The sequence below is a fragment of the Mytilus edulis genome, chromosome 1 (genome assembly GCF_963676685.1).
Source record: "Mytilus edulis chromosome 1, xbMytEdul2.2, whole genome shotgun sequence".
In the NCBI taxonomy this organism is placed as follows: Eukaryota; Metazoa; Mollusca; class Bivalvia; order Mytilida; family Mytilidae; genus Mytilus; species Mytilus edulis.
In genome coordinates this window covers 100,946,119-101,018,207 of record NC_092344.1, presented here as the reverse complement: position 1 = coordinate 101,018,207, position 72,089 = coordinate 100,946,119, and the positions used below count along the sequence as shown (strand labels likewise).

At 32.7% G+C, this 72,089-nt stretch overlaps 2 protein-coding genes and 1 long non-coding RNA gene across 5 annotated transcripts; 1 reads left to right on the top strand and 2 right to left on the bottom strand.

Moving 5' to 3' along the window:
* Nucleotides 1-21,722: 21,722 nt before the first annotated feature.
* Nucleotides 21,723-34,109, bottom strand: LOC139498223 (uncharacterized). The gene is made up of 4 exons (XR_011657858.1): nucleotides 34,062-34,109; nucleotides 24,970-25,215; nucleotides 22,584-22,760; nucleotides 21,723-21,904 (listed from the first exon to the last, which is right to left on the bottom strand). It is a non-coding gene; the product is annotated as an uncharacterized lncRNA (long non-coding RNA).
* Nucleotides 34,110-43,767: 9,658 nt separating this feature from the next.
* On the top strand, nucleotides 43,768-54,185 carry LOC139498217 (probable thiopurine S-methyltransferase). 2 transcript variants are annotated; one of them, XM_071286586.1, is made up of 9 exons: nucleotides 43,768-43,919; nucleotides 46,873-46,998; nucleotides 48,022-48,114; nucleotides 48,511-48,640; nucleotides 49,705-49,757; nucleotides 50,581-50,655; nucleotides 51,093-51,178; nucleotides 52,217-52,261; nucleotides 53,716-54,185. In XM_071286586.1, coding segments are annotated over exons 1-9 (726 nt in total). In that variant the 5' UTR covers nucleotides 43,768-43,917; the 3' UTR covers nucleotides 53,832-54,185. The 2 variants fall into 2 exon arrangements, with proteins under 2 accessions (XP_071142687.1, XP_071142679.1); XM_071286578.1 differs by having other exon boundaries at nucleotides 43,891-44,078.
* A 6,351-nt stretch (nucleotides 54,186-60,536) lies between these two features.
* LOC139498202 (probable histone deacetylase 1-B) lies at nucleotides 60,537-71,540 on the bottom strand. 2 transcript variants are annotated; one of them, XM_071286559.1, is made up of 16 exons: nucleotides 71,397-71,540; nucleotides 70,208-70,320; nucleotides 69,768-69,885; nucleotides 68,832-68,906; nucleotides 68,044-68,182; nucleotides 67,495-67,636; nucleotides 66,930-67,022; nucleotides 66,486-66,594; nucleotides 65,923-66,063; nucleotides 65,429-65,537; nucleotides 64,906-64,964; nucleotides 64,260-64,334; nucleotides 63,651-63,800; nucleotides 62,132-62,213; nucleotides 61,779-61,810; nucleotides 60,537-61,000 (listed from the first exon to the last, which is right to left on the bottom strand). In XM_071286559.1, the coding sequence occupies exons 1-16, from the start codon at nucleotides 71,440-71,442 to the stop codon at nucleotides 60,924-60,926; spliced, it is 1,560 nt and encodes a 519-aa protein (XP_071142660.1). In that variant the 5' UTR covers nucleotides 71,443-71,540; the 3' UTR covers nucleotides 60,537-60,923. The 2 variants fall into 2 exon arrangements, with proteins under 2 accessions (XP_071142660.1, XP_071142666.1); XM_071286565.1 differs by having other exon boundaries at nucleotides 62,132-62,210.
* Nucleotides 71,541-72,089: the final 549 nt, after the last annotated feature.

Sequence of the window (72,089 nt, the reverse complement as noted above, 5' to 3'; positions counted from 1 at the left end):
ATTATACACAAGAAACTAAAATTAAAAATCATACAAGACTAACAAAGGCCAGAGGCTCCTGACTTGGGACAGGCGCAAAATTGCGGCGGGGTTAAACATGTTTATGAGATCTCAACCCTCCCCCTATACCTCTAGCCAATGTGGAAAAGTAAACGCATAACAATACGCACATTAAAATTCAGTTCAAGAGCAGTCCGAGTCCGATGTCAAAAGATGTAACAAAAGAAAATAAATAAAATGACAATAATACATAAATAACAACAGACTACTAACAGTTAACTGACATGCCAGCTCCAGACCTCAATTAAACTGATTGAAAGATTATGTCTTCATCATATGAATATCAGGCACAATCCCTCTCGTTAGGGGTTTAGTATCATACTATCATAAAATATATGAGAAGAACATAACCCGTCTCATGCCAATAACTGTTTTTTTTTTTAAATAAATGTGTTTAGTAAGACTACTACTACTTTTTTTAATATTATTTTCCTTTTATCATTTAAATTTTGATACTGAATTTTCTTTTATTTATCCATTGATCATCATCATTATCTATGAGATTCACTTATTCAGAAAATATATCATCACTAGTTCTATCAACCCTTGCAAAATTCTCACTGTACTTCAACGTATGTGCCATCGCTGTTAACAGTTTGTCTTTGAACTGAAAAAATAATAATAAGCAAAAATTATCTAATTTCAATAAGCTTTGAACACGCACAAAATGCCTGTTTAGAAACTGTTGATATTGAAATAAAGTGGTGATTGCCAACGAAACAACTTTCATCAAGAGACCAAATGAAACAGAAATTGGTAAAAATGATGTTTTTGTCCCATGCGGATAATCCTGACCGTATTGGTCACAACTTGTTGGAACTTTTGATCCTCGACGATCTTCAACTTTGTACATGTTTTGGCTTTCAAACTTTTTTCATCTGAGCATAATTTTGTGCAGACGTAACGCACGTCTGGCGTATATTTTTTTTCTTTCTAAATATGGTACCTTTTGATGACTATTATTCGTTTGTTTCTCTGTCCTATATTTTCTCCCATTTATTTATTGTAGTCCTGTCGAGTAATGTTGTCATTTTAATGTTATAATTAACATTGCTTTTAAAGCGGGAGGTTTGGCATGCCACAAAACCAGGTTCAAAACACCATTTTTTCATAAAATGCCCTGTACCAAGTCAGGAAAATGGCCATTGTTACATTATAGTTCGTTTATGTGTGTGTTACATTTTGGTGTTGTGTTTCTGTTTTGTCGTAGTTCTCTTTATATAATATATATGAATTAAAACATCGTGTTATTTCTGTTTAATTTTTCGAATTACTTTATTTATGTGATGAGAACCTTTGGTGACCCCATAGTTTAAGTGTCTTTAAAAAGTACAAAGTGAGCAGTGGTCGTTACATACAAACGTTCACTTAAATTTTCCCAGTCAATGAATGAATTTAATGTGCCAATCAATGGCCACAGCTACACTGTTTTGAATTTCATTCTATTTGATACGTTTCCCTCAGTTTTAGTTTGTAACCCGAAATTGTTTTTTCTCTATCGATTTATGAATTTCGAACAGCAGTTTACTACTGTTGCCTTTATTTAATTAACAATTATAATAGGCCACCTACCGCATAGTCTGTTTGACGTACTGTCATGCACCCTTAAAGTCTAGCGCTTTTATTCTTATCGACATCCTATTTTTCGGGGGGAAAAGTTAACTAGAGGTGTGTGTAAAATTGAGATTTGAACAATTCCAAACAGCAATTATTTCGAACGTATACATGTATCGGTCAATTAAATTTAAAAGAAGACTATTTGACATATTATACCTAAAAAAAAACAATTGTATTTTGTATATTTCGTAAGCCAAAACATTGTTATATTTCGTAGATTGTGTTCATGTGTACAAAAATGTTGTTCATTAAAGATAATGAACACCAGTTAGTTTATTGATAGGATACCAAAAAAAAACAGCGAATCAAATAGTAGTTGAATAGTAAAAAGTAAAATCACAAAAATACTGATCTCCGAGGAAAATTCAAAACGGAAAGTCCCTAATCAAATGGCAAAATCAAACGATAATACACACCAAACGAATGGACAACAATTGTGATATTCCTGACTTGGTACAGGTATTTTCAAATGTAGAAAATTGTGAATTGAACTTGGTTTTACAGCGCTAAACCTCTCACTTGTACGACAGTCGCGTCAAATTTAATAATATTACTTATGATGCGTGGACAAAACAAACAGACACAATCGGTAAAAATGTCCCAAATTGGGGTAAAAAGTATAATAAAACTTTCTTTGACTTCTCAACATAACGACAGATTTTTTTTCATTCCCTACTTTACGTATATTTTTTTTATTTATTTCTCCGATATGCTCTCCGTTGATTTTATTTTATTTTAATAAACGTTATCTCTGTGTAACTTGTAAATTAATAAATCATGGATTATATTACATAAATGGCTTGAAAATCTGAATACCTGTTTTGAAATCGAAACGAATTTGAATTTAAAGTTTGGATGAATCTAGAAACCTCATGATAAACGGGATACCACACTGTAATTAGAACGGTCAAAATTAATATCTGGTGACCGTAAATTAAACAAAAACGGATCCATGTTGAATGAATTTGTTTGCGAAACGCATTTACATGCTATGGCAATGAAAACATATATTACATATATGCTACACATCAGTGAGAATTTGACATTTCATTTTCCAAACTGCCTTAATATAATTACATAATTTTATAGTTAAAAATTTTTTGGCAGCTTTTAACAATTGGTCCAGTATATAAATAAAGGAACAATTTGAAAGATATTTTGGTAAATAATATGACCCAACAAACTAAAATAAAATGATATTCGTCTTTAACAACGTTCATATTACAACAAAGACATAATAGTTATAATCTTGGAATATTATATCTACCAACTTCGATTTTTAATTGAAGTGTCCCACTACGTAGTTTTGTAAATAATCGAACATCATAAAAGAAATTTAAGTAATTTTCAAGACATAAATATGTGTCGATTCTTCTATACATGCAAAGCATTTTACAATAACATACAGATGTAGACCACTGTTGTAAATATTGATCAGTGATACGTTTTTTTAGCAAAATCAAAAACTATATTAGTTACATCTTGTGAAATCAACAAAATATCCAGGCCAAGATAAGACAATAAATCTCTTACAAAGGAAACCAATTTGTTTTACCATTAATAATATCTTTATACAGAATCATGTAAACATCGTAAACAACACTGGCTTTTTTCAATTAAAAAAGAAACCTATCTTTTAAAATTCTAACACGCCTTGAAACATACATTGTAGCGTTGTTGTCATAGAAAACAATATTCGTAACCCGCTGCAAGCTATTGTTTAGTACAATAACTTTGGTTTTCTCAGTGTTTACTTCAATATTCCATTTTATACAATATATTGACAATTTATCGAGTAACTGTTGTAAAATATCAGGTGATTTTTCAAACAAAAAGATATCGTCTGCGAATAAGATGCATCAAGTTGCATCAATAGAAAAATCATTAACTATATCATTCATGAAAAATAAAAATAACAGAGAAGATAACGGTTCTCCTTGTTTCACACCAAACAGATTTTCAAATGAATCCGACAGCAAACCTCCAGATTTAACACGAAGTTGCACAGACTAATAAATTTTACCATAGCTACAAATTTAGTATATAATGATTCTTCGACTGAGTTTATCTGACTAAGGTCCACAAATGCGCAATATATATATTTGTTGGCTAAAGAACATATGGTATAGTAATGTGGAGAACAAATATTGAATCAATGGTAGATTTGCCTGACCAAAACCCAAGTGTTTATTAGTGTCTCCTCTGCCTCACACCAAGATAGTTACCGGTCAGTAAGTAATATATATACTGTGAAAAGTTTTGATAAGAAACTCACACTCGCGATAGGTCTATAATTGTTGGGATCAGATAAATCGACGCTTCGCGGTCACGGATTGGCGAAACTGTTTAATTAACTATTTACATAAGCTATTTCTTAAGGTTATAAATATACACACACACAAAAAAAATCATCAAAGATACCGGGTTTATGATCTGCCTATTTGTTATCAATAAATTGAAACTACAAACAACTGTCACACAAATTGGAAGTTTAGCTTGTTTTCTCTAGAAAAACTCAGTCAGTAATAAGACCGTTGTTTCCCACTCTTTCAATTTGTAGATTACGTTCGAATTTGTCAGATGTTTATGAACTTTCCCTTGGTTTTACTTTTCTTATCAGACAATTTTAGTTTCTTGTTCGAATATTTGGTATTCTAACTGGTTTGATTTCACGTGTACCTGACGAGTGTTGTGAAGACAAATTAAGGTAGATGGTCCGGGGGTCATAATTGAAACTCACAGACTGTTTTGAAAATTTGTCAATACGTAGTTTATATCATGCTTTAAATAAGAATGTTATAAACAAGAACTATCTTTAAAAAAGATATCCGACGTATTTAAATTTGAGTATATGTTTAAAACTATCATTTCGATAACCTTCAGAAGCACAAAGATACCATTTAAATAACGTTTTCTCTGTTTGTGTTCAGTATTCTCGGTCCTTAAGTTCAAAGGGCACAAACCGAAACTATACCGACTACGTCGGAAAAACATGACTCACCGGATTTTTTCGAGCTACTAGTTGTGCAATATTATCAGTTATTTTTTAAATAGGTTTTTGTTTAGGGACTTTCCGTTTTGAATTTTCCTCAGAGTTCAGTAATTTAGTGATTTTCCTTTTTTTTTTTTTACTAAATGAGGCAACTGCATAAACTAGAGGCTCTAAAGAGCCTGTGTCGCTCACCTTGGTCTATGTGAATATTAAACAAAGGACACATGACAAAATTGTGTTTTGGTGATGGTGATGTGTTTGTAGATTTTACTTTACTAAACATTCTTGCTGCTTACAATTATCTCAATCTTTAATGAACTTGGCCCAGTAGTTTCAGTGAAAATGCTAGTGAAAATTTACAAATTTTATGAAAATTGTTAAAAATTGACTATGAAGGGCAATAACTCCTTAGGGGGTCAATTGACCATTTTGGTCACGTTAACTTATTTTTAGGTCTTACTTTGCTGTACATTATTACTGTTTACAGTTTATCTCTAACTATAATAATATTCAAAATAATAACAAAAAAACGGCAAAATTTCCTTAAAATTACCAATTCAGGGGCAGCAACCTAACAATCAATTATCCGAATCATCTTAAAATTTTAGGGCAGACAGATCTTCACCTATAAACAATTTCATTTCCTGTCAAATTTGTTCTAAATGCTTTGGTTTTTGAGTTATAAGCCATAAACTGCATTTTACCCCTATGTTCTATTTTTAGCCATGGCAGCCATCTTGGTTGGTTGGCCGAGTCACGCAAAACATTTTTAAACTTCATCTTAGTTGGTTGGCCGGGTCACGCCACACATTTTTTAAACTAGATACCCCAATGATGATTGTGGCCAAGTTTGGTTTAATTTGACCCAGTAGTTTCAGAGGAGAAGATTTTTTCTAAAAGATTACTAAGATTTACGAAAAATGGTTAAAAATTGACTATAAAGGGCAATAACTCCTAAAGGGGTCAACTGACCATTTTGATTATGTTGACTTATTTGTAAATCTTACTTTGCTGAACATTATTGCTATTACAATTTATCTCTATCTATAATAGTATTCAAGATAATAACTAAAAACAGCAAAATTTCCTTAAAATTACCAATTCAGGGGCAGCAACCTAACAAGGGGTTGTCTGATTCATCTGAAAATTTCAGGGCAGATAGATCTTGACCTGATAAACAATTCTACTCCTGTCAGATTTGCTCTAAATGCTTTGATTTTTGAGTTATAAGCCAAAAACTGCATTTTACCCTTATGTTCTATTTTTAGCCATGGCGGCCATCTTGGATGGTTGGCGGGGTCACGCCACACATTTTTTAAACTAGATACCCCAATGATGATTGTGGCCAAGTTTGGTTAAATTTGGCCCAGTAGTTTCAGAGGAGAAGATTTTTGTAAAAGTTAACGACGACGGACGACGACGGGCGACGGACGACGACGGGCGACGGACGACGACGTCGACGACGGACGCCGGACGCCAAGTGATGGGAAAAGCTCACTTGGCCTTTTGGGCCAGGTGAGCTAAAAAGGTGACATGGTATTTTGGACATTGAGGCGACTATCCAATAGAGATAAAATGGCGTTAGGACCTCGGTGGTTAAATTTCTGAATTACATGCGTGTCAACATTGAGATTGTTAGTTCTTATCTCATGTACGTGACAGGACTCCTATCTGAGTTAGCTGAAAATGTCAACTACCTGAACTCTGAAAGAAATAGGACCTGATGCGTGGACAGAGCAAGATTTTCTTAACAAAACGATGCCATAAATTATTATAAACTTACAGAATGAAAAGTTAAACACACAACTATTGTTATAACTGTCTCCCTCTGTGATACTCGAGTTATTTTGTATATATGTACCTTAGTCCTCCTTACACGCAGATTTGCTACATTGCATGTATCATTTTAAAACGTACCAGATTTGAACTGTAGATCTTCATATATTGTTCTGTGTTTTCTGACTTGTCTCCTTAAAAGGTGAACGAAAATAAAGATGATGCTTAAATCTATATTACTGGCTCTTTCGTATAATTCTACATCAAATTCAATAAAAGTAAAACAAGATCACTAAAAGTTAAAATATAATTATCTTATATCGTACAAATACTTTTGACATTTTGTTTTGAAAATGCACATACATCTTGAAAATTGTATGTTTTTATTTTAAAAATGCTGAAAATAACGCTAAGGCTCAATGTAAAATATAATGCCTATCCATGTTAAAATGAGCATAGTTCGTTCTCATGTTGTACTGTCACACCACTGTCCCAGGTTAGGGGAGAGTTTAGATCTCGCTTACATGTTTAACCCAGCCACATTCCGTGTGTATGTGCCTGTCCAAAGTCGGGAATCTGTAATTCAGTGGTTGTCATTTGTTGATATGTTACATATTAGTTTTTCGTTCATTTATTGTACATAAATTATGCCGTTATTTTTCTCGTTTGAATTCTTTTACACTTGTCATTTAGGGGCCTTTTATAGAGGACTATGCGTTATGGGCTTTGATCATTGTTGAAGGTCCTACAGTGACCTAAAGTTGTTAATTTCCGTGTCATTTGGTCTCTTGTGGAGAGTTGTCTGATCTGCAAGCATACCACATCTTCTGTTTACATATATATAGAACATGACATAAAGATATTGTTTCTTTTTTTTTGATTTCGTAGGCATAGTGAATTTAATGCGAGTTCAATCTGATGTAAGACTAATTTTCTAGATATTTGTGAAAAAATGTTGTTTGTAGTTCAGTAACGTTTTGATAAAAAAAAAAAAAAAAAAACTATACCATTACACTGTATTATAAAGGCTTTTTAAAAAGAATCTACATTATTCTTTCCCAATCTTCTCTACTTTAAAAGTATTTTTTTTACATCAGTCTACCATTTTATACGTTATAAACTTAAAGTTAAAGTACATCAAACCAAAATGACCAATTTAAGTTTAACTGACCAAAATTAATATGTACCAGCGAGCACTTGTCTATATTGTATTTCAAACAAAATCTAATCAAATGCTACCTTGATTGTATGTTGATGAATTTAGTAATTGCACATGTTTTTGTAATCTATATTCACATAAATTTACATTTCACTCTATTTATACCTATGATAAAAGCACGCTCCGATATACACACCAGCTGATATTATAACTATTGTCACTAAAAGCCCTCCAAATACACCATATGACATACATATACCGTCTGTTTCTTCAAGGATTGTGCGAGATTCTTATTTTAGAAGCACAAAAAAGAATAAAAGACAAAGGAATGAATTATACACAATAGCTAATAAATATTTTAAAGTGACTCATTGTATTAAAAAAGATACGAACACGTTATATACTTGTGTATTGAATTTGCGTTAACGTTGAGCGTCTCTACGGACTACAAAATAGGCGTTTATTTTCCTAGTTTATCGCTAAATGTTGTTGCCGTGATGTATAGTTTGATTGGTAGCAGCTAATAAGGACATAATGAGGTTGTCTAACGAATTGTCAATGCACAGGAAGTCAAACGGGGTTTACTACTACTCCCTTCCCTATTGACATTTTATCATGTTACAATGTTCACAAAAAAAAGAAGAAATAGTACTTTTCTAAATCGAATCATGGAAAATATTTGCAAAACCATTATTAGGTTGTTTGATTCTATAATGATAGTAGACCGCTTTGACATATACCTTAACGGGTTTCCCAAAATACCATAATTTCTTTCTAGAAAAAAACATAAACTTTTAAAGTTCCCTCATAATACTTTTACTTTTAATAAGACTAGAACACACCCGCGAAATCGCAAACCATTTAGACCGTATATAAACAGTTGTAAGATATTTTTTTTTTTAAGTTATAACTGACAAATTTCAGAAAAGGTATCAAAAGTCATAGGTACTATCCACGGCGGTCACTGATATATTATATACAGATAAAGAGACTCTATATAATATATCATTGACCGCAGTGGATAGCCAACTATTGGAATTGATAGTGAATAGCAAATACACTTTATTTATAGAATAATGATGACCACAGTTAACAGAAAAACGCGAAAGTAATTGCCCTTTCTTCAAGTACTTATGAAAAATTATGTGTAATTTAAAAGTAACATTAAACGGCAGTCTTTTTATTATATGACTCAAAAGTCAGTCTGATAACGGAAACAATATCCGGAATCCTTTATTTTCGTTTGCCTTTCAAAGAAAACCCGAAACTGAATAATCACAAGCAAGGATTATAAATACGACTATGCGTTGTACCTAGTATAGGACACAGAGGCGTGATGATAAATTTATTGTGGAAGGAAGAAAAGCGACACACAAAATGAGGTCTTCTCATTTAATATGATAGAATACCAGTGTTTCAAACATCCGATGGTAAAACATTGTACTATTATTTTAAATTGCAATAATCTATCATAGTATATATTCTATTTTTGAAAGAATAGTCTTTGCCAAATGATCATTGTTTACCTTGCCTTGGGTACATGATCATCAAGATTTAAGAAATTTGTTGTTTTTAAATTCTTATAATCCAGATGAGGAAGTGAAAAGACAAGATGGGTACTTTAGATTTGTTTTTATAAATCAACTAAGGGGCGGAGCCAACATTTTTGAAAAGGGGATTCAAACCATATTTCCCCATTCAAAAGAATTGATCGTCAAATAAGGTGTAGGTTTCGGCCCCTGTAACCCCCCTTTTATCCCAATACTACTAAGAAAATAGATGGAAAGATGATGTAACTGGCAAAATTTCATATGTTCAGTTGTCTATTTGTTACCCGCTCAAACCGGCTCGACCGATATAAAAGATATTTTTGTTTTGAACACGTTGACTAATATATTAATTTTTGGAAAATAATTTTGAAATATTAGTCATCAAGGATATTACACCGAATACATATGTATTTGGAAAAGAAAACAAAATCAAATTTACTTCTTGCTTGAAATGATGTTTGGCAATAGGTTGAATAAGCATCACCATATTTCAGAAAATAAGCTTAATTAGATACAAGAATATGCCGCATGAGTGCCAGTGAGAAAACTCTACATCCAAGTCACAATTTGTAAAAGCTAAATCTGGAAATATTAGAATAGCTTAATACCTAGGCGTTAGTTAGAGTCTAGGATTTAAGATATATGCATTATTTTACTTATTGCCGCTAACATATTGAAGTTTAACCAAAAAAAAAACTCCCAAACTCCAATAATTTTAAATATCTTCTGTCTTTGATTTTAAACATATTTTATTCATTAAGATATGAAAAGGATTGAGCAACAGGCACAGCCTATAAAAGCTCTCTCCATAATACATGTACAAGGTATAATTCAATTACAACAACTGTATTTAAAATAATGTAATATAGTGGAACATGCAAGCTACTTGTGCACGAGCAAATATATGTTAACAGTGTTACTTACTAAATGCAAAGTATATTTAAATATATAGGCAATTAATCATCAGTTATTTAAAGTACCTTGAAACATGTAAATATACTTTTTAAGTCATTAGAAATATATATATATGGCTTGAAAGAGACACTAAGCTTGCTTAGTGAAATAAACGAATTAATGTTGGAGTGTAGAAAAAAATCAAAAATAAAACTAGATGAAACAAAAATTAAGTAAATTTCAAACAAAACGTTGAGTGTCACTGATATATTTCTGAACAGATTTAAAAATAGCAATATTCATATCATATGGAAATAATCTGTTTCCAAAAAGTAGTAATTCAATATTTATGTCAACATTATCAACAATGGAGTTCAAATGGAATCAAGAAGGATCTGTCTTACATCATTATACTTAGGGCAAATAAAAAAGAAATGTTGGTTATCCTCAACAGGATGGTTACAGTTTGTGCAAAACGTGTTCTCGGATAAGAACTGATTAAACAAATGAGATTTAAGGTTGCTAGCATTATTTCTGAGTTGACAATGACTAATATTAAGTTTCCTTATCCCATAGTTGAAAGGTTTAAATATATCATCAGTCCTATCAAACTTATCCAGTCCACTTCTAAATATACCAAACTTGGTGATTTTTATACGACCGCAAAAATTGAAAATTTTTTGGTCGTATCTTGGTATCACGTTGGCGTTGTCGTTGTCATCCGTCGTCGTCGTCGGCATCCGAAGAATTGTTTTTCGCACCATAACTTTAGTATAAGTAAATAGAAATCAATGAAATTTAAACGCAAGGTTTATGAACACAAATGGAAGGTTGGGATTGATTTTGGGAGTTAAGGTCCCAACAGTTTAGGAATAAGGGGCCAAAAGGGGCCCAAATAAGCATTTTTTTTGGTTTTCGCACCACAACTTAAGTATAAGTAAATAGAAATCTATGAAATTTAAACACAAGGTTTATGATCATAAAAGGAAGGTTGGGATTGATTTTGGGAGTTTTGGTCCCAACAGTTTAGGAATAAGGGGCCAAAAAAGGGCCCAAAATTAAACACTTTGTTTGAATTCATCAAAAATTGAATAATTGGGGTTCTTTGATATGCCGAATCTAACTGTGTATGTAGATTCTTAACTTTTGGTCCCATTTTCAAATTGGTCTACATTAAGGTCCAAAGGGTCCAAAATTAAACTAAGTTTGATTTTAACAAAAAATGAATTCTTGGGGTTCTTTGATATGCTGAATCTAAACATGTACTTAGATTTTTGATTATTGGCCCAGTTTTCAAGTTGGTCCGAATTGGGGTCCAAAATTAAACTTTGTTTGATTTCAACAAAAATTGAATTCTTGTTTGTTTTTTTTTTATATGCTGAATCTAAACATGTACTTAGATTTTTTATTATGGGCCCAGTTTTCAAGTTGGTCCAAATCGTGGTCCAAAATTAAACTTTGTTTGATTTCAACAAAATTGAATCCTTGGGGTCTTTGATATGCTGAACCTAAACATGTACGTATAATTTTTATTATGGGCCCAGTTTTCAAGTTGGTCCAAATCGTGGGTCCAAAATAAAATTTTGTTTGATATCAACAAAAATTGAATCCTTGGGGTTCTTTGATATGCTGAATCTAAACCTGTACTAATATTTTCGATTAAAGGCCCCAATTTTCAAGTTGGTCCAAATTGCGGTCCAAAATTAAAATTTGTTTGATTTCAACAAAAATTGTATATATGGGGTTCTTTAATCTAACCATGTATTTAGATTTTTGATGTTTGGGCCCGGTTATCAGATTGGTCCACATTGATGTCTAAAGGGTCCAACATTGAACTTTTTTTGATTTCATCAAAATTGAATTCTTGGGGTTCTTTGATATGCTGAATCTAACCATGTATTTAGATTTTGGATATTGGACCATAATAGGTAATGGCCAATTTAAAATTTAAAGTTTTTAAAGTTTAAGTTCTTACACCACATTCATTATGTGTCAGAAACCTGTGTTGTGTCAACTATTTAATCACAATCCAAATTCAGAGCTGTATCAAGCTTGAATGTTGTGTCCATACTTGCCCCAATGTTCAGGGTTCGAACTCTGCGGTCGTATAAAGTTGCGCCCTGCGGAGCATCTGGTTGTAAACTCAAAGGAAGACTATTCCAAAGTCTTATAGTGGACGGAATGAAACTATTAAAATAAGAGCTAGTTCTAGCAAGAGGCGGGTAAAAAGTGTTATTTTCATTCCCCAAAGTATAAGGGGTTTGTCTGGGAAGATATGGCTGGACTAACTCATATAAGTATGCAGGTGTCATCCCATTTAATATTTTTTAGAATAGTATAAGCTTATGTTTATTACGTCTATTCTCAAGAGTTTCTAAACCTAATTCAATATAAAGTTTTTGTCTGGAGGAATTACGTCGTAATCCTGTAATAATTCTAGCAGCTTCTATCTGAATATTTTCAAGAAGCTCAGTCTCATGCTGGGAGCAATTGTCCCAAATAACATCACCATATTCTAATATAGGTCTAATAAAAGCATAATAAATACGTATAAGTGAACTCCTATCTAATAAGTGTTTAACTTGACGAAGCACAGATAGACGAGAGCATGCTTTTTTATAAATAATATCAATATGCGTGTTCCATGAAGCTGATGACTGAAATGTTATCCCAAGATGACAGTGAATATTTATTTTCTCAACCTCTTCGCCATTTATCCCAAAAAATACAGGTGGATGCTCCCTTTCCCTTCTAGTAAATACAATATTTTTAGTTTTCTTAGAGTTAAATTGAACAGCCCATGATTTTGCCCAATTTGAGATAACATCCAAGTCATCAGTCAAAGAAGCAGCCGTTACAGCATGATCATCATCTACTATGACAAATAAAGAGGTGTCATCTGCAAAAAGTCTAATATCATTAGCAATGTCATTTACTATATCATTTATATAAATAAGAAACAGAAAGGGTCCCAAAACTGATCCCTGGGGGACACCTGCATGTATACTTCTTAGAGTTAACGAAAAGCCTTCTGAAACTACCTTTTGTTGACGATCCGAAAGATAACTTTCTATCCAAGATAAGAGCTGGTCATTTAAGCCAGATTGTTTAAGTTTAAATAAAAGTCCTTTATGTCAAACTTTATCGAAAGCTCTAGATACATCACAAAATACAAACCTTTCATCCCTACCACTATCCATATTACTAAGGCAGCAACCATTAGATTTTCGAGGGGGGGGGGGGGGGGGGCTATGGTTTTTTTTTCTGGACCATTTTTTTTCGCGACAAGTCGAAAACAATTTTTTTCTTTCAATTTTAGCATTACATATAGTGGCAGCTGAGGGTGAAACAAACTTTTTTTTTCTTAGAATCAAAAACAAATTATTTTTTTCTCCAAAAACTGGAAACAAACTTTTTTTTCCAAAAAAGACCATAGCCCCCCCTCCCCGAAAATCAAATGGTTGCTGCCTAACAATTTTATTTATATTTCGATTAACTGATTAACAGTAGAATCACCTTGTTGGAATCCAGATTGAAACTATGACAAAAGGTTATTACTCCTCATATAATTATACAAATGTTTAAATAAAACTTTTTCCATAATCTTACAAACAATACTAGTAACAGATATTGGACGATAGTTTAAAGCTGAATGTGGACTACCTTTCCCTTTAAAAATAGAATTAACATGTGCGATTTTCGATAACAGTGGAACCTGTTTAACTATTATTAAATAACTTAGTTAATGGTTTAGAAATAAAGCTAGCAACCTCTTTTAAAATTCTAGGACTGATACCGTCAGGTCCAGCTGGTAAACAAAATTTGTAGCATACTACAAATTTTGAAATTTTGTCATACAAAATTATCTTTCAGTAGACAAAAGTTACTTTTGCCATAACTTTTGTCATGACAAAATTCATTTTTGTAACACAGACTTTACTATTGTTACATAATTTGAAAATCGGGCGACAAAAGTCAATTTGTATGCAAATTAGTTTAGTTTGGATTCTGTGAACTAATTTGCATACAAAACTAATATTTTGTCACAAAATTCAATTTTGTGTATATTTTTGTGTAGATAAAATTGAGTTTTGTTAAACAGAAGTGAAAATTTTACACAAAAGTCAATGTTGTGCCGTAAAAGTCAATGCTGTGACACAAAAGTAATTTTTGTCACAAAATTGAATTTTGTCTACACAAAAATAAACACAAAATTGAATTTTGTAATGACAAAATTCATTTTTGTCATGACAAAATTCAATTTTGTGTTTATTTTTGTGTTGACAAAATTGACTTTTGTGACACAGAATTCATTTTTGTTATGACAATGTTCAATTTTGTGTTTATTATTGTGTAGACAAAATTGAGTTTTGTTAAACAGAAGTGAAAATTTAACACAAAAGTCAATTTAGTGTTACAAAAGTTAAATTTGTGTGTCACAAAAGTGAATTGTGTGTCACAAAAGTTAAATTTGTGTCACAAAAGTCAATTTTGTGTCACAAAAGTCAATTTTGTGTCACAAAAGTCACTAAAGTCAATTTTGTGTCACAAAAGTCAATTTTGTGTCACAAAAGTCAATTTTGTGTCACAAAAGTTAAATTTGTGTGTCACAAAAGTTAAATTTGTGTGTCACAAAAGTGAATTGTGTGTCACAAAAGTTAAATTTGTGTCACAAAAGTCAATTTTGTGTCACAAAAGTCAATTTTGTGTCACAAAAGTTAAATTTGTGTGTCACAAAAGTTAAATTTGTGTGTCACAAAAGTGAATTGTGTGTCACAAAAGTTAAATTTGTGTCACAAAAGTCAATTTTGTATGCAAATAAGTTTATATTTGCATAATGCAAATAAGTTTATATTTGCATACCTACAAAAATGAATTTTCTCATCACAAAATTGAAGTTCTCATAAAACAAGTCTGAATCACATAGTTTTGTAAGACAAAAATGATTTTGTTATGACAGAATTGAATTTTGTACAAAACCACAAGAGTCCCATTCGGCGCCCCGTAGTATACAGTCAGAAACAGAAAACTGTAAAATTGAAAGGAGTAGGTTCAGTAAGACCCCTTTTTGGTCCCAAAATAGAGCAGTTTTACAAAATTGTGAAAATGTAATCTTTTAGCTATTTATTGAAAAGAAGAATGCTTCTGCTACATAAATATGGGCTGTTTTGACAATATAATGCACATATATCGGGTACTAGCATCATAAAGTTATGCTTAATTACTGAAATCTTCACAATTTCAGCATATGATAATACATAACATGTATAAAGGTTGAGGATGAACACGGATGCGGCCACTTTCATTTTTGACAAAAACAAACTGAAAAGTTACGTTTTTTTTGGCATATTTGATAAATTTTTCATATTTTAGCTTGAATCGGGGCGTTTGTAATGACTGAATCAGTTAAAATATTTCACATAAACTAATTGAATTAATTGAAATAGACAGTTAAGTGATAAAAAAAGTGTCCAAAATCTTTCGTTAGATGAACCTGAAATTTGAGGCCAAAATCGGTCCTTACCGGACCTTCTCCTTTGTACTTTAGGAATTTGTTGGCATTATTTAAACAAAACTCATGTCCTGCAGAAGAACAAGCCAATTTTGAAGAAGTTCACTAAATTGCTAAATCTAAAATTGGTCAGTGGAAATATATTCCTTACATATTCATAAAATTACGATTTTTTTCGCAAGATTCTAAAAAAAGACTTTCAAGATTGCCGAAGAAACGTGAATGCCACTGGAATATTAGGATATGCTTAAAATCAACAAAATTTCAATTGCAACAGGGCACTTGCGGACCCGGGGTTGTTGAACGGGTTCATTAACGCGCAGAGCATGACACTTCCCGCAAATTTGAGTAATATATCACGAACCGATAATACAAAAGAATGCATTCCCCGACACACACATATAGTACCTTAAATTTCAATATTGACTATTTTTAATCTTGAATCAAAGTTATTTGGATAATTAAAGAAATAGACTGTTCTGCAATTAAAATGAATTCCTCATTTCGGTAACTTGAATTCAAGTGTCTTAGATAGTGGACAAAATTGAGGTGGATTTGACAAAATCCACCTTTTTCTGTTTTGTTTGTAAACATGGCTCGCCCAAGGTTAAGCACCGTCCGTTCACATACTACAATTAATCATAATTTACAAGATCTAACGACAATCATACATTATTGTCGCCATTTTGACAACGGATGTAGTAAAATTGTCATTAAGTTATTTCGTTATCTCTGTTTATACCTGTCCCTTCAGGACCATTCTGGACACACGCAAGCTTTACAGTAAAATAGATGCATTTGATATTATTTTTATCCGTTTACAGGAGAACGACACTTGCAACAGATTAATTAGTTGTACTTTGATAAAAGTTTTTTTTTTTTTTAAAGTACGAAATAATAGGTATAATACAGTATATTTAATATGTCTATCAGTATAAATAGATATTTGGCGAACAAACGTTGCGATTTGAAATAACATAATACCTTAAAAGTTTGCATACATTCAGAGAAAACTCATTACACCTTTTAATTTCATTATCATATCTTTGTATGCCAGAATTACAGCGAAGTCTGCCTTTTGAAGAGGTTTGTATATATTAATTTTAATGCTGTATTTGCTATATTCACAAGGTAAATATCAGTAAGGTTTTGAAACCTAGTGGAAATGAAATATGTTTGACCATACTCGATTTATTTAATATATATATATTCATAAAATCAAAATGTATTCAGTATAAAAAAAAAAATAAGACAATGCTGCAGTAAAGCAGTTTCACGATAGCTAATTTGCATGTTTATTTTTGTTTTGTACTTGTTTGTTTGGTTTTGGGTGGTGTTTTTTTTTTTGCACCGAATTGCATGCATATATTACGGAAGCCGATAAGGGCCATTCAAAAAAAAATTATTATGTCGTAATTACGACATAGCATGTCGTGATTTCGACATAACATGTCGTTATAACGACATCGCTGACATCGCTATGTCGTAATTTCGACATAACATGTCGTTATAACGACATCGCTATGTCGTAATTTCGACATAATATGTTGTTACAACGACATCGCTATGTCGTAATTTCGACATAACATGTCGTAATAACGACATAGCTATGTCGTAATAACGACATCACTATATATATTAAAGAATATGTATTATGATTGCCAAGACACTAAATGACACAGAAATTAACAACTATAGGTCATATCATAATGCCCCCAATAACTAGAAAAGCCCCCGCATAATCAGCTATTAAAGAGTGACGAAAGATACCAGAGGGAGAGCCCCAGAAATGCTGTGTGGCAGACAGTGTTATTAATTAATTATTAGCTCCCTTGGTAAAACTCCAAATTTCATATTTAATGTATTTCATTGTTAAATAATTTACATGCAGCTGAATAAGTATATATCTGTTAATTGCATAGCTTTTGCTATTTGAATTCATTGATTAAAGATATTCATTTGTATTGTAAAGTTTAATATTTGTATCGTCGCAAAATCTTTGGTCACCTTCTTTGGTTACCTTCTGTGAGAAACTTATATATTTTATAGATCCAGTTTGAACATACTAAGTAAGCAACCGGGGACTATAAGGACTGACCTGTAGTCCTATCAAGGCAAACAAAGCTTTAGTGCACATCTCATGGATTGTTGTCATCGGTGCATTACGTTTGCGCGCATTACCATTACATTTGCGCGCAAAAATCATTACGTTTGCGCGCAGCTTCTCATTACAATTGCGCGCATTTATTTGGCAGGTAAACTCAGGTAAGCTTAGGCAATAACTCTCATTTATCTATAAATTTATTCAACTATTTTTAAGGAAAAGTATCCTTTCCGCTAGTCCAAGTCACCTACTCACTCACGAGGAGGTAGACGTTGGATACAAGCAGGATAAGTCGGTTGCATTATATTCTATCAATCCGATTTGCTATATAAAAAAAAAACTTCAAATGTTCGTTACTTGACAAAACTTTACAAACTAACTTAGATTGTTTACAAATTTTAAAGAGATCACTATTCGGGGTACTTAGATATAGGAATATATAATAAAGTACTTGTTCACCCTGAAAAATTCGCAATGAAGTTACATGTATGCCTTAAGTTATAACAGAATTTAGCATGCACACTTTATATCAAGTTGTCTTAGAATACGATATGAACAATATATGATTGAAGTATATTTTCAAATTTAATGAATTTTTATATCATTAATATTTTATTATATACCCTTTTTTACCTGAGTTTACCTGTAAGATAAATGCGCGCAAATGTAATCAAAAGCTGCGCGCAAACGTAAAACATTTTAATCCCCAAATGCGCGCAAATGTAGTGCGCCCGTTGTCATAGGGGTGAATGGACGTATCGATGGCTTTGTAATTACTGTCAAACGATGGGCACGATGTTCCTAAAACACGACATTACACATAAAAAGCGGCGTCGAAGAGGGTTTTTGATTAATTTTTGCAAGTTTTATTTGTTTTTTTAAATGTTGGTTGATTTATTTATTATATTACAAAATTTTTTAAATTTCTGATTCTGGTTCTGTTCGTTTTGTGATGTCATTTTATCATAAATTACCTCAAGTTGTGGAAATCTATTTAATAATGTTTACCCTTTAAGTTATTTCAACTAAAAATGCATTACTGTTGCAAGTAATGTGGGAAAGAAAGATGGGACGGAAGTAGATATAGGAAGATGTGGTACAGTTTTCCATAAGAAAGATATTTTTTTAGATGTACGAAACTTTTATCATATGATGTTTAACTTTCAAGGTGCATATCATCTGTCATTGTAAAATTTCTATATCTTAACTCAACCCCAATACAAATATATCTGACATTCTGCAAGTAAATCGAACATTTTTACCCTTGGTTAAATTTGAATAGAATTGTATTTTCCCTGGTACACAAGTTGTCGAAATACACCCCTTCAATTACTTGAACCTTCAATTTGGCTTGAGAATTATTTCCGCACAAGTCATCTATAGTGTTTAATTTCTGATATACATTTTAAAATATAGTAATCTACTCCTGGATCGTCAGCGAAAACGGCTTAAATAATCCCGGGTTTTTAAAATTCGATGAAACGGTTTTCGTCGCTGTTTGGGATTTGTCTTTCAATTACTAGTACCTCCATTTCATGCACAAGTTTATATTGACGAAAAGTTCCCGCTTCGCTAGTACAGGAATTAATTTCATCACGACAGTTATAACATGAATAGCAGGACAAATCGCGAGGTAAAACACTCCGTGAACTGGTATAAGTCTTTTAATATTGGTGATTGCACCTTACTGAATGACGACTTTAAATGATCTATGGAGTACTTCCACAATATAAATTTCAATTCGAATTTTACATTTAGAGGACTGTCTTGGTGTCTAAAATTTGTCTTTGCAAAAGTTGGACGAAGTGTTTTTCCCCATTTCCCCATTCTTTTAAATAAATCGTTAAAAGCTATAAACGATTAATAAAAATAGCAAAATTTAACCTGTGTCGAACCTATGTCCCCGGGTGGAGTCTATAGCAACATGCGCTATTCTTTTTTTTCGGCAGCAATCATCAACCTGTTTAACCAAATTTCATAACACGATTTGTTTTAATTATCATGAACATTTAATTGAAACTATAGCACATGTAACGACGGAAATTAGCGTCTTTCGAACTTTCGACGTTTGGACAAATTGGCTACTGTTTTGTAATGTGTGGAAGCATTTTATTCCTTTAAGACCCAAACATGTAGTTAATAAGAAAAGAATCTTGGCATTTTTTACTCTTCGTGTATCTAACTTTTGTTTTGATTAATTATAAAAAATACGCGTTAACTGCTTTGAAAAATGAAATATCAACTTCGACGAATTGGCTACCGTTTGAAAAACGACTGTGTAGAGAAGATTTTATTGAATCAGCAATATTTGAACTCACGAACAATGAGGCAAATATTTGTACTTTTGTTAGATATTATTATTGTCTTACTCTTTTTATTCATTTTCTACTACTTACAAAATTCACTTTCAGTCGTTGAGATAACGAAAAACGTCGTTGGACATTTTTCTTATTCCCGCTTAATATGAAGCCACCGAGTCAAATACAATTTGGCCAAAATAACGGCTTTAACGCCACAAAGAACCGACACCTGTCGTTGTTCCTGCCAAGTATCAAGAAGATCAGAGAATAAGAAATAGGATCACTATACATAAGATTTAAAACAGTTTTTCATAAATGTAACGTTGGACATCCGTTTTTTTTTTCACATAGCTTTGCTAATCTAATCATCATATACTAGATATTACTTAGTATATGATCAAGAGCTGTAAAAACATAATTTGAAACATATATTGAATTTGTTTTAATATTGGTTCGTGTTTTCTAACATTTTTATTTTGTTTTGCGGATGAAATTTCGAAGATTCTGTTTTAAATCCTAGAGGTTGTAGGAACATCGTGTCCAACGTTTGAAAGCACAAAAGAGAGCAATCAATATTTCAATTCACCCTTATTACACGAAGGCATGTAGTTAGAGCTTGTTTATAGGTAGGACTGTATGTCAGTCCTCATATAATTCCAAACATATTTGTTCGAACAAGTAGAAGGTTAATAGGACCTTGACTTACTTACTCTGCATCCCTTGCACGGTCGGTATCTTGAAGGACTTAAATAGGATCTATAAAGTTTCTCACAGAAGGTAACCAAAGAAGGTGACCAACGATACAAATATTAAACTTTACAATATGAATAAATATCTTTAACCAATGAATTCAAATAGCAAAAGATATGCAATTAACAAATATATACTTATTAAGCATCATGTAAATTAATCAACAATGAAATACTTTAAATATGAAATTTGGAGTTTTACCAAGGGAGCTAATAATTAATTAATGTTAACACTGTCTGCCACACAGCATTTCGGGGCCTCTCCCTCTGGTATCTTTCGTCCCTCTTTTATAGCTGACTATGCGGGGGCTTTTCTAACTATTGGGGGCATTATGATAACATATAGTTGTTAATTTCTGTGTCATTTAGTGTCTTGGTAATCATAATACACATTCTTTTATATACATAGCGATGTCGTTATTACGACATAGCTGTCGTTAAAACGACATAGTGATGTCGTTATTACGACATAGTGATGTCGTTATTACGACATGTTATGTCGAAATAACGACATAGCGATGTCGTTATAATGACATGTTATGTCGAAATTACGACATAGGTATGTCGTTAAAACGACATGGTGATGTCGTTATAACAACATGTTATGTCGAAATTACGACATAGCGATGTCGTAATAACGACATAATTTTTTTTTTTTGAATGGCCCTTATCGGCTTCCGTAATATAGATGAATATGCAAGAATCAGAAAAATAATATACATACTCGTACATTCATTGTAGCGGTTTTTTTTATAAAGGATTCTTGTTATGTTTATGAACGTTCTTTTTTGTCCAAATCGACCAAAGTTGCAGTTTTGATACATCTTTAAAATTGATATAGTGTGGTTATTTTTTGCAAAAATACGTTCTAATGTTGTTAATTCAAAGTTAACTACGAGTTTGTCACTATACCTTTTACTAAATGAACACATTATGTGGAGAGGACAAATGGAATTATAATTTGATTATTAAACAATGTGAATTTAAAACATGAATTAAATGTGCATAATGTTTTCTGGTTAAAAAATACGTTTCTTAATAAAACTATTCAAAATGTCATACGATTTCTTTCTTTCTAGTATGTTACTCATGTAAAATATCCAAGGTACATCAGTAACAAAGGAACACACATTATTGTCCACACGTAGTTTGTTTTAGTACCTGTTCCACTGAAGCAGCTATCTTTACTTTCTGTAAATAGACAAAAATGGCTGCGCTTCAACTCCATTTGTAATTGTATGATATAACTGATAAAGCCTATGTTTCTTTTTTCTATTTTTTTAAATACTTTTTCTTTAATGTACATAACCAAGTTATGAAATACATAAAGAAAGTACCAAATGTTGAATAGTAAATTGAAATATTTTGTCACTGACTTAATTTGTTTACTTAAGAACAATTTCATTTTCATTTCAAAAATGTTTTGGTTCTTTGTTTTTTATTTTTGTTTTTGATTCTGTTTTGCTCTTTATTTCTTTTAGGCCAGTTGTGATGCGGTGATAATTTGATTATGTTGGGTTTTTTTTAAATGAAAATACATGTATGGACAAAGAACAATCAATACTCATTTCTCTTAAAATTTACCAGAACTTGTCAAGAAGCGACACACAATAATCAACTTTCAAAATATATTTTGAGGTAAAATAGAGATAAAATTGATCGATCTTGTTCCATTAAAGAAAACATGAAAGTTCTCTATTTTTGAAAAAAGATCACGAGGCAAGGTAATGAATTAATGCTTATGACAGACAACTATATTATGGCCTTAAACCTTACAAACAAATTTGTTATGACTTCAAATTGTTATTTTCAATTTTTTTTTTTGTCTCGTTTAGTTAATTTAGAAAACAACCTTATATATAATGTTTACCTTCGCATATGCTTGAATTTTCACAGATATCTTTAACCTCTGTGAGTCTACTAAAAGGAAGCTCGGCACTGTATGTTCTATATAAGGGTGCACTCGGTACAAGCTCTCTTAAGAATAGTATGTACTTCGTATAATACTCGAAGTTGTTTTCAAAACAAAGTCCATCACTATGAGTACCTGCAGAAAAAAGGAAAATGTGTATACATCATTTTTAACATCAATTGATTCTTATACTCAACGTCTTCTTAGCGGTTGCAAAGTTTTGATTCAGTATTACATAGTCACTTTTCTCTGATTCTCATCGTCTGGTTTGATTTGGTATCATACCACATCTCCCTTGTATGAAGGATGATCGTGTCAAGGTCAATCATACCACATCTCCCTTGTATGCAGGATGATCGTGTCAAGGTCAATCATACCACATCTCCCTTGTATGAAGGATGATCGAGTCAAGGTCAATCATACCACATCTCCCTTGTATGCAGGATGATCGTGTCAAGGTCAATCATACCACATCTCCCTTGTATGAAGGATGATCGTGTCAAGGTCAATCATACCACATCTCCCTTGTATGTAGGATGATCGTGTCAAGGTCAATCATACCACATCTCCCTTGTATGCAGGATGATCGTATCAAGGTCAATCATACCACATCTCCCTTGTATGCAGGATGATCGTGTCAAGGTCAATCATACCACATCTCCCTTGTATGCAGGATGATCGTGTCAAGAACAATCATACCGCATCTCCTCATTTGTATATGTATCTACGCAGGATTTCAACAATAAACTGCGTGCAGTTCATGCTTCCAATTTTATTTTCTGTATATTACCACTAGTAACGACTTGATCGCATCAGCAGCTAGCCGATGAACCATCCAATTCTTGGCCAGTAATAAAATTTTAATGGTTCATTTTCAATTCATAACATTAAGTTTGAAAGTACGTTTTCGATTGCAGCTTCTTCTGGTAAATTTGAAATAAGCCTGTGTTTGACTTCTGCCAAAACTGTTCTTGTCTATATTGCATATAGAGAAAAAAAGGTGTCATATATTTGACTTAGTATATAATAAGAGTGAAGTGTATTCAAGATGTATCTGCTATTACTCCAAATAGAACAACAATTGTTTCTCTAATTTTGTACAAAGGAGCATATCTCAATGTTGGGAGAGTGCTTGGCCGTGCTCTAATTTTTCTATCGACAGAAGTTTCCTTATATGTAAAGAACCATAACTCAATTTTTATATATGCTTTCTTTTTGGCTAGTTATCAAATGTTTAATTGATCCAACTTATTGTGTACTATACATATATGGATATCTATTGTTCTTTTATCTTTTTGGGCTGCTTGTTTGTTATCTATATCAACCACACTTGCATTAAGAAAATGCATTAGTATTTAAGAAAAAGATATTATAGATTCTTTATCTACATATTCTTTAAGAACTTAAATAGTTCTCATTAATCTTTTTTTATGTGTTTATGCCCTTTGGTGCCCATAATTATAAATAAAATATCTTCCTCTTCTATATGTAGATGTGCAATATTGCCAGTATACATCCACAGTACATCAATAGCCCACGCAATATGGTAGTTCCTATGGTAATTGAAAATAGGAAGATGTGGTATTACCAATTGGATAACTAAGAACGTAGGACGAAGATATAAAACATGACAGGTAACTATGCGGTCTTTAACAATGAGCAAAACACATCCCTTAAAGAAAGCTATAGATGGCTATTTTATTTCAAAATGTGAAACTATGTAAGAGAAAAATAACGGATCTCAGATCATGACAGACCTTATACAGACTAAGGACATATAAAACCAACTATACCTCCAGATAAGAGCCAAAAGACCCAGTTTGTTTATGTTGTTTAAAGGTATTGCAATCTAAGTTCAATTTAAGTTACATTTAAACCAATTTGCAGAATACCCATCAAAATTCAACTCAAAATGCTTTCGAGAGACGTTAGATACCAACGATACATTAAAAAAAAATCATGGCATAACAGACATCGAAAGACGACGAAAAGATAAACTAGTCTACAAGACACTACGTAAAAAACTAAAGACTGAGCAATATGACCCCCATCTAAACTGGGGGTGCTGTTAGGTGTTCAGGAATGGTAAGCAGACCAAACCTTATTGTTTTTCTGGTTAACTTACTTTTAAGCAAAACGTACCATATGACCATTCTACTCGATATCTCCAAACGTTTAATGTAATCGATTTCCTTAACTTTTGCAATCGAACGTACCTGACGATACAAATGGTTAGAAGCTAGAACAAGAGGTTGTCTCGTCCGCTTAATATTTCAACAGCTCGAGCACTTTGTAACAGTAAATGTAATTTAGATCTTACAAAGAAGGTATAAGTTATACATACCTTCTTTTGGGATTAATACATATCGTTCTTTTAAGTTCTTGCTGTTCTTAATCACACATAACATATTTGCTTTATAAAATGTAACATTTTCACCAATGATCGTTGCACCTATGACAAGATGAGAAGTTTTAAGATTGTCTTCAATAGATACTGTGTTCCTTTGGCTACAACCATGACACAATGAAATGGTAAAGATCACTGTGAATAATACTATAAAGAACATGGTTTACTTGGTTTATTTGTGACCTGAAAGTGAGAAAATAATGTACGTATTCATGTATTGAGAATTAATACCATGCAGTGCTAGAATTGGTAGATATACGTACATTTGTTAATTACTCAGCCATTACATATTGGGAATAGTCAAATTTAAAACCTGGAAATTTGGTCATTGATTTTAACATCCGTAGGCGAATTTTCTATGCATGTTTAGGACAACAATCTTTAGTTCAACAAGGCCTACAAAAATTTAACTAGCTAACTTAAGAATAATCTGCAAATCAAATAAATAGTTTTTGACTGAGGGTTACACGGAGCGTGGTTAAATTCATCCGTTCCAAACTTTTACGGTCGTCATCACGAGTTCAGCTGGATGACCGTTATGAACAAGCTATGACGACTGATATGCTGGTTACAACAATCTCGTTCCTTTTTCTCGAATGTGATCAATAACAAATTAAACTTATCTCATATATTTACTTTCATGAGTTATACGATGGGGATCATAATTATGTGGGACCGGATCTGCTTTCTGATATAAGCCCCGGTTTTGGTGAAGTTCACGTGGCTAAGTCTTTAGATTTTTTAATATATTGTATTTTGTATACTGTGGTTTGTCGTTTGGTGGTTTATCTTCTGTTACCATTGCGTTGACGACTTTTGAGTTGAAATATCCATTTGGTATGTTCCACTTTCTTTAGTAAAGAAAGGGTAGCATTGCTTCAACTTCGAACACCGACTTGAACGTCACTATGCATTCTCGCAAAACACCGATAGGCATAAAAACAAGCACTAAAAGTTCGCCATTGAGCATATTGAGCAAGAGAGAAACCCAGGTGTGTCATATTCTATATCCAAAAAGAGTAACTGTGACAAATATAAACGAGAAAACAACGGCCTGTTTTGTGAAACGAAAATATGATTACAGCATGAAACGAAAACAATTGAATAACATGCTCCTGCTTTGAACAAGCATATGTATAAAATAAAGGGATTAAACGTGTTTGTAGGCACGCTGACATTCGGTGGGACAGTCGGGGCAACAGCATAACATAAAAACAAACTTTTAAAATCAGTTGACAGTGGCTACAAACCAAAGGCTAGATGGAATACATAAGCTTTGGCTAGCAGCTTATCTAAAGGAAGGAAACCTTGACTAACAAACCCTTGGCCCTCCTGGTAAGGGGGTTTTGGCGTCAGGCTAATCACCTTGGCCTGTAAAAAAAACTGATTACAAAAACTAATACAGTCGTTAAACATGCTTGCGCATATAGGGTTGGAGCAGAAGTTGTTTTTAATGCAACTGAGATGAGATGAGAAACTATGATATAAACATACTTGGCATATGTGAAGCAAGATGGAACCAAAGTGGAGTTTTGACACTGGTAACAGGTGAGGAGATTCTATACTGTGGAAACCCAAATGAAAATGATTACCACACCAAAGGAGTAGCAATAATGCTTTCAAACACATCAAAGAAGAGCCTGATGGAATGGGACACAGTAAGTGAGAGAATAATGTGGGTGAGACTTAAAACTAAATGCCAAAACATAACTATCATACAGTGTTATGCACCAACCAATGATGCCGAAGAGGACGTAAATGAACAACTACAACATGTTTGGGACAACATCCCAAAAAGAAACATCAAAATAGTGATGAGTGATATGAATGCTAAGATTGGAAAAGAGAACAAAGACAGAGAGAAAACATTAGGAAAACATGGTCTAGGAGAAATAAATGAGAATGGAGAAAAGCTAGTTGAATTCTGTGAGATGAATGAGCTTGGGATAGGAGGCAGTTTGTTTCCACATAAGAACATACACAAAGAAACATGGGAATCACCTGATGGACAAACAAAAAATCAGATTGACCACATCATGATAAGTCAGAGATGGAGAAGCTCACTACACGATGTTAGAGTTACGAAAGGAGCAGATGGCAGCTCAGACCACCATCTTATCATAGCCAAAGTAAAAATAAAACTTGCATAAGGGACCAAAATCGAACAAAAACGTATAGAGTATAATGTGGAGAAGCTCAAAGACCCATGCAAGAACAAGAGCTCAGAAACAAGAAACACAAAACAAACACCAGTTCCCCAACAAAGAAGTGAAAAAATGCTGTAGGAAAGACAAGAGATAATATGTAAATGACCTTGCAACTGAAGCAGAATTTGCTGCAAATGAGGGCGACATCAAAACCTTGTACAATATCACCAAAAACTCTGAGTAGACGTAAAACAGCTAAGTCTTAACCAGTAAAGGATAAAGGTGGAAAAGTCCTAACCAATCTTAATGAACAGATGGAAAGATGGAATGACTACTTTGTCAATGTCCTAAATAGACCAGAACCAGGCCAACCGGTATGAGTAGTGCCAGCGGTGGTTGATTTGAACATAAAATAGATAATATCAAGAAATATGAAGTGAAAAAGGCCATCAAATCACTCAAATATGGAAAATCTGCAGGCATAGATGAAATATCACCTAAAGTTTTCAAATCTAGAGGCAATGAAATAATAGAATACATGTACAAACTCCTGAAAAAATCTGGCAGGAAGAAAAGATATCAACAGAATGGTTAAAGGGTTTGTTAGTGAAGCTGCCAAAAAGGAAACTTAGGGCTTTGTGAGAATTTAAGAGGCATAACTCTTCTATCAGTAGCTAGTAAAATACTGTGCAAAATTATATTCAGCCGAATTAAAGATGCAATTGATCAGGTACTAAGAGACGAACAAGCAGGTTTCAGATCAATCAGAAGCAGCACTGACCAAGTACCATTATTGAACAATCAGTAGAATGGCAATCATCCCTCTATATCAACTTTGTCGATTTTGAAAGGGCATTCGATAGTGTCAACAGAGAAGGGCTGTGGCAACTGCTAAGTCATTATGGTGTACCAACATTTGTGAACATGATCAAGACGTATTTCACAGTACAGGTGATACATGCCTACTCTCCCCTACACTATTCTTGATAGCTATAGACTGGGTAACTAAGACAGCACTAGACACTATACCAATACAATGGAACTTCGCACAAAGGCAAGAAGACCTAAATTTTGCAGATGATCTGACTCTGTTATCTCACCGTTTGAAAGACATGTGAGTCAAAACCATCAAACTCCATGCAACAGGGAAAAAACTAGGGCTAAAATCAAAATTAAGAAGACAAAAATTATGAAAGTAAAAACCAGAAAAGGAGAAACAGTGTCAATTGAAGGTATTGAAGAAGTAGAACAATTTACTTATTTAGGAAGCATCATGGATAGAACTGGTTGAATAGATGCAGACATCAGGACAAGAATAAGTAAAGCTCGACAAGCTTTTGCTATGCTGAAGTCAGTTTGGAAATCAACAGCATTTACAGAAAACACCAAAATTCGAATTTTCAACACGAATGTAAAATATGCAGAGACCTATATCCCACAAGGAACGAAGAGGATTAAGTTAAGTTAATGTGAAAGAGGATAAAATCTTTTATAAAAAAAAATACTTAATTCTTTCAAAGATACAAAGATTTTATTAGTAAAGTTTGCTGTACCTATAAACTTATAAACATATAAAAACGGTATTTCACATCCTAATTTGTACAGTAATAGTGTACTAATAGAGAGGTAATCACTATGTGAAAATACGCGTACACCCATCGAACCTTTAAATAAACTTATTCGTTCAATTTATCTTATTAACATTGTAATAAAATCATTGAATATTGTTTACACTGGCACAAATATCGATTTTGTCATCAAGAAATTAAAACGTATCTATTCTTTTTAAATGTTTCTTTTTTGGGATGTATAAATACACATTCACGTTTATTTTCTACATAGAGATTTCTTTGTCTATATATAACATTATACACATATTTATTATAAGGTTAAATTCTAAATATCATACTGCCTGTCAATACTTTTCTTCTTCCTTTATAGTACAGGCCTCCCATGAGAGGGTTATCGTACTGTTTTATGTGCATGTTCAATGTGAGAACAACAAATGTGCGGTAAGTGCGGATTATCTACAGTGAAAAAAAATATTTTGGCATTGCATTGCACGGCGTTCATTGAAGTCCAAAACGTCACTTCAGACACGCACATAGCGAATGAGTATGTAAACATCACTATGATAAGATGGTCCGCCCAAAAAAAGGAAAACGAAGAATCGTCCATTTTATCGGAAATGTTTGCGTAAAGTTTTCCTTGTAAAAACTAACAAAAACTATAGCTAGAAAAAGACAGATGCTGCTGTTAATTTTTTATCTATTTCAAGTAAGTTTTTTTTGTGTAAAGTTTGGCAGTGTATTTATAGAATTCTTGATTATCTAAGTTGAATTTATCAATAAAATAGAATTTATACAGGTTTTATTATTGAGTTTGGTCATAATATATGATTCACAACAGTACATGATAGAGTCTGATATAACAGGGATACTATTGAAGCCCATGTGAATACCTAAAAACCTGTCGATAAAAATGATTGCCTAAACGTATGAAATAGTTACAAGAAAAACATTTACAGCATTAATTTTCTCATCGCACTTCTAGTAGGTATATCTACCGTACTTATTTCCTAACAAAAGAAGGCTTTATAAGAGCAGATAAATCTTCAATCAGATTTTTTTTAAACGACCAAATTTAGTTAAATAGAAAAACTTAATTTGATAAGACTGTGTGCAAGTGTAGATTAGTCAATTCCTTTATGCTAAGCACGTATCAACAGAAATAACAGCGCCACAGTCGAGCTCTGTTCTTATAACTGATATGATGACAAATGTGTGTTTTTATTTCAAAATGACGAGTTTTACGATATGGTTACCAATAGTTGCTTTAGTTTATTAATTGGACCAGTAGATTGTTTGAATCATATTGTGTATTATATACTGTATCTTTGTATATAACACGAGGTTAGGCTCTGATACAATTTTGAATCTTGAATCAAACCGATTGACGAATCGTTCAATTATTTCACCGCTGCTATTGGGCCTTTTGATGACAGTGAAATGATCAAACGCAACAAGTCCTTGCTTATGGTAATTTTGCATCGACATACGACATGAAGACACGAAAATTTATATAAACAGTTGTGAGGTCTTTTATGCCCGCGTCACACTGTCCCGATTTTTATATACGATGGACACCCGAATGCGAAAATTGTAAGTTCGTACGAAGTTGGTCCCGATCTCGTTAAAATACCAAAAAGTGACCGAAGAAAGTGCGATGAATAACGAAGTCTATACGATGGTGCCGAAATTATATACGATAGCAAAAGATGGACATACGAAGGTTAACCGAAGACGGGTATTTAAGCTTCATATCTCAGCCGAAGCCTACACGATGGATCACGAAGGCTACACGATGGATTACGAAGGCTACACGATGGATTACGAAGGCTACACGATGGATTACGATGATGGCGCGATGGCCATACGATGTCTAAAAGATACGAACAGAATTTCGACAACATATCGTTTCTGTACAAGTCTGCCATGCATGGCAGGAAATCGATCTTTTTGTCTAATTCTTATAAAACTTAGTTTATTATCCCCTCGCCTACTACATGTAAGTTGCGTGTATATAACATTGTTATTGACACTCTAGACCCAAAATGCTCAAAACTTGGTATGGTGTTACTCGTTAAGAATATCTTAAGCGCTATTGACTTTAAAGTTCAAAGGTCGAGGTCACAGTGGCAGTTGTAATACAAGGCAATATCACCCTTGTGGACACTCTAAAACCAATATGCTTCAAAAGATTTTAACCACATTTGGTATATTGTTCCTCCTTGTAATGATCTGACATTTTTTACAAGGCCAAAGGTCAAGGTCATGCAGATGGACTTGTTTTTTCTCCTTGAAATAGCATAATACATGTACACAGGAATGGGTTGCTAATTTTTTTTACCTGCTGGTTCTAAAGACAATATTAAAGGTATTTCCAGTTACTGAATGTTTTGGTTGATTTCTAGAAAAAAAGTTTATGTATCAAATATGCATATTCAATTTACCATTTTCTGCATGTGTGTATACAAATATAGTGTCCATATTTGTCCCCAATATGTTACATACGAGGGGATGCCACGCTCGACATTGCCTTGTTTGAACTGTAAAATGTGTGCACTAGTCTGAATAATCACCCATAATTATGCCCATGTTTACTGATCTATCTTAAAGGTAAGTTAATGGGTTCGTTGATCCCTTTTATTCAAAAAGAGCTCTTTCCAGGAGAATATCATAATAATATAGACAAAAGGAAGGATGTGGGGAAAGCAACAAATGCGGCAAAATATGACATATAGAAAACAAAATGGTTATGGAGTAAACATTCGTGTGACAACAACTCAGACGATACATAAAAAAATCAGAATAATGAAGAAAAAGTTGGTTTCCCTATATACGTGTACCTGCAGTGTTGGTGTACGAGGCGCGTTTATGATTTTCATTATGTTACTTGATATGGAAAATTGACAAAAAATAATATTTTATTTGTAATGCCCGCGTCACACTGTCCCGATTTTTACGCCGGTGGCAACACGATTATGGAAATTTTCAAAATCGGGACTGATCGTATCCAGATCGGGCTATTCGTAGTGTCATCTTTAACCATCGTAGAACCATCGGCCACTTTTTCTAGCCTTCGGGGACAACTTCGGGAAGGGTTCTAAATTTTTTAACATGTTAAAAAATCCCCGAAGGTGCGTCCGATGTTTATGGTTCGTATTTAGTTCGTATCACCATCCTCACCATCGTAATGTCACCGGGAATGCATCTTTGAACATCGTATAGCATTCGTGTTTCCATCGTTTCCATCGGGCAGTTTTTACATTACGATGTCTACACGAATGAATCACGAAGCTAACCGAAGGTCTTACGATGGCAACACGACTTCGTGAAGACCTCGTATTCCCGTCGTGATGCCATCGAATAAAAGTACGAAGGTGACAAGATGGAACTACGACGGCAATAAATCCAGCTAAATGTAAGTTATTTTTCGCGCTTTAATTCATTTAAAGTGCCATGCGCGATATGCACTGGTCAGTCTAATACGACAGTTAAGAAAGACGTTCACAAAACATGGACCTCATATCATATGATTCTATGAGAACAAGAAAGGCGACAGTGTTGTTTCTATTAATTCAAATGGAACAAGAAGAGCAGCTATTACAGGCTCAGGATTTACTTTGCCCGATGGAAACGATGGAAACACGAATGCAATACGATGTGCAAAGATGCATTCCCGGTGACATTACGATAGTGAGGATGGTGATACGAACTCAATACGAACCCTCAACATCGGACGCACCTTCGGGGATTTTTTAACATGTTAAAAAATTTAGAACCCTTCCCGAAGTTGTCCCCGAAGGCTAGAAAAAGTGTCCGATGGTTCTACGATGGTTAAAGATGGCACTACGAATAGCCCGATCTGGATACGATCAGTCCCGATTTTGAAAATTTCCATTATCGTGTTGCCATCGGCGTAAAAATCGGGACAGTGTGACGCGGGCATTAATCCCCTAGAAACTAAGAAGTTTTTTTACGCATACTATTTTCTACAAAAACTGACAGGGACGTTTTATTTTAGATATTAATTCATATATGCATATAGCAAATTAAAATCAGTATCATAAAACAGAGTGTCGACGGACGGACACACAGACTCCAATTATAAGTCGACGTGGCCTCATAACTAGAGATATGGCATGTAACTAACTACCAAAGCCCTGTTAAAAAAGCGCTCAACATACAAGTACATTTTGCTTTATAAAAGACAGCGATAAAGTTTTCGAGGAACTTGAAATCAAAAATAAACAAGCATCATCTGATCTGTCATGATTATAAACGTGTGATTACAAGTAAGCTATAAGAAAATACTGTAAATAGTCATTTGAAACAGTGATATTGAACTACATTGTTAAAAAACAGTAAGATAACTGTACAAAATGCCGATGAACAGTCTTCATTTTATTATGGTGGCCAGTTATGGCCATTAGGTTATAAGTTACGAATTCCATAATGAACATAAAAACATGCATGGAGGACTAAGTTTATATATTTTCCAGACCATATGAGTATTTGAAACATATAAGTATTATACTCGCTTAGTTATTCACAGGCCGGGCCATATGAGTATTTAGACTATATAGGTATTGAATACTAGTACATTTTGATTTCCTTCGCATGAACACAAGTGCTCTTTCTTTTAGCCAAAAACCGCGGAAGTTATTTTCGGAATTACTTTATTTTTTACATATTGTCTGAATCTTGGAGTATCTGCCTTATTTGCCTTTACTAGAACAAAAACAAAAAACAACACAAACAATGTTTTATTTGCCAAACACGGCGCCAAAATGAGCAAAATTATTACAATCCAAATACACATAAGATCCAGAACATTTATATGTATTGTTAGGTATATAAATATATACATGATAATACAACGGAATTGTCCTCAAATTTGCACATACAAAAACTTCTTTTTGATTCTTCCTGTCGAGTTTCGGTGGTTCTTTCCTAGCATTCCAACTTTCTCTATCATAACAAAATAGCCACGAAATAGCAATAGCGAAGAAATTATTACTTATAAATACTGCTGTGATTTGGTTCTGAAATGCTTAAAATCAAAATTCTAGTTTATTTGAAGAAATAAATCGACTTGTCTCTGTAAGATTTAAACAAATAATTCTGTTTTAAGACTTTTGAACAAAAAAAGTTTGATTTCTATTCGATTTCAGGAAATCTATGACATCACACATCATTATTAGTCATAAATAGACCATATTTGCGGTAATTGATAAATTTTGATATATGTTTTTTTTTGTATTTCATTTATTCATTATTGGGTGTTATTTATTGCAAAATTAAATATACATATACTTACAGTATGAATACTGTAGATTTAATTTATCCCCTGGTATTTCTTCTGATTAGTTCTAAACCTTAAATTACAAATATTTATTTGTTGAATTTTATATATATACTATTTTAGGGTTGTTAAGAACCATCGTAAATAACTCAAAATAGACAGTTCTATAGAAAATCTTGTTGTGCAATTGTCGATAATAATCTGTACAAGAAAATTAATTGCGATAAGATTTTTATTAACTTGCCAAAATACATTCGACGGTGATGTAATATGTGGAATTAAGTTAACCAGAGTTTTAGACCTTTGGCGTTTTAGTAATTACTTTCAGTTTAATTGATGGATGTGGAAAGTCCGGGTACGTGAATATTCATCTTTAGGAAAAGCGATAGCAGTTATCTTTCCAAGTTATAAATTATTTGTAATTTAAACAGTAAGGTCAAATGTTAGAAACTACCATGCATAGTTATATGCTTTTTATTGTTCAGACTGACAACACAAATTGAAACGACACAAAAATGTCATTGACAAAATATTCCTATGAGGCAGGTTGCAACTGCAAATTTTGATTAAGAAAATGAACGAGCAAGTAATAACTTCAGCAAACACAGAAACAATAAGACGCCTCGATCTTTATAAATAATAACCATATAATGCTAGCATACCAACAGATAACCCAGAAACACAAATACGAATAATAAAAGCTGCTCACATACCAATAGTAATATAACACAGAAACAAAAAGATGCCTCGATCTTTACAGAAAATAACCATACACTGCTAGCATACCAAAAGATACCACAGAAACACAAATACAAATAATAGCAACTGCTAACATACCAACAGCTAACACAGAAAGAAGAAGATGCCTCGATCTTAACAAATAATAACAACTGCTAATATATCAGCAGCTAACATTGAAACAGAAAGACACTTCGGCCTTTACAAATACTAACCACTGCTTACATATCAACTGCTAACACAGAACGAAAAAAGAAGTTTCAAACTTTAACGTGACCAATTATAATCTGTGCTAACATAATTATCAACAGCTAAAACAGAAACAAGAAGACTCCTCGATCTTTACTAATAATAATCAATGATTGCATCGCAACAGATATAACACAGAAACAGAAAGACGCTTCAGCCTTTACAAATAATTATAGTATTTGTACTATACATTTTGGTTTAAACTATATACTAAAGTAGACTTCATTTATATGTTTAGATGTACATTGAGAACACATATTGGAATCTGTTCTCGGAAACTGTCAAGAGTAGTGCAATGGACTGCAGCTACTGGAAGAAGGGTTCCATTGCAATATTGTTCTTGGGTAAACTGAGTATTTGTATGAATCTTTAGTGGTACTAGAACATACCCGTGATATCGCGGGTCCGTGACTGAATTAAAGTATATAGCTATGCGCAAGCCTTATTTTAGTATTAGTACTGTCATCTGATAAAGTCATGCCGATTATAAGATACACAATTTTCTTTGCTTTCAAATCTTTCTGTTTCAACCCGTCGAACTGGAACTTATCAATTATTGGTAATATTAATTATTTGGAAAACAAAAGGTCCTGGAATGGAGTATTTTTTAATCAACAGCATTGTCCTATATTAGTCATAAATAAAGTTGAATTCTTTGATTCGCTGTTTTACGTCATGCCCGCTAACAAATTGAAACTTATTTTTAGTCCAGATTTTTAGTATTCGTATTGTTATCTTAGAAAGTCTTACGTATTAAAATACTACAATAGGTAACAATTTGACAATTTAGTAGTGTCAAACCTGTGATTATGACCCGTGTATATGGCATATTAATCCTGAATACACCGTTTGGTGGTGCGCCTGTCAGATGCGGAACGTACAGATAAGGTAATAGGTAACATGCAGGTGATTATACTATTGGTATCGATATCGGACTCGACCCGGAACTTCCTAATTATTGGCGATATTAATTATGTGGAAAACAAAAGGGCCTGGAGTGGTGTAATTTTTAATCTACACCTTTGTACTATATTAGTTGTATATAAAGTTGAATTCTTTGATTCGTCGTTTTTACGTGATGACGGCTGACAAATTGGACCTCGTAATATTTTAGTATTATAGATATGTGAATGTTGTCGTGTTCTTGTATCAGATTGTGTGAGTAGATCTTACGGGTATATGACTGCAAGATGGTGTACTAATTTGTAGAAGAAGATGATGCGTGTTTTTCTCAAGAGCTATCCAATATAGTGTTTGTACCATTTCAGCTACTGAGCTGGTGTTATGGTATCTGTTGCACAAAGGTTGCATGTGTACCTAGGTGCTCTGCGCTAAACCATCTAAAGTTTGTGTGTTTGTGATTTGGTATGTGGGTCCCAGACGCATCTGCTGTATTTTAGCTAAGCTGCTTTGGTCTAACAAGTGCTAAATATATGCTTTTTCTTTAACTGTTTTTGAATTTACCTTTAAATTTCTCTTAATGAAGTTCAGCTTTTGTGTGGCTGCAGCAGTGATGTTGTTTACAGGTTTGTTCCATTTTAGGTCAGTTTGTATGGTTATGCCCTGATATCTTATGCATTGATGTTTCTTTTTGCAGCACATGTTGATGAAGAGTATAGTCGAATTTTAATTGGTTTTCTTGGTTGTTTTCTGATGGACTGAGCATTTGTCTGGATGGAATGACATGAGCCATTCCTTCTCCCATTTTGCCGCGGATGTAAGGTCTTCTTGCAGTTTTTGTGTGTCTTCTTTGTTTCGTGTTGTTTTGTAAATTATACTGTCATCTGCAAATAATCTTAGGGTACTGTGTTTGATGTACACGATGATGCGTTCTTTAAAGTCGTTGTTCCTTTGATAACACCAGATAATACGTTGATTTTGTCTGATTGAACGCAGCTATTAAATAATGACTGGTTTCACATGATCTTGATGCTCGGAATCCATGTTGAAGGGCTTTTTGTAGAATGTAAAAACATATACAAAACAAATAAGGCAGTGGCTATTTTGCCGGCTCAGATTAAAGTATCTCAAGTCAACTAGGCAAAATAGTCTATTTCTATAGAAATGGCTATTTGACCGGCACCAGAAATATAGTGATGTGTTGCTGGCACTGGACAAATAGAAAATATTTTATTTTCTGGCTCTTTTAAGGTAAGCGGGAGCCAAGTTAAAAAAATTACTGTGTTTACAATTCAATAACTGACTATTACAAGTTTAATTTCCCTCTGAGTTCAGTATTTTGTGATTTTACTTTTTAATTAAAACATTTTTATATTAAGAAGCTATGTTATATTGTCACAATGTGTAATCAAATTTTGATGCAATGAGAATTTTAACTTTTATTTTTTTCAAGTTTATATGAGCAAGGAGGTTATATAACCTCCTTGATATGAGCATACAAAATTTAAAACTGAGATTATATTCTTATGCATACATGTAGCATTTTACCGACTTATTTTAGAAATAATTGTAATTACTTGTTTTGATTTGACTTCATTGCAACAAATGGATGCCAACAAGTTCCTTGTTATAAATTCTTATTTACACTTTAACTGATAAATATTTTTAAAAGATTATATATTTCTCAGATATTGATATCTGTAGTGTTTTCTTATTTTTAAACTACCGGTTTACACGACAGTAATTATTTGATTCTTCATGTTGACAAACCACATTTTCATAGTACTTTTCAAAAGTAAATATTAAATTTCACTCTATTCCAAGAACCGCGAAAATTACAAATTTTGGTATATTGCTGGTGCCGGCAAAATAGCCATTTCTATAGAAATATGCTATTTTGCCGACTTGAATCTGTCCGCAAATAGTAATAAAATAACATAAGGACCTAAGAGCTACGGTTCCGCAGCTAGGACTATAAGACTTTTACTAGTATAATAGTCCCAGCTTGAATTTCACTGAGATATTTTAATCAGAGCCGGCAAAATAGCCTGACTGCCAATAAATAAAACAAAGCATTATATGCACATATAAAACGATGATACAACAAAATAACGCCTTGAGTACTTTGGCGCCATAATGACTCTTTAGAATTTGTTGGCTCGGTACGATTTGAGGCATCGAATACACCTTGGGTTGAAGTCAGAAAACTTTGCTCAGTGCTCGGAGCACAAAAATCATGCTCAAAACATAAAATCCAGCATTTTGATTGGTTGATTTTTGAGTCTGAGTACAAAAATCGTGCTCGAAAGTTTTATGACCGCAAGGCCTTATCTGACCCGATAATCTGTGCCGCTTGAACTATTGACGTCATACAGATAAAGATAAAGATAAGATAATGATATTTTATTTCCTAATCACAGGGCTCTTAACAAGCATTTATCATATGTTTAGTAGTAAATACAGTAGTTTTGCATATGTGATAAATAGCCTGCTGTTTAATCCATATCGCGCAACTTTGATGCGCACCCTTTATCGCATACCCTTTATCACACCCCTACTTTTTTTTTTTTTTTTTTTTTTTTACATAAAGTCAGTTTTGTTTTTTTTTTGCTTAAGAAAATTTTTCCTCAAAATAGTAAATTTTTTGAATGACGTCATTGTTTGGTATGTGACGTCACGAACGTCGAGTTTTCATATTGTATGTGACGTCACGAACGTCAAGTTTTCATATTTTTTGGCACACTAAATGCAACTATGAAAAATACAAAACACACAAATTAATACAATAATAAACAAAATATTTTTAAAACAACAGCACGCAAATTGTAAGGTAACCCAGGTGCTTCGGATAAGTAATTAAGCAGTTCTTTTAACCCTCTTGCTGCCGAGTTTTTTTCTTGCTTTGTCGCGCCAAAAGCACCTTGACGTTTCTTATCTGTGACGTTGCAAAACTTGTGCCTATCTGTAGAACTGCGCTTTCCCGCCGTCCATAATTTTTCCCGCGTCAATGTAGCCGTAATTATGAAAACGATGTATAAGTAATTTTACGGAAGTTAAATATGCTCTAGGATTGTCATAAACGATGTTTTTAATACAAGATTATTTACAAATACAACTTTTAACCTTGGAATATATTTTTTTTTATCTTTCTTGTCTTAAAATTAAGTGAAAATAATATACCAATTGCTATACTAGCTTTAAGGGCGACTTTGTTTTATCTTTGTCAAGTGAAATGCATAAATGATTCTTTACCACCTATAAAATAGTAAAATATTTATTCTCGTTTTTTTATTAGGTAATTGGTATAAATACTGTAAATAAAATCTCTCAAATCATTATATAAACGGCAAAACAACGGCAGGCACTCAATGAAAATGAAAATAAAAACAAAGCGTGTACAAATTCATAAAAATAAATAAAATCTCCAAGCAGCTGTTCTATGATTCTATGAACTACTTCTTGTTGTAAAGAATCAAACGTGTCAGATTAAAATTATCATGATTTCAATCCTTCTTTCGGTAGGCGAGGAAATATTTTTTATATAAAAATTATTATCCATATTCATTTTGCTTATTTTTTAATCATGTTTATTATAATTCTGTTGACCACTTATTGCTCAAAATTTTAGAGAATACGAATTAAAAAAAAAAACATAGTAAAAACGAGGAAAGAAATTCTCTAAAATGAATTTCTATCAAGTTGTCTACAAGTGAACCTGAATCAATAATAAATCATTTTCATTTACTATGATAAAGTACACACTGTAATTGACATACACGAAATATCTTTAAATCTGTTAACTGATAAATTATTCTCTTCTTAACGTTCAGTGGCAAATATTTCATGCAATATTAAGGACGTCTGAAATTCAATATACAATAAATATATTGCTCAATGAGTCCTACAAAGTAAAAGATCTGTCGTGAATGCCAGAAAAAAAGAGGTTGCCACTGGGAAAGGATATCTATGATATATAGGAATAGAAATCATTGTGTCTACTACTAATTTAACATCCCCATTTCGAATAAATAAACATTTTTAAGGCAGTGCTTCCATGATGAAACAGGTTTAACATGTCTTGAAATATCGTATAGCAATACAAGTACATCGGTTAACATGTGTGTACTTTTACAAAAAAAAATCCTAGCTGAGATTTCAATCGTGGTATTTGAGCCCTAAATAAATTATCTAGTTCTTTTAAATAAAGCGTGTATCTGTGTATGGTGTATTGTGAATGAATATTAATATTTAACGTAATCAAGTATAACTAACAGTTACCTTTTTATGATTATTTATCAGGGATAAGATTTTTGATTTATATGAGATATTCTGATTGACAGATGTACAAAAAAAAACCCGTAAAACAAATTTCTCGAAAGAATGCAACATTTTACATGAAAATGACGAACTAGATAATTAGTAAACACGTTAAATAAGTTTGTATTATAGTACTAACAAGCTTATGATCCTGTATCATTTCTTGACATCCGTTTAAAGTATACTTTTAAACAATTTTATTCAGTTTGCTTCATTCCCGCCAAAATCGCCCTTTTGACGCCGTATTTTGACGTTGTCAGTGCCCCTGAGGTATTGTGACGTTACAATGGACCTTTGACGTTCTACACAATCAACAAGATTTGTGTGTAGAAGCCATAAATGTCCCTTTGGCAGCAAGAGGGTTAAGGCCTTTGAAACAAGACAAAAGTAGAACTGAAGGTAACCCAGTGCTATGGACCAGAAAACAGTTCATTTAATATAAATACTCTTCTGTTGAAATATATGATAAAGTGTATAATACATGTCAAAATCCGTATCACATGCCGTATCACCCTCGACCAATATCATCCCTCGGGCCTAAAGGCCCTTGGGCTGATATTGATGTCTCGGGATGATACGACATATGATACGGATTTTGCCATGTATTATTCTCTATGTAATCACACAATCATGTAAAGTAAAAATAAAAAGCCTTTCTCTCCCACTCGCATACACTGACTCACACATACAACTATGATATCATTCTGATGGCATCAGATATTTTGTATTATGACGTCAAAATTTTTCAGGACTGAACCTGTGTGATGTCCAGTAATGGCGGACCGTAAAATAGCGCCAAGCTGTATTGTTTTTGCCTAATTAAATATAATTAATGAATATATATGCCTAGTGAAATTTGGGGGGGGGTGGGGGGTGGACTCACATTTTAGAGACTCTGATCCCTTTGAAAAACTTCATGTTGAATTTATCAAAGATATAAAAGGGGTTCATAAGGTATCTAATGATGGACATGGCGCGGAATCAGTGTCAAAAATACTTTATACACATAATTATTTCTGTATATACGGAATTCGAATTCCGTAATAGTACAGAAATAATTATGGATATACAGAAATAATTATAGATATATACGAAATTCGATTTACGTATATACAGAATTCGATTTACGTATATACGGAATTCGAATTACATGTATACGTAACTTGATTATTTCTGTATATACCGAATTCGAAACATCTTGCATAGCATACATAAATATCAAATGTCTTTAATTCATAGTCGTTGTTTATAATATTACATATAAATATAGTCATTACTTACAATACTTATCATGTATGATCAAGTATGTAATTAATATACCATGAGCCCTATTTATTGTTGATGAGTTTGTGCTCATAACTTAAGTTTCTGTTTCTGTCGGGTAATAGCCTCCTTCAACAAACTGAAGATTCTGCTATATAAGTTTCTGACGAGTTCCGTTTGCAGGAGAAGACATCCAAGTAAATAAATTGTTGAAGTAAAACCGTGGAACTAACTATATACAGTGAATTTGAATTAAACTTTAAAAACTGGCTAAAAACAGTAGGAGCCTCCAAGGCTCTAGAGGTTTGACACTAGGGCCTTGAAGGCACCTAGTGTCTCTGCCTGTGGGATGTCTGGTGGTAAGGCGTTCCAGTCCCTTATAGTCTGTGGTAAGTATGATGTCTTGTGTGCATCAATACGTGAGTGCGGTACTTGGTATGCCTTAGGATGTATATTTCTCCCTATTCTTACTGATGGTGTGAGTCGTCCTTCTTTCTCTATTGCTACCATATTATTCTCTATTTTATAGAACATCACTAGTCTGGTTTCCTTTCTTCGTTGTTGCAGTGGTTTCCATTTTAGGTGGTCTATCATATCTGTGACACTTGCAGTTGGTTTGTACTTATTTGTCACGTATCTTGCAGCTCTTCTTTGTATCTGTTCTATTTTGTAGATTGATTCTTTTGTTGCTGGGTCCCAGACAGATGCTGCATATTATAATTGTGGTCTTACTAGACCAATATAAGCTTGGCTCTTTACTTTTGTTGATGATATTCTGATGTTTCTCCTCAGGAATCCCAGTGTTTTATTTGCTTTATCAGTTATCTGTTGTATATGTTGGTCCCATTTTAGGTTCTTTTGAATGGTGAGACCTAAATATTTGGCTGCCTGCACTTCTTCCAAATTGTGACCATGGAGATTGTATGAAGTTTGAATTGGTGTTTTCTTGTTTGTTACCCTCAGTATGTTACATTTGTCGGGGTGAAATTTCATGCACCATAATTGTTCCCATTCAGCTAACTTATCAAGGTCTTCTTGTAGTATTTTTCCACTGTCTTTTGATGTTATTGTCAGGTAGGCGATGGTATCATCTGCAAACAGGCGAACTGTAGCATTTAAATCTTCTTGCAGATCGTTGATGTAGTATAGAAACAGGCTTGGCCCAAGGACTGAGCCTTGTGGTACTCCTGAGTCAACAGGGACTGATGTTGAATTGCATCCTTCTAGTACAACAGTTTGTGTTCTTCCACTCAGCCAGTTTTTTATCCACCTATTTGTGTTGCCTTTTATTCCGTAAGTATGTAGTTTGTTTACTAGTAAGCTGTGGTTGACCTTATCAAAGGCCTTAGCAAAGTCCATTATCAGCACATCTGTTTGTTGTCCCATGTTCATGTTATTAGCTAGGTCCTCAATAAATTCGAAAATCTGAGTTTCACAGGACCTTCCTTTCCTGAAACCATGTTGTAATTTGTACAGAATTGTGTTGTTTTCACCATGGGTCATAATTGATGATACAATTATATGTTCCATTACCTTACAGCAAATTGACGTCAGTGAGATTGGTCTATAGTTTGAAGCAGTATACTTTTGGCCCTTCTTATAGACCGGAGACACGTTAGCTGAGCGCCAGTCATTTGGAACCACTCCAGTATCTAAGGATTTTGAAAACAGTAACTGTAGGAGAGGTGCTGTCTCACTGTGTAGTTCTTTGAGGATTCTAGGTGATATTCCATCCGGACCAGGTGATTTGTTTGGGTTCAGGTTTTTCAGTAGTTTGTCTATGCCCTCTGTTGTTATGGTTATGTTTTTCATAGTTGGTGATGTATTCTTAGTTTTCATTCGCTTAGATGATATAAATTGATCTTTTGTGAATGTGCTTTTTTCAGAGAATGCAGATTGAAATTGTGCATTTAGGATGTTCGCTTTATCCGCTGGTTCAGTAAACAGTTTTCCTTCTTTCATAAGTGATGTTATGCCAATCTTTTCTTTCCTTTTATGTTTAACAAAAGACCAGAATTTCTTCGATCCCTCAAATGGTTTCTCATCGTTTTGAGGAGTGATAATATCTTCGATGTATTGCCAATACGCATTTCGTTGTTTTCTTTGTACATCTTTCTTTAGGGCTTACTTACATATCAAGTTTCTTTGTATTTGTATTTGTATATGTTTAACTACAATAATAGTCACAGGTCACAGAGGTCGTCATAGGTTCAAAGTTCTTTGGAATATACCCCGTGCATTGTAGCCTAGAAACACTCCCGGGCCTATACATTTTACAAAGGGGTCCATTGGTCAAGTGCCATTCAAGATACATGCGATAACGATTTACGGATATTTGTGTATCCGACATTGATCTAAGTGTTATTTACTAAGGTCATTTTTTGGCACCAGATTGAAACTTGATATGTAAGTAAGCTCTGGGAACGGTATTTATGTTCCTGGTAAGCTGAAGCTTGTCGTAAAAATGAATTTGCTTCGATTTAGCAGCTTCAAGAAACTTTTAACGTTAAAGTTCGCTCAGTCACTCCCAGTGCTTCAGCAAACACAAATAAAGGCGTATCATTGGTACGAAATTATCAAATTTTCAGATAGGCCTGGTACGTAAAATCATAGATATGATAGCCATAGATGAGGGTCATAATGGGGGTACCTAGACTTGGTGTTACTAGTTTCGACACTTGTAAAAATCTTTTTATGCCCCCTCCATAGCTGAGGGGGTATCAATTAGTTTTACCCTTGTCCTTCTGTTCATCAGTACTTCTTAGCTGCGAAAACGTAGGTCTTAAAGTCCTTTTGATGATTTTTGATATTTGCGGACCATAGAAAATCAAAGGACAATAGAGCTACGTTTTCGCAGCTACAGTACTTCTGTGCACACTTCCCAAAATTGGTTTCGGTTCTCTAACTTTAGTTTGCCATAAGCAAATGTTATGCAACTTAACCACAATGTTTATTACCACAAAACACATATCAAGTTTGAAATTTGGTTGGTCACTTTTACTGTTCTAGAGTTATGCCCCTTTACAAATGAAAAAAATTGCAAAATTTTTCATTTTCTGTTCTCTGACTTAAGTTTGCCTCAACCAAATGCCATTAAACTTGTACACAATGCTTATAACCACAATACTCAGATCAGGTTTGAATTTTGGTGAGGTCACTTTTACCGTTCTAGAGTTATGCCCATTTAAAAATGGAAAATTGCTGACTTTTTTGTTTCCGTTCTGTAACTTAAGTTTGCCTCATGCAAATGTTATGCAACTTAACCACAATGTTTATAACCACAAAACACATATCAAGTTTGAAATTTGGTTGGTCAATTTTACTGTTCTAGAGTTATGCCCCTTTACAATAGGAACAAAATTGCAAAATTTTTCATTTCTGTTCTCTGACTTAAGTTTGCCTCAACCAAATGCCATTAAACTTGTACACAATGCTTATAACCACTGTACTCAGATAAAGTTTGAATTTAGGTGAGGTCACTTTTACCGTTCTAGAGTTATGCCCATTTACAATGGGAAATTGCTGACGTTTTTGTTTCCGTTCTGTAACTTATGTTTGCCTCGTGCAAATGTTATGAAACTTATACACAATGCTTATTACCACAAAATACTGATCAAGTTTGAATTTTGGTGGCATCACCTATATGATTCTAGAGTTATGCCAATTTGTAAATGAAAAAATTGCTGGATTTTTTGTTCCTCTTGTCTAACTTAAGTTTGCCTCCACTAAATGTTATCATATGAAACTTATACACAATGCTAATTACCCCAAAACTCACGCCCATTCACGTTCCCCCCTTTCACTTTCACACCCTACACATTTGCACCCAAAGTGATCCAAAGTCCGTTCACACTCTACACTTTCACACCTTTTTTATTGCTTTTGTAATAATTTTGTAATCAAGTTTTGGGTTTTTTTTTTCATTGTTTCAAAATAAAGTGAGATTCTGACAATGTTTTTTGTGTCACTGTGTTTAATAAATCTTAATCATGTTTTTTCATTGTTTCAAAATAAAGTAAGATTCTCACGTTTTGTTTGTTGTGCTGAACATAAAATCTTTAATTATGTTTTGCCACCATGAATAAGAGTATTGCTATTAATATTTTTTTTCATTGTGTCAAAATGAAGTGAGAGCTGTAAAACTCAATTATCTATCTTGTTTTTCATTTAAAATCTTCAATATTTTACTCATACATGTACCAAGCTAAATGCTTGCAGTATATTTACATCAAAGCAAGTTAGAACAACAATCATGATTTAGCTGTGTATAAATATAAATTAGCAGTAATCATACATAATAAGAATTTAATAATAAAACATCAAATTCATAAAAAAAAAACAACAAACAACATCAAATTGATAACTGGGTGCGAAAACATGTAGGGTGTAAATGGACCTTGGGAGCGAAAGTGTATTGGGCGCAAACGGACCTGATACAAAATTTGTGTAGAATCACTTTACAGTTCCTGAGTTATGTCTCTTTAAACTTTGTAGGCAAGAGGGGGTGTCATGTGTGTCCCATGGACACATTACCTTTTTTCTAGATTTTTTTTAATCTTGATTAAAACTTTTTTCTTTATATCGCCAAAGAAAAATTGGACTTGGTTCAACCTCTTAACCATGTATACACTCAGCAAGCGACCTGTCTCCTCTTGTCATTCATACAGATCTTATTTCCTGACTGCAACCGATGTAAGTGCACATGTTTAAAAGTCCTTGATTTCTTGGTTTTATTATTTCAACAACAGCATAACCTTCTCATTTGTTGACCAATTTTCTCCAAATAAATTACAATCCAACCATTTTTTAGAACCAGATGCTTTTTATTGCTTCCACTTCCTGGAATAATTTGTCTAGCAGATATTCAACGTTTTTTCAAAATCTAATTCTTTAATACTTGAAGAAGATGTTTGATGCTCTTAGTTTAAACATATTTATAATAGATTGGGAAACAAGTTTTGCAACTTATATTAATCCCTTTCCACTTTGCGGGTGCGAGTGCTGCCTTGTAGCGGCATTAGCCTACTCTTTTTCGAAATCTACAAGGGTGTCTTTAACGTGTAAGAGATATGGCTCTCTCTTAACACGGGTCAGCCATTTATTGTCCCCTTCTGACGGACTATCATCGTTTCCTCAAGACCATACTCGCAGATGGTGTCAAGGGAGAGCCGAAAATTGAGTTCCTGAAATTTTCATCCCAAACGGGAATCGAACCAGGAACCTTTGTGTTAGTAGTCCAATGCACTAACCACTTCACCACAGCGCTCTTTATTTGATGTTGTAGATTATGAAGAATGTTACAAGTAAACATGAAACTTATTATATTTGTAATTTACATGTATATTTTATATCAATTCAGGCAGGACAAGACAGAAAATCAGAAAACTTCAGATGCTTCTAACAAATTCACTGAATTAGATCCAGAAGGATGGAACGAAAGATGGAAAAACAGGAATATTGGTTTTCACAAAGACCATATTAATGTGTAAGATTAATTATTGAACAAGTAATCCAAAAAGGTGTAAAACCACTGAAGTAATATTAGCCACCTTAAGCTCTTTTCAACATTTTCAGCACCATTTGTTTATTTCTGATGCATGGAAAGCTTTTCTGAAAATCAACAGAAGAAACAAAATTTTGAACCCAATGGCATTTCTTAGCTATAAAAAATAGTATTCACATTTATTCTTAGATGCATGCTTTTTAATTAGTTGTTATTGGCTTTGAACTAGCTGTAAGTAACTGAACGTACTTTGAGATTTGTACTAAGATATTTTTTGTTATGGGGATGTATAAATACTTTGCTACTTCTTGTCTGTCACTTTGTTACATGTATTTTTCTGCTTGTTTCAGATATTGCTAATACCTTATAGTATAAGTTTTATATAAAACTGACAACAGTTGTACACCTGAGAGTGCTAAAGAGGCCATTTTTCATATATTTAATATTACCAAGATCATAACTCTTAAATAAAAGTTGATAGTCTATCAACTTTTTTTTAAGAGTTATGATCTTTGTAATACTAAATACAGGTATATGAAAAAAATAGTCCACCATTTTAGAACTTGTCCCAGATATTGCTGATATTAACCTATAGTGTAAGTTTTCTGAAAATGTGGCAAGAATTATACCTGTGAGAGTGTTAACAAGACCTGATGGATGGACAGTTGTTGGACAGATGGACAACAGGAGAAATCAAACCACTTCACAGTAAAACAGATCACATGAACCACAAACAGCTCCATACAAAACAATACCAGAAATGCAATCAACAGTGTGATCAATCAATGGGAAGTAAACTGGATTCATAAAATCAGTTCCCTTATGCAATTGTAACATACACACCAATCTTATCTTTAAGGTCAACACAGAGTGTGATAATGAAATTGATAATAAGTTGCAGTTATTATACTTATGCATTATATCTTGTTAGCCTTTTAAGACTTGGATGCATTATCATAATTATAAACATCACATACTTCATTTAGTACTTTAATTCAATTATAGGATGCTTGAAAAACATGTGAAAAGACTGGTCAACAAAAGAGAAAATATAAAGATTTTTATTCCTTTGTGTGGCAAATCATTGGATATGAAATGGTAAATTGTGTTGCCTTATTGCTAGAGTTTGCTTTTGTTTAGTCAGTTGTGAAAATGGTATCTTTGAATTATTGATGAATTCATTTATTTTCTCTATTAATTAAAAAATTCAATGATATCTATTTAATTGTATTCCATGTTGGTATATTTCCTTTATGAACAATGCAAATATCTAATTGAAAACAATTATTTTGACATTAAATGGAAAAATATAGTTTGATAAATGTTATTTATAAAATGTTTTAGACTTATTGATGAATGTAAAAAATGTTTAAATGTAAAGATTATCACCAAATCGTATTTACTTATTTTATAACAGAAACTAGTACATACTTATGTGCACTGAATCTAATGCAGGATATTTGTAACTTATATGGTTAATCATCAATGTTTCAGGTTAGCAGACCAAGGCCATACAATTGTTGGAGTTGACTGTGCAGAAGTGGCCTTTAAAGAATTCTTTGAGGAACATTCCCTTGAACACACAGTAGAACCAGTTGAGAACCTTTCAGGAAAAGTGTACACTGTAGGTCATTAATAATATAGATGTGTTTTAATGTGGGTTTGATATACAATCTTCCAAACCTTTCAGTGATGCAACTAATACAGGTTTAAAAGTCAATCAAAAACAAACAGGTCAACCAGATTAAACTGCATACTTATTCTGTCTATTATGCATCCGAACATAAAAATGTAAATAACAAAAATTTACCCTATGGGATAACTGATAACTTGAAAACAATAGAGAAGTAACACTACTAGATATTAAAAAAATCGGTATTTTGCTGACTAGGGTAACCATATCTGACACATAGTTATTTTGCTGACTAGGGTAACCATATCTGACACATAGTTATTTTGCTGACTAGGGTAACCATATCTGACACATAGTTATTTTGCTGACTAGGGTAACCATATCTGACACATAGTTATTTTGCTGACTAGGGTAACCATATCTGACACATAGTTATTTTGCTGACTAGGGTAACCATATCTGACACATAGTTATTTTGCTGACTAGGGTAACCATATCTGACACATAGTTATTTTGCTGACTAGGGTAACCATATCTGACACATAGTTATTTTGAAACAATGCTATACTATTTCTTATAAAAATGAGGAGATTCATGACCTAATAATTAGATATCTTTGAAACCTTGTAATTTGAAATATACTTTCAATGTATTTTAAGAAAAATGTATAATTGCATGTTACATACACAGCATTTTTGAAAAATAAAATTTTTATTGCATATTTATTGGGAAAAAAAGGAAAATCATATATTTTGGATGTTCCATAGTGCATGATGTTTTCTTGATTTATTGGCATTAAATGTTTGAACATCAGTGCATCTGCCATCAGTCACTTGATGTTAAAAGGATTCGTTAATTGTTCATTTTGTCTGTATTTTTTCTGAACTCGGGTCTTGTTTTATGTGAGGTATTGATGTGCTTCTATCATATGTACAGGCACGACTATTTACTATGGATTCTATGTCAACATATGGCAAAAGCGTTTTAAACAGTTTGTGTACATCACAATTCATGCACAGTTATTCATTGAAATATTTAATGATGAATATTTTCAGAGCAAGGACAAAAAGATCATGTTATACTGCTGTGATTTTTACAAGTTCAGTAGGTGAGTATACTCGTTGAAAAAGTAAGATAACACTTTGCAATCCTGTTGAATCTGATACCAACTTTATAGGCTCTTTTGAACTATCAACTGCTAACTGAAAAATACTTCCATATGTAATGAAATTGTTTTCTAGTTTTGCTTGTTTTGTATTAGTAAGTGTCCAAAAAAGATTGGAAACTACCACCATAATCAGATTTAATATTGGGTTTTATGTGTAAAAATATTTTACTTTCTCGATTGTTTGCTGTATTTTCTTGTCAATAAGCCCCATATGACAATGTAAAACAATTCAAACGAGAAAACTAACTGCCTTATTTACATAAGAACGAACTATAAAAAAATACAAGTGGACGTGGTCGGGTACTTGTACATCCCGACAACAAAAAGACATAATAAACAGATCTGGGAGTACTCACAGTAATCTGTCAGCTAGTTCAAAGCCAATAACAACTAAAAAATCATGCATCTAAAACTAAACTATCAATCCGTACATATCCAAAATCCAATGGATTTAGTGTAGAGACGTCATAAATGGTCAGAGAAAAACATGACCTTGTACAATGCCAAGTTAAAGGTATCGACAGATTGTAGTTCCATGACATTGCAGAACTCAGATGATATTTGGCAATATTAAAACAGAAAACCTTATAATCTACATAAATTAAACCAAATGGGGAAAAAAACCCACCAAATACCCAATATGTGAAAAAAAAAGAATAACAAATATGTGAAAACAACAAAGTAACCAATATATGAAAACAACAAATTAACCAAGATGTGAAAACAACAAATTTACATGCATAAATATATTCTTTATTTACAGAGATACAGCAGGACAATTCAATGGTATTTGGGACCGTGGATCTTTAGTAGCAATTAATCGACAAGACAGACAAAAGTAAGTAGTACTATTTAAATAAATAAACAAATCTTGGTTACATGATAGTGTCTGACCATAATTGAATATGCTGTAGTTATTATGTCATGAAGTTTTTAAAATCCTGATTCCACTGCACAGACAATTTTATTAAATAAAATATGAAAGTTGTTCTACTATTTAAAATCACAAGGAGCATTTAGTACAGGCTTTAATTTTAATAAAACATAAAAAAAATATATTGAAACAACTTTTCTGAGACCTTGAGGTTTCACTTTATTTTCAGGAAAATTGAATAAAACTTTATGAAAATAATAAAGTTTCCCTGCTTTCTTTGACTGAAATGATTTTTATAAATACTAAAAATATAAAAGTACACAATACTGATTTTATGAATTTAAGTAAAGAATTTTGTCGGTATGAAGCGTTTGTGTCTCCAATATATTTAACTTTTACAGATATTCTACATTGATGAAATCCTTGATGGCACCAGATTGTCAATATTTGGTAGATACCTATGATTATAATGAAGAATTATGGCCAGGTAAGATATCTTGATGAAGTCCTTGATGGCACAAGATTGTCAATATTTGGTAGATACCTATGATTATAATGAAGAATTATGGCCAGGTAAGATATCTTGATGAAATCCTTGATGGCAACAGATTGTCAATATTTGGTAGATACCTATGATTATAATGAAGAATTATGGCCAGGTAAGATATCTTGATGAAATCCTTGATGGCAACAGATTGTCAATATTTGGTAGATACCTATGATTATAATGAAGATTTATGGCCAGGTAAGATATCTTGATGAAATCCTTGATGGCAACAGATTGTCAATATTTGGTAGATACCTATGATTATAATGAAGATTTATGGCCAGGTAAGATACCTTGATGGCAACAGATTGTCAATATTTGGTAGATACCTATGATTATAATGAAGAATTATGGCCAGGTAAGATATCTTCTTTGTCAGCAATACCAGGTAGTCAAGCAAGGAAAAGGAAATGAAATCATAATTGAAACACGTTTTTAATCAGGGGAGACAATTGTTTACATGAAAAGAAGATTCACATTCCTGTGGTAAATAGTTTTGTTTTTGTGCACAAATGCAGTTTTTACAAATAATAATCACAGGATTAAAAAGTTTCATTGTCACAAAATTATCTATCTGTGATAATGAGTTTCAAAAGAAATTCAGTTTGAACTTGACAAGGGAATTTGTTAAAAATTTTCTAACATTTTTTATATTTTTTGTGACAATCAATATAAACGTGATTGATTGATTCCTGGTGTTTGACACAACTTTTACTGTTTTTTATTATTTTGTGGGGGTCAGTTTCTGGCAGAGGAAGCTGTAGTGCCTGGAGAGAACTGTTGACCTTTGGCAGGAAAACTGTCAATCCTAGTCCAATTAAGACTGGAGTCAAGTGCACCTGCCACATACATAGTTAGAACTCACAACATCACTGTTGACAGGCTAGTGATACAGTGGATTGAATACTTAAGCCAGTATTCACCTGCTGTCTCAAATATAAGAGAATGTCGATTTGATAAATGATTTTTCTTTTTCAGGACCACCACACTATGTATCTGCTGAACAGATTCAGTCTCTTTATGGTATGTGTAATTATAGTCTTAGTGAAACAATAAAAAACAACATACTTTGATATTCAAGACATAAGTCAGCAGTAGCACCATATAAAATTAGCTTACCTAGACTTATCTTCATGTTTTGAAGTTAAGATTGACAACATCTTCAGTAACTTAAATGTTATATTTAAAGTTCATTATTATTTTTGTGGCCCACATTTGCCATCTCAATTTGTTTAATTCTTCTCAATTTTCTTTGCTTTTCAGTTATTACTGAAATCAGCTTTCAGTATCAGTGACCCATGTATTTTGAATTTATGACCTCTTGAAGAGACCAAGACAACTTCACATTATATTTATTTTTGATGTTTGAGAATTGTTGTAGGGAAGATTAACATCTTTAAAAAAGTCACCAAATAAATCAAGTTACTATTGAGGGCCCTCATGGGGTTTTTGATTATGTGATTACTTGGCCGTTTTTTTAATGATTATTTGATTATTAAGCCAAATATTTCATGATTATTTGATTTCCTAGGACTGTATTTTTAGTTTATGATTATTTGATTACTAAAGATAAGCAAATATTTAATGATTATGTGATTATATTGGCAAAAAAATGGTGATTATGTGATTACTAGGACCCCCCCATGAGGGGCCTCACTATTGCAGTTTTGAGTAATCTGAGGCTCAAAAAGGAATGTTATTTTAGCTTTTATTAAGCAGTTTCCTTGAATTTTGAGTTTTTTCTCCATTTTTTATATGATCATATGACACAAATGCATAAAAAGTATGTTTGACTTGCTTATTTTATAGAAAGTATAAATACATATATTTTCATTTAAAATTTGTCACTTTATTTTTTTTTAACCAAAATACAATTTAAAATGTTGAGAGAAGATTTAGGTCATCTCCTGCCATACCCCATATGCAGTGTTAATGACATTCGATGGTTGTCGTTTGTTGGTGTGGTTCATAGGTGTTTCTCATTTCTTTAATTAGATTAGACATTTGGTTTTGCTGTTTGAGTGGTTTTACACTAGCCATTTTTGGGACCCTTTATAGCTTGCTGTTCAGTGTGAGAAAAGGCTCTGTGTTAAAGACTGTACTTTGACCTATAATGGTTTACTTTTACAAATTGTGACTTGGATGGAGAGTTGTCTCGTTGGCACTCATAACACATCTTCTTATATCTAATTAATATTACAAACCACTGAGACAATATAAAAAGAGCACCTCTTATAAAGGATCTTAAAAATAAGACAGTACATGTTGTAGCCTTATAACAGTGAAGTTAAACAAATGTATATCCCCCATAATGTATCTTTAGTTTTGTTTTGAATCTTCTGTTCATAACAGAATCATGTAAAACAGAAGTTGACAGTGTGATGCAAAACACTAAAAGTAAGGAATAAAGAAAATCTGAATGAGAGAAAATGTTTCTTATTTATAATTTAGTTTCTGACAATATTTACTAATTGTAGGAGATACTTGTGATATAGAGGATGTAGATACTGTAGACCATATGGAAGAGAAACACAAGAAATGGGGATTAGATTATATCAATGAACGTTTACATGTCATTACTCTCAAGAAATAATGATATCAAGGACATTATTTACTCAGATTCCTGCATTTAATATCCAGATCAATACAAATATGAATCATCCTCTAACTCAAAATCATTAATGTGAACAGTTGCAGAGGAGATATATTGTGTATATAACAACTTGTAGACCCAGTAGAGGTCAAGTTTGCTTGATGAGATTATTAAAAAATGCAGTTATTTAGATTATTTTGAATTGTAAGGAAAAGCTTTTTATAACACTTGCATTATTCAGAATAGCAAAATCTGCTTTTTATTTGCATTTTTTCAAAACTTCTTAAACAGGGGACCAATAATGGTGCTTACATATCGATTGTGAAGTGTATTTCATTAAAGTTTGAAATATTGGTCTTTTTATGACAATTCCATATTGAAGCAAAAATGTACAGGTGCAGTATTTTCTTGCTGTGCCAAAGACCCTTTGGTGGCCTTTGGCTGTTTTCTGCTCAATTCCATTCTCAATTTTACACATTGGCATGCTAGGCATACCCTGACTCATCCGAATAAACAACAACAAATGAGCACACTGTTGAGCTGCTGACCAAATATGAAGTCAATCTGTTCAGTTATAATGGAGTAATATGTGATGACATTTTTATGTTACGAATAGCATATTTTGAATAGGCTTTGAAAACAGAGATTGGAAAAACCACTTAATCATATATCCACGAATATGCAAGTTTTCAGCAATCCATGAAAATTGATACCCACGAAAATAAATGAATCCACAGTATATTCAAATGATATTAACCAATTCTTAGTTCTTTGACTACAGTTTTTCTGTGTCAAAAACCTATAATATGTTAAATTTTTAATTACAATCCAAATTCAGACCTGTATCAAGTGCGAATATTGTGTCCATTTTTTGCCCCAATTGTTCAGGGTTGAACCTCTGGGGTCAAATCCAGCTGCACTTTGCGAAGCAATTGATTTGCAATAATAAAATCACAATAATTTCTAGATTTACAGTAAAGTGTTAAAGTTTAACTCATCCCTTTGAAAATTTGATTGCCATCTGTTTTCCATATGATCACAGATATGTTTTAATTGTTGTAAGCAAAATATTGTCCTATTTTCCTCGAAAAGGATCTGCAAAATTTTTACTTTTATGAACAAAACTGTCACATGTGAAGCATGATTTTCCTATTCTACAGGGCCACAAGTTTTTGGTGGGTTTCATGTTATTTAGTCATTAGTTTTCTATGTAGTGTTTTTGTCAAAAAAGCAAGACATAGCGATCCTACATTCTGTCGATGGCTTCCACAAATATTCACTCTGTGGTTAAAGTTTTTGAAATTTTAATAACTTTCTTAAACTATCCTGGATTTCTACAAAACTTTGACAGAAGCTTGCTTATGATCATAAGATAGTATCCAGAAGTAAATTTTGTAAAAAAATAATCCTGTTTTACTGTATTTTACTTATAATTGGACTTACTTTTTTCTGCCAGGAAACATTACATTCACTCAGTGTATAAAGTTTTTAAAATTTGAATAACTTTCTTAAACTTTCCTGGATTTGTACCAAACTTGGACAGAAGCTTGTTTATGATCAAAAGCTAGTATCTAGAAGAAAATGTTGTTAAAATTTCGTTCCTGTTTTTCTATATTTTACTTATAAATGGACTTGGTTTCTCCTGCAATTAACATAACATAAAGTCTGCAGTTAAAGATTTTAAAACATTTATTAGATTCATAAACTATACTTGATTTTAACCAAACTTAGACAGAAGCTTCTTACAATCAAAAGATTGTATCTAGAGGAACATTTATATTAAAAAAAAATCCTCATTTTTGTTGAGCCTGCGACTAATAGCAAAAATAGACACTGGGTTTTCCGGAACCCTTACAAATTTTTTTGTAATATTTGACTTTTATGACTTAGAAGTTTTGTATCTTTGGTCTCTCTTATCACTAAGGATAACACTCTTTTAACTGACTTAGATGAATTTTAGCATAACTCATCAAACCTCTGAGTTAGCTTGCAAGTTGAAGGAAATCGTTGCAACCAAGCAAATACAATTAGTTGATCAACAGTTTTTCCTAAAATGAATATTGTGAAATTTCAATATAGAGAAATAACGGTTTCGCCTGCTACAAAAGTTTGAGAATGAGACAGTAGGGTTTACAATCTAGCAGCTTAAACTATTCGATTAAGGCTTTATATTACAGAAGGTACATGACATGGATGCTTCATACTTTGTTTAGAGTAACCATATGTTACTAAGTTTCCATCTATAATATCCCCGGGGGGTTACTTCCTATAATTTTAGTGGTATGAGTGTGCCGCAAAACAGGGTCACTTTTTCATGCCCTGCTGGTTAATAGAACAGGGTGCCTTTATCATGTCCTGCTGGTTAGAACAGGGTCGCGTTTTCATACCCTGCTGGTGAGAACAGGGTCTTTCTTTTAAATAAAATAAAATTGAGAATGGAAATGGGGAATGTGCCAAAGAGACAACAACCCGACCATAGAAAAAAACAACAGCAGAAGGTCACCAAAAGGTCTTCAATGTAGCGAGAAATTCCCGCACATGGAAGCGTCCTTCAACTGGCCCCTAAACAAATATATACTAGTTCAGTGATAATGAACGCCATACTAATATCCAAATTGTACACAAGAAACTAAAATTAAAATAATACAAGACTAACAAAGGCCAGAGGCTCCTGACTTGGGACAGGCGCAAAAATGCGGCGGGGTTAAACATGTTTGTGAGATCTCAACCCTCCCCCTATACCTCTAGCCAATGTAGAAAAGTAAACGCATAACAATACGCACATTAAAATTCAGTTCAAGAAAAGTCTGAGTCTGATGTCAGAAGATGTAACCAAAGAAAACAAACAAAATGACAATAATACATAAATAACAACAGACTACTAGCAGTTAACTGACATGCTAGCTCCAGACTTCAATTAAACTGACTGAAAGATTATGATTTCATCATATGAACATCAGGCACAATCCTTCCCGTTAGGGGTTTAGTATCATACCATCATAACATATATGAGAAGAACATAACCTGTGTCATGCCAACAACTGGTTTTTGAATAAATGTGTTTAGTTCCGATGCAAAGACCCTATAAGTGAATCAATATTAATGCCAAAATATGCCATCTTTAATGACCTGACAACAGTATAGTAACTATATCCCTTCTTAATAAGTCTATTCAAAGGTTTTGTTAGTTTTTGAGGTGAATACTGACACCTATGTGCTTTATAAAGAATATTTCCATAAAAAATTGGATGTGAAATACCTGAACGTATAAGAAGTCTGCATGTTGAGCTATATTTACGAATGATGTCCTTATACCGATGATAAAATTTATTAAATGTTTTGACTAGTTTGTGATATCGAAAACCTTGGTGTAATAATTTTTCAGTAATACATAAATTTCTCTCGTTAAAATCTAAAACATTGTTACATACACGAGCGAATCGTACAAGTTGAGATATATAAACACCGTAAGATGGTGACAAGGGAAGTATTTGTCTAGAACAGGATAGCTTATTTAACTGTATAAGATACAGTCTAGAACCTTGGTCTAGAACTGCATCTTTTTTATACGGTCAAGAACAGGGTATGTATTTTCTGTGCGTGTATAGAACAGGGTATGTTTTTCTATATTTTTGTTTAGAACAGGGTATGTTTTTCAATGTTTTCTTGTTAAAAAGGGTATAATTTGTTAAGTGCTGTCGGCACAGTTTTACCCAAAAGGATAGTCAGTAACCCCCCGGGATAATATGTCCATAGTACTTGATCTTATTTTCATGCTTCAGTGACTGCTTGACAAAAAAATTGTGTTTGTATTCACTTATGCATAAAAAGACAAAAAGTGCACATGCTGAAATGTCTTGCCTTCTTTACTAAACATTGATACTATGTTGATAGTCCTAAATATAAAGCTTTATTACAACTGTTTATACATAAAACTCAACATTAACCAAGAAAACTAAACATTGTTTAATGAACCATGAAAATGAGGTCAAGGTCAGATGAACCATGCCAGGCAGACATGTACCGCTATGAATTCTTCCATACAACAAATAAAGTTGACCTATTGCTTATAAATTAGGAAAAACAGACCAAAACACAAATACTTAAAACTTAGCAATGAACTGTGAAAATGAGGTCAAGATCAAATAAAACCTGCGCGATTGACATAAAGATCATAAAATATTTCCATACACCAAATAGAGTTGACCTATTGCATATAGTAATAGAAAAAGAGACCAGAACTCAAAAACTTAACTTTTACCACTGAACCATGAAAATGAGATCAAGGTCAGATGACACCTGTCAGCTAGACATATACACCTCTGAAATCACTCCATACACCAAATATAGTAGACCTATTGCATATGGTATAAGAAAAACAGACCAAAACACAAAAACTTAAGTATAACCAATGAACCATGAAAATGAGGTCAAGGTCAGATGACACCTGCCAGTTGGACATGTACACCTTACAGTCCTTCCATACACCGAATATACTACACCTATTGCTTATAGTATCTGAGATATGGACTTGACCACCAAAACTTAACCTTGTTCATTGATCCATGAAATGAGGTCGAGGTCAAGTGAAAACTGTTTGACGGGCATTACTTAAAATAAGAGAGAATTTAACATTACAAAAAATCAAGTAGTCACTGAACCATGAAAATGAGGTCAAGGACATTGGACATGTGACTGACGGAAAGTAAGTAACATGAGGCATCTACTAGTATATACAAAGTATGAAGCATCCAGGTCTTCTGCCTTCTAAAATATAAAGCTTTTAAGAAGTTAGCCAACGCTGCCGCTGTCGGATCACTATCCCTATGTTGAGCTTTCTGCAACAAAAGTTGAAAGCTCGACAAAAACTATATTCGGTATGTGGTTTCATAGATCAGAGTATTCAGAAATCGAGGTAAAAGTTGTGAGAGCAGGTCTGAATCTCAGATATTTTAAGTATGTATAGGTCAACTGTATTGGGTATATGGAATGATTGTAAGGTGGGTTTTCGTTTAACCTCGACCTCTATTCATGGTTCATTGGACAATGTTTAGTTTTTGTTGATTGGTCTATTTCTATGATACTACAAGGTTGAAGTAATCAGGTCCCTATATTTGGTGTATTGAGTGATTGTACGGTGCACATATTAGTCTTTCGGGTTTCATCTGACTGACCTCATTTTCATGGTTTATTGAAAATGTTTAATTCTTGTGGTTTTGTCTATTTCTCACATATAAACAAAAATTCATTTATATACTTGTATAGAACAATTGTAAGGTGAACATGTCGGTTTGGCAGGGCTCATATGACCATGATCTAATTTTCATGGTTCATTTTTCAGTGTTAAGATTTGGTGATTTGGTCCTTTTTTTGAGGTAATATAGGCGATAGGACTACTATATTTGGTGTATGAATGATTGTAAAATGTACTTGTCCGTCTGGCATGGTTCATCTGACAAGAACATTAATACCTGTAGTTGCATGTTTAAGTGATACTTATAGTAAAACCTTCATATTGCACACTTTCAACATGAATTCAATGATAACTATAACAGATGAAACATTTGAGCATGTGCACTCTACTTAGTTTGTTCTAATGTTGTGCTGTAACATCACTGTTCCAAGTTTGGGAAAGAGTACTCACACAAACATGTTAAACCCCTGCCACATTCTATATGTTCATGTCCCAAGTCGAGTACTCACACAAACATGTTAAACCCCTGCCACATTCTATATGTTCATGTCCCAAGTCGAGTACTCACACAAACATGTTAAACCCCTGCCACATTCTATATGTTCATGTCCCAAGTCGAGTACTCACACGAACATGTTAAACCCCTGCCACATTCTATATGTTCATGTCCCAAGTCGAGTACTCACACAAACATGTTAAACCCCTGCCACATTCTATATGTTCATGTCCCAAGTCGAGTACTCACACAAACATGTTAAACCCCTGCCACATTCTATATGTTCATGTCCCAAGTCGAGTACTCACACAAACATGTTAAACCCCTGCCACATTCTATATGTTCATGTCCCAAGTCGAGTACTCACACAAACATGTTAAACCCCTGCCACATTCTATATGTTCATGTCCCAAGTCGAGTACTCACACAAACATGTTAAACCCCTGCCACATTCTATATGTTCATGTCCCAAGTCAGGAGCCTGCAATTCAGTGGTTGTTGTTTGATATCTTTATATTTTATGTAAGCGCCTCCTATTTTACTTTCCGATCAGAATGATTTACTTTTCCATTTCAAATCATAGGGGTGAATATATCCCATTCACAATTCTCACTAAACCAGTGAACCTAAACCAGTGAATGGATTTTAATGAAAATTTTGCAGCTTCTTCATGACAGAATATCATTGTACACTTCCTACTTTACTTTAAGATTAGACTGTTTTTTGGGGTTTTTTATAGTTTGCCTTTTTTTGTTATTATAGGGGTTAACTTCCTTTATATATGTAAAGATAATCAGGTTTTCTGCATATATTTATTTTTGGTGAAACATTTTACATCAACATACCCTAAAAAGGTCTCCACTTGGATTTGACGAGTCAATGTGATCTACATTGCTTGTACAACAGACTTTTCTTACGTAAATGTCAGATTTTACAAGTTTAAATGAAGATTGTTTTTTTCACTAGGTAAATCAATGCAATACATAAAACTCTCCTCACAAACAAAATAGACAAGTCGGTTCAGTACAATTTATTTCTTTCACATGTACAAAATTCATATAAAATTAAAATGTTGACAATAAATTACAGTTTTCTATTTCCGTGTAATGGACTTATGATTTTGATGATAAATACTTTCAATAGCTAGCATGTGAACTTGAATACTTAAATCATAATAGTCCATGGAAATAATGATGGTATCATGATGGTGAATTAAAATTGAGTAAAAAATGTAGATAAATATTTGTCTTCATTCATTATTATTTGTAATAAACATAATAGCTCAGTTGGTTTTATATAACTATTTGTTGTCCATTTGAAATTGCACATAAGTCTGTCATGTAATGATGAATGATGCGATGAGAAAATGGCCTCCACAGTCAGAAGAATACACAACTTAGATTTATATGTCCATTTTAGTAACCGTGTCTTCTTTAGGTGTTGATTCCGCAGTTTCTGATTTGGCTGGTGGAGATTTTTCTGAAAATAAAAATAAAAAATTTCATGAGCAAATCTGACAACTCTTAATCTGTAGTAATCACTTGCCTAAATACAGCTTTCTTTTCATGAAACACAATTTTTTAAAACTCATGGTTCCACACACATAAGAATATTTTATATGTAAACATTAATTACATCTTAGTTATAACTTTGTGTAGTTCCTTAGAAGTAAAACAGCATTCAGAAATCAGAACAGATTATACTTGTGCAGTGTTGTCTGTAATAAAGTTTACATTTTGTCGTTTTGATTTGCACAAATAAATAGGATTCATTTTAGAAAAAATTCTATAAACTAGGTTTATCTTTAAAGCAGTTTTTATTGAGTAGTCACCTTATATGTACATGAAACGATTTCGAGAAAGAAAGAAAATCAACTTCAGCTATATGATTTTAAAGTATGCTTGGTTAGCTGTTTACAGGGAGCAATGAAAAGATACCCTAATTTTCCCAAGCGGACGTGTAAAGTCATCAGCTTTATTACCATTAAGACAATTTAGTCAATAAAGTTTTTGTTGGTGAATGACACATACAACTGAATAATTATATCTTCAAGGTTAATTTGGAGTGTGTATCCATTGTCATAAAAAAAATATTCAGTGATGGAACTTTTCAAATATCATTAAATTATTGTACCCACCCATACATCATGTTTATTAATGCAAACATGTTATTAAAAAAGATATCATTTTTTTTCTAAAATCATGACGTTACTGTTATATATTATATGCTAATATTGTATTCAATTAATTTTGCTTACCTTTTTTGTCCACTGTTTCTGTTTTTTCTTCCCTGAAATACATTTTTTTCATAAGCATTACTTTTGATAATTTGATAACTATAAGAACAACTCTGTTTAATACAATGCTGAATAATAAAGACCTGCTGTATCAAGAAAGTTGTGAAAATCTGCATCAAACTTTTCTACAATGATGTAGTTTTTTTTAACTATGATGTACACAACTTAAATATGTATGCAAATATTGCAATAGAATTCAAAAGATCTGGTCTAAGATATAAAACATCTTCTAGTTAATTAAGTAGAACCAAAGACCCACTTATTCATAATATCATGTGTCTCATACAGCTTTCAATAGAAATAGAATAACTTACGTTTTTTCTTGTGTTGCTTTAGTTTCTTCTTTTGTCTCTGTTGTTTCCTTTTTAACTTCCTTCTTTTCTTCCTGTGTCTCTGCTGAAGAATAAACAGTAAATATTACTAAGAAATCTGAGTAAGAGAGTGGCAGTGGTATACAAGTTTTTTCAAGAAGAGCAAGGCACAGATATTTTTTTTTATCTAATTTAAAAAAAGAGCAAAACTTAGGTACAGCAAGCCCTTTCAAATATATCACTACCTAGATATATTATAGGTTAGAGCTCACACAGAAGCCTGGTCATCAATTACAAGAATCATATAAAACTTTAATAACTGCTAGTGCAAAGCACGATTGAGTTTAAGTAGCTCTCGCCACGTTATTTCTTCAAGAAAATACTCGAAATGAACGTTAGAAAAATGTATCAATGACAATTTGAGCATTTTTGAAGAGCAAGGATGCTTAATTAAATTTGCCGACTGTGCACATGTCTACACCATTCAGATGAATCCATATTACAAGTACTAGATGTTTATATTTATACCCCCGCTTTAATTATACCCCCGCTTTAAAAAAGGGGGGGTATACTGTTTTACCTCTGTCTGTCCGTCAGTCCGTCCGTCCGTCAGTCCGTCCGTCCGTCAGTCAGTCCGTCCCATGAATATTTTTCGTCGCATTTTTCTCAGGAACTACAATTCAAGGATTTCTGAAATTTAGTTTCAGGGTTTATCTAAGTCAGCTATACCTTGTGATGCGTTTTCAGATTCATCACTACTTCCTGTTTACCGAACACTTGCATATTTTTACACTATTTATTTTTTCGTCGCATTTTTCTCAGGAACTACAATACAAGGATTTCTGAAATTTGGTTTCAGGGTTTATCTAAGTCAGCTATACCGTGTGATACGTTTTCAGATTGATCACTTGACAACTTCCTGTTTACCGAACACTTGTATGATTTTACACATGACAGCCAAGTTGAACATTTTCGTCACACTTTTCTCAGGAACTACAATACAAGGATTTCTGAAATTTGGTTTCAGGATTTATATAAGTCAGCTATACTGTGTGATGCGTTTTCAGATTCATCACTCAACAACTTCCTGTTTACCGAACACTTGCATATTTTTACACTATTTATTTTTTCGTCGCATTTTTCTCAGGAACTACAATACAAGGATTTCTGAAATTTGGTTTCAGGGTTTATCTAAGTCAGCTATACTGTGTGATACATTTTCAGATTGATCACTTGACAACTTCCTGTTTACCGAACACTTATATGATTTTACACATGATAGCCAAGTTGAACATTTTCGTCACACTTTTCTCAGGAACTACAATACAAGGATTTCTGAAATTTGGTTTCAGGATTTATATAAGTCAGCTATACCGTGTGATGCGTTTTCAGATTCATCACTCGACAACTTCCTGTTTACCGTACACTTGCATATTTTTACACTATTTATATTATCCACTTGCGGCGGGGGTATCATCAGTGAGCAGTAGCTCGCAGTTTCACTTGTTGTAACTTGTCTTACCTTTCTCTGAAGAGTTATTTTTATCATCATCAGTTCTTGGTCGTTTAGATTTAGGTTTATAATTTTGTTTATCTTTTCTGCTTCCTTCACCTTCGTCTTCACTGTCAGAGAAATCTTCATCACAAGCTATTCTCTTGTCACTGGCTCGGACTGAAAATATATATAAATAAGTATGAAAGAGAAATCTTCATCACAAGCTATCCTCTTGTCACTGACTCGGACTGAAAATATTCAAACAATTTGATAGAGAAAATTTTATAACTTTTACAACTCTTAAACACTGAAAACTATATAACTATTTTCCTAATCATAATAAGGGAAAAAACATTGATCCTATACTGTTAAACAACTTATTTTTGTGAATCATATTTCATAATTAAGCACCAAATTCACATTTTATTTTTAACATTTTAAATTTTATATTAAAGATTCATTTTTGAGATATTCACAATGATTTCTTATCCTGTTATTTTTCAACTCCCCTTTTGGTTTTTTTCAATATATGGGACTTTACTAAGTCCATTGCATATTTTTTCTTTAAATATCTTTTATAATGATTGTGAAACTCATTAATCTGATATAAATCTGACATGTTTTATATATACATACTTGAAATTCTTTCATCAGTGTTGTCTTTGTCTTCATCTTCATTGCTTTCATCATTCAAAGCATCTTCAGGAATGGCTAAAATATAACAGAACGGCTGTATAAGCTTTCTTACAAAACTTCAAAAATTATACTGTTCACTTTTCATCAAGAGTTATTTCCAATAAATTCTCCAGATTCAAAAAATATCTTAAGATATAAAGAAGTCTTGGAAACTTTTCATAGTTTTCAAAATGTGCAGCTTCATAATTGACCGAAAAATAGGCATGAAATACTCGCAAAGGGACATGAGTCAACCATTTAATCAAATCCACCAATCATTCTTACAATACACATCTATTATCTATAGCTATAAGCCTTAGCTTTTATATTATTTTGCAATTGCTGTATTTGATTCTTAACTTGAGGCTTTATGAAGCTAGTCATGTTCACTTTCCATCATTCACCAAACAATTTCTTTAATAAAGAATTGAATTTAATGTCATGAGTTCAGACAACAAGAATGATGTTTTCTTAATGTTAGAGAACTTTTTACAGTGTAATTTCCCAAAATTAAGGTAATTGTTAAAAGTATATATATCAGTATCAGCCATCATTGGTATTTTACATACAAGCAATTCCATTATATTTTTTCTAGTGATCATCTTACCTTGCATCTGTACACCTGGAGCATGAGGTAACATCCTAAGGTTTTCAAACAATCTGGTCCTAAAATAAAATCAACAACTCGATTACCTTAGCTGTATTTGGCACAACTTTTTAAAACTTTGATCCTCAATGCTCTTCAATTTTGTACTTGTTTGGCTTTATAAATATTTTGATATGAGCGTCACTGATGAGTATTATATAGACGAAATGCGTGTCTGGCGTACTAAATTATAATCCTGGTACCTTTGATAACTAGTTGTACACCATGTTGTTTGTTTACTGTATTTTTGTTGATAATAGTTAATCAATTTTGAAAATGTTACATACATTTATTTATATCATACATTCATTAAATGAGGTTTACTCAAACGACAGAAATTTTTCAACTAAAATCCTTTAAGTGTTACGCCAAGGACTGTGTTTTACTGTATTATTGTTTAATATCCAATATGCAGAAAACCGTTGTTTAAATATTCAAGGCAACTTAAAATAAAAGTTAATTACAATTTCAAGTTGAAACTTACTTGATTTTGTCTAAATATTCTCCAGTGTTCTGGTTAGCCATGTTTGATGGACTGAGATTTAATTTGAAGTCTGGTCCATAATATTCAAAGTAATCATTATATGGTAATTCTGAAATCAAGTCAAGTCAAAGATAAGTATGTGTAATGTATATAAAATAGTTTTGAAAGGTTTAAATTGAAAATATCATGTTTTCATGCAGTTCAATAGATATGAATTTCAAAAGATATTTTCCAGTTGTTGATATTCATCTTCTTAGCTGACACTTTCATTTTAACATGCAGTTCGAGAGTGCATGTCTGAAATACAAATCAAAATTTACAGATGTCTAAATTGTTTTTTTATTTTTTTTTTTCATTAAATAAATTCAAACCTGTTACTTCCATTACAATAAAATGTAACCTTAAATGATTACTAGGACAAAAATAGTTTACAATGTTTTCATCTTTAAGCAACTTCAAGAAATTATTGGTGTTTCACATTATTTTTAATTTACCGTTAGCTACATCAGCACCAAGTGCTAATGATGTTTCATATGTCCAACATCTGGCTACATTTCTGATTGTATATCCTCCACCTCCCAGTAGTAACAAAGGCAGGTTCCATTTCTTCATAAACTCTACACACTTTCCATGTCCTACAATATGTTCATGTCAATCAAAATACATAGAATCAATTCATGGCTACTTTTTTAAACTGGCACATAAATATTTATCAACTAGCTTTGTACACTCGGTCATCTAAAGAAAGAAGGCACAATCTTAGCATCTGCTAATTTTAAAGTCATAAACTGTTAATTAATAAACTTATAACAAAACAAGTTTGGTCTACATCAATGAGATGGAAACCCATCAACACAAGCGAACAAAACCAAACATTTGTTTGTAACCATACTCTCAATCACCGCAACTATTATCTACATCAATTTTTTTTGAAGATTTTAAAATGTTTATTAAATTCAAGTAACATAATTAAGACAGTTAAACAACTAAACATTTGCTGGCCTGATATATCGGGTATCAGTTTTTCTCTCCCAAATATGACATTTTACAAGCTTACCTTTCAGTGTAAGGTTAAAACATCCCAGTCTATCACCAGACAGGGAATCAGCTCCACACTGCAGTACGATTGCACTAGGTTGGTACATCTCCATTACTTTTGTCATCACCTGTAATTAATGTTTATATTAATTAAAGGTAAATTCAGAATAGTTACACATTTTTTTAAATTTATAAATTTAAGACAAAAATAAGATTTGAAGAACAGAACAAAGGGTGTGTATCTAAGCTCTATTTGTTACAATTTAACTTTATCATAAAAATTATCCTTATTATTTCATCCATTTAGCAGGTTTAGTTGACTCCATCATCTTTTTAAGGTGTACATGCTTACAGTAATAAAGATAAGCTAAGCAAGTATTGCAAAAGTTATCCTGCTCAAAGTAGCTCCATAACATAAAGTATCAAAATAGTTCTAAATATACAAATTCTTCAGTATACTTACTGGTTTAAATATAGACTCGTATGAATCGTCATCTATACCATCTCTCAGTGGGAAGTTTACAGCATAATATTTACCTTTCCCTGCACCTATATCCTACAAAGATATTTACGACAGTAATCACTCGATTCATAAATAAAATAACATGGATTAACAAAAATATTTGACAACACAACAATCCAGACAAAACATCAATACAATACATGTACATGTATATACTTAAATAATTAAAATACTCCTTTTTTATATGTAGTAATTTGCTTTTTAATGTATATATGAAGGGTAGATATATTATAACAGATCATATCCAAATTCACAATAGAACCTCCTTGTTGGTTTTATGCTTGCCTCAAGTGCCAGGGTTTTGATCCTTAGCCTGGGCCAACAACGACTTTTTAATTGGTATTCTTTGCACTCCATATTGCATTTTTAAAAGATGAAGAACACAGTCTTGGGTCATACTTACGTGTCCAGTGTGGTGGCAAGTAATTCATTATTAGCTAACAAGTTAAAAATTCAGCTTGCCATGTCCATTTAGTCCAAATACGAGAACATTGTCTGTACTCACCCTCAGGTCCCCAGTACCAGGGAAATATTCCCCGTATTTGTGGAATGAGACAGTCATAACTCTATCTGTTGTATAAAATGCTTCTTCTACACCGTCACCATGATGTATATCAATATCTACATACAGAACACGCTGGTGATATCTGTAAACATGAAAGATAAATGATGAATCTGTATTGCAGTGGCTCTTAAAATAATGTTATTCGCAACAAGGTTCTAATCTGCTGATTAACTATATTTCAATTGTATATTCAGAATTTTTTATCATTACATTTGTTAACATTATGAATATTTTCCACCAAAAAAAATGCAGATTTATGGTTGCCATTTTGCACAAATTGTTAGGTTTTATTATGGCATTAAGGTTTATATTTTGTAGCTTGTACTGCCTCAAATTGACAAAAAGAAAATGAAAACATTATTGTTTCTTTTTTTATCAATCCTTTTCCAAGTCCACTCAGCTATAATATTGAAACTCTTTAACTTGTATCATCTGTGGAAAATGAATAACAAGGTATAATAACTTGATGTTATATTTGACAAAACTTACTTCAGTAGTTCTAAGATAGCCAGTACGATATCATTGACGTAACAGAACCCTGAAGCTTCTGATTTCTTAGCATGATGAAGTCCACCAGCCCAGTTAATAGCAATATCTGCTGCTTGTTTGTTTAATTTTACTGCTCCAGCTGTATTCAGAAAATAAAAATATGTCAGTGACTGTTAGAGTTGTTAACAATCATAAAAAGGTTTTGTAGTGTACATTTTATAACACCATGTCAAATTTGTATATACTACAATTGGCTGAATTCAATCATAATAAACAGATTGATTGTGCTAATTCATATAAAGCAATTTAAACTTTATATTTATTAGGGGACCTTAATTCAAATTCTTAAATTCAAAATTATGAATACTTTAAAAAATATATATGCTATACATGCAAGTTTCAACTATAACATTTAGGAATTCATTACAAATAGTTATTTTTCCGATTTGAAATTCTGGGGAGACAATTTCCATTTACAATATTAGTTTATTGAGATATCACATTCCTATAGCTAGAAAGTCCTAAAAAGGCCACCACATGCCAGAGTACCCTTATAAATGTACTACATTTGATGGTACAGGTTCACTATACTGCACTCAGATAAAATGGTTTTAGTACTTTGAATATGCATAATTACTTCTAAAATATAATTTTCAAAAATGTTAAAACAAGAAATTTGTTCTTGTCAGAGTATATGTGATACTAATCTACAGAATTCATACATTCCATCAAATCAAAAACAGGGCAGTCATCTCCAACGTTAACTTGTCAGAGTATTTAATACTAACCAACAGAGCCACCAGTTGACAGCTGACAGAACTCATACATTCCATCAAATACAGGGCAATCTTCTCCAACGTTAACTGAAAAGATTTATAGATCTTATAATTTACATTTATTTACATTAGTACAATTGACCGGTATTATCAAAGTATTCATAAAAACTTTCAGTCTGCACGGTTAGCCACTAGTCCGATGCCCCAGACTAGTAAAATTTCATTTCGGACTAGTAAGTTTTTGCAAAACTTTGTTTGGCCCAATAAGAAAAATGTCAGAATATTGGTCTTCGGACTAGTAGTTGAAAAAGTTTTTGGTGCAGACTGTTATTTGCTATGGCCTTCAATAATGTTCAGCTTTGAATTTATGTTTCAACAAAAAATAAGTACTGAAATGAGAGCAACTATTCTGTAGACACTTTTTTCAGACGATTAAATTTACTTAGTAACTTTGTAATTCACACATATAGTATTTAATTTTAGTTATTCTTGGTCATTTAAAATTTAATTTGTTAAAAGTAAAACTTTAACCAGTATGGACATGATGGATAAATGGTGAATGTGTCACACAATGGGACACAGATGATGCCCCCACTTGCATATAATGTCCGAAAGGGACATATGAATCCCAGAACTGTAAAAAGTGACTGCCCAAATTTGTACTTGATCTGATTTTTGTTGTAAAAAGCATTGGGTATAAGTTACATAACATTTGATTAAGACAAACTAAAGTAAAAAATCAGAACAGAAACGAAACATTCAACAATTTTTCCATTTGTTACTGTAAAGGGGCATAACTCTTGAACTGTTACAACTTATTTTAAGCATTGAATTAAAAGACGATTTTTAATTGATTGATGTTTGATTTTTGCCGTATTAGCTTCAAAAGGCTATACTGTAGAGATGTTACTAAAGAGAGATAAAGTTAATAACATTATATATTATTACATCGCTGCATCTGTTTGTTGTAGTCCGACATGTTATCTGGTCTTATACTTCGTAAAAACTTGATGTAGTCATCACTGTGGAACTTTGTCATTTCTTCTTGTGTGGCTTTGTGTGGTCTCTGTTGAAAAATAATAATTTATATAAAAAAACTTTTCTAGATCTGCGTCTCTTCATTTTCTGTTTAATAATATGAAAAACTACATAGTCATCAATTAATGCACCAATGCTCTTAGAAAAATAACTGAGAAGATTGTGGGTCACAATGTCATCCACCAAAATATTAATGAACTACAATGTATGTCAAATAAATGTAGTGTACAATACAATACTATTTATAATAAAGATCGTTTTGAAGGAAAAAAGTTTGGAATATAATATTATTTATACTTGTAGAGACTGCAGAAATTTTATTGATCAACATTATTTATACTTGTACTTACATAAATTTCCATCTTCCTATAAAGTCCATAATTAAGTATAAGGTTGTGTGTCATACGTATTCTGTGTGGCTTCATGGGATGACCTTGGCCATAGTAGTAATTTCCAATGTCTCCTATTCAATGGAAATATTTAATTATTCAATTATGATTTCAAGTGAGAAACTGAATATGGAAATATAGCTGTACAAGAATATTAGATTGGTTATCCAAAATTCAGGACATTAAAAAAAGCTAGAGCATGGTTTTCACAAAGAATTGTTCGTGAAAAGTTCAGCAAGCCAACTCATCACTTTGGACATATTAAACAAGTCCATAGTTCTGACAAAATTAGTATCTGTCATCTACTTATTCAAAGCCTCATCATTTATTTTAGTCTTACAGTTTTAACGAAATACATGTATAAACAAAATTCTATTTAAATTATATTTCAATTTTTTATTATAAATTTCTAGTCTGAATAACAAGCCTCAATTTCACCTTACAATAATTCATTTTATAGTCAAAATCATATTATTAGCTACCAAAGAGTTAGAAAAATAGAAGATTCATATTTGAAATGAGACCCCTTTCCCTAAAATAATTTGAGGAGACAATGACATTGCATTATTTATCTTAGTTTCACAATCCTTTGTCCTTTGGTCCCTACTATAGCATAAAATATAAAAGAAAAATGGGCTTCCATAGATTGAATTTTAATGTTCTATCAGCAAATTCAAAACTTTTGATAATAAAAGTAATAAAATGCTTGTTTCATATCATAAGGGTTGCAAAATGCTCTTTCCCTTAAATAATTCAGCCAAAAACGATTTTTAACTGAAATAAAAGTGTTTTAAAAAAATTGTTACTTTCGTACGCCGAGCATGGGAAAATGGGCTTCCATAGTTTTTCAAAGGAAATAGGCGCGATTTTGTATAATTAGTGTTTCTCTGCAATAAATTAATTCAAAACAATACCAGAACAAATATAATATGTCTTTCATCATAAATAAACATAAAAAATGATTTAACAATACATAATTTCAGATTTTTACATCCAAACGTGAGCGGCTTTTTGGGGCCTGCATAGGGGAACGGACGCTTCCAACAAAAGTTTTTCCTATTAAGTGAGTATAGTACCACTTTCAGTCCCCTTAAAGAAGCAATCGATATATTTGAGAGGTCGAAAACTAAAATATTGTTTATGAACATACCATCGTAATAATAACAGACTCTTTTCTTGCTGTGTTGTGAGGCCATTGTTCGAGTCAAGCGATGTTAAATTGCAGCGCCCTCTATTAACAACGAACGACAATCAAGTATAGTTCTTCCCGGAATAATTTTAAAATAAACTTGTATTGGAATTTTGTCGAATCCGAAACTAGATATTTAAAGTATCCACGAAAACATTTTAATTAATTGATTAAATCTAAGAATAATTTAGCCCCTTATTGAATTTAAAATTAAAACAAAAGGACTAAATACTTAAGAATTTTCAACAGGAACTTTCCCTCGAGTATTGTATTATATGTCTCTGAGTATAGAGGGGGAGGACAGGGGGGTACCCTTCTCCCTTCTCCCACCCCTCTTCTCCTTTCTCCTACCCCCGTTCTCCATTCTCCCATTAGAATAAAACATCTCTTTTTGAGATATTTTTTCTTGAAATATTAGATCATTTTTTAAAAGGAGAGATATTTTATTTTTTCTCCTTTCTCCAACTTTTTCTCCTTTCTCCCAGCCTTCCTCTCCTTTCTCCTACCCACTTTCTCCTTTCTCCCACCCCCTTTCTCCTTTATCCTACCCCCTTTCTCCCTGTCTCCCTTACCCCTGTCCACCCCCTCAGTATACTAACTTGTCACAGTCTTAGAATTGTAGAAATTCATGATGACATGGTTTCTTTTGGATAT

Excerpts from the sequence above, each read along its gene's own strand:
- LOC139498217 (XM_071286578.1), top strand. The coding sequence starts at position 43,978 with ATGAATTTGCTTCGATTTAGCAGCTTCAAGAAACTTTTAACGTTAAAG. Across the intron at positions 48,641-49,704 it reads TTTCAGGAAAAGTGTACACT|AGCAAGGACAAAAAGATCAT; the intron begins GTAGGTCATTAA and ends GAATATTTTCAG. Across the intron at positions 49,758-50,580 it reads GATTTTTACAAGTTCAGTAG|AGATACAGCAGGACAATTCA; the intron begins GTGAGTATACTC and ends CTTTATTTACAG.
- LOC139498202 (XM_071286559.1), bottom strand. The coding sequence starts at position 71,442 with ATGGCCTCACAACACAGCAAGAAAAGAGTCTGTTATTATTACGATG. Across the intron at positions 66,595-66,929 it reads ACGAGTCTATATTTAAACCA|GTGATGACAAAAGTAATGGA; the intron begins GTAAGTATACTG and ends CATTAATTACAG. Across the intron at positions 66,064-66,485 it reads TTTTAACCTTACACTGAAAG|GACATGGAAAGTGTGTAGAG; the intron begins GTAAGCTTGTAA and ends AACATATTGTAG.